General features: G+C 37.5%; 4 protein-coding genes across 5 annotated transcripts in view; all 4 read left to right on the top strand.

Annotated features, from left to right (window-relative positions):
- LOC127795536 (benzaldehyde dehydrogenase, mitochondrial-like) overlaps positions 1-279 on the top strand; it is a 5,640-nt gene extending 5,361 nt beyond the window's left edge. Inside the window, exon 11 of the mRNA XM_052327289.1 lies at positions 1-279. This exon is cut by the window's left edge and continues 189 nt beyond it. Within this exon, the coding sequence (XP_052183249.1) occupies positions 1-85 (85 nt within the window). The 3' untranslated portion in view covers positions 86-279.
- An 18,965-nt stretch (positions 280-19,244) lies between these two features.
- LOC127793800 (U-box domain-containing protein 19-like) lies at positions 19,245-21,623 on the top strand. The gene has a single exon (XM_052324533.1). The coding sequence runs from the start codon at positions 19,301-19,303 to the stop codon at positions 21,362-21,364; it is 2,064 nt and encodes a 687-aa protein (XP_052180493.1). The 5' UTR covers positions 19,245-19,300; the 3' UTR covers positions 21,365-21,623.
- A 2,074-nt stretch (positions 21,624-23,697) lies between these two features.
- On the top strand, positions 23,698-24,549 carry LOC127794800 (uncharacterized). The gene has a single exon (XM_052326052.1). The coding sequence runs from the start codon at positions 23,698-23,700 to the stop codon at positions 24,547-24,549; it is 852 nt and encodes a 283-aa protein (XP_052182012.1).
- A 9,021-nt stretch (positions 24,550-33,570) lies between these two features.
- On the top strand, positions 33,571-58,087 carry LOC127794391 (uncharacterized). 2 transcript variants are annotated; one of them, XM_052325428.1, is made up of 6 exons: positions 33,571-33,688; positions 33,861-33,969; positions 46,625-57,286; positions 57,386-57,504; positions 57,602-57,777; positions 57,876-58,087. In XM_052325428.1, the coding sequence occupies exons 3-6, from the start codon at positions 55,504-55,506 to the stop codon at positions 57,886-57,888; spliced, it is 2,091 nt and encodes a 696-aa protein (XP_052181388.1). In that variant the 5' UTR covers positions 33,571-33,688; positions 33,861-33,969; positions 46,625-55,503; the 3' UTR covers positions 57,889-58,087. The 2 variants fall into 2 exon arrangements, 1 of the variants encoding a protein (XP_052181388.1); XR_008021653.1 differs by lacking the exons at positions 46,625-57,286; positions 57,386-57,504; positions 57,602-57,777; positions 57,876-58,087 and adding an exon at positions 38,423-42,642.
- The last annotated feature ends 14,002 nt before the right edge of the window (positions 58,088-72,089 follow it).

Here is a 72,089-nt window from a genome sequence, read left to right as displayed (position 1 = left end):
AAGGGAAAAGGGGATCTACAGCCTTAACAACTATCTGCAGGTGAAGGGTATTGTGACACCCTTGGAGAATCCAGCATGGCTGTAAATCTGCTTATGCCACCATGCTTTCATAGCTTTGAGCTACGAAAGAGGGAAGATAATAAGACATCAGGGGATGAGCGTATTTGTGGTTTGTGCTTCCAAGGTAGAAATAGAATTTCTCGTATGTATGTGGGATGTAACTGTTGTTGATTGTTCTCTTTCAATATAACCCGGTTTGTTGTTGTTGTTGTCCTGCCATCCATGGCGGTAGCTTTGTTACTGTTACTCCTTGCACCGAGGCTTAAGGTGTGAGATTTGTGGTGGTCACGTTGGTGAAGGACTTGATGGCATCGCATCGTCTTAAGTGATTCTTAACAAGAGTTTTCGTAAATGCTTAGAATAATAATAAATCTGCTAACCCCTACAAAGTTAGAATAGCCTTCTCCATTCCATTTGATCATTTGAATTTGACCTTTTTGACCCCAAAAAACGGGCACTTGCACATGTCTCCACCTTTTGATAACTATAGTTGTCAAGATATAACAATAAATCTAATTGTCAAAAAACGTTGTTATCAAATGCTTGAGCTTGCAAAGAGTGCAAGAGAATTTTTGTGCAAACATACTAAAAATGATAAAAGTCTAATAACAGTATTTGCACTAGTATCTAAGACGTATTTTTTTCGAAATGAGTGCTTGCTTATTTACAAATAAGTATAAAGTAATCCAAAATGTCAAAATTAGGGTTCTTGTAAATAATGTTTATCTTGATTAATCTTCATCTGGTTGGGACTAAGATTGTTGTAGATAATATCTATCTTTTATAGATGACATTTATCTTGTCCTTTAAGGAGAATAAATCTCTTATAGATGATTGACTATCCCTTTCCTAGAAGGATTTTCATCTGTCAAAGTTATCAAGTTCACATGTTGTGTGTGACCCCCTTTATTCTAGAAAATAATTTGGCGGTGCCCTTAATTGAACGGCAAGACTGCGAGTTTAGGCCATGGCCCAGGTCACAAGGCGTATCATGGCCTTAGCCAATGCCTACGACAGCGAGCTTGGCTTGTGGTTGCCGACAGTGGCTTGCGGCAACAGGTCGTGCCTACGACCACAGGCTTAGCTTGTGGCCGTGGGCCTTGTCATGGCCGCAGCCCGTGGCTTATAGTCATAGTCTATGTTGCATGGAAATACCCCATAGGAGTCGTATTCCCGTTTTCGAAACGTTTCTCATTCTCGTTTCGGACCTTATTTATGCTTATTTTTTTAGAAGAATATCCGTTTCTACGTTTCCGTTTCCTATCGAAAACGTTTCTCGTTTCCGTTTCCGTGCAACATAGGCCATAGTCCTTTGGGGTCACTTTGGCCATGATGTTTTCACGCGTCTTCTTCTCGTTCCATCCATTTAGGTTGATCCATTAATTTAATTATTTTTTTCTTTTATTTTTTCCTTTTACACTATGTCATATCAATTGCTCCCTAGAGTAGTTCTTCTTTACTAATTTTTTCACACGCTCTTCTTCATCTATGGGCTCTTATAGAGATATTTTTTGCAAAACTTTTGATTGGGCCAAGGTTTTTTGTGTGTAGTCACCTACTAAGTGAGGAAGGGCCTTTTTTTTTTTTTTCCCATTGGTTGGTCTATATGTTTGCAGATGGCCTGCATCATAGAGAAAGGAAATCCACAGGAAAATTTTATCGATCTATCCCTTAATAAGCTTGGGGATTTAGTAATTACATAAATTCTAACTTCTAAAAATAACTACTTTATTATATCAAAACTTTAAGTAAATTTGTTAAGATTGCCTACATGTGGCATTTGTAAGATGCACATGTTTTGGTCTCATTATTTTTGTCGTCAGACTATTCTAGCAATGGTAAGGTTTTACTCTTTATATTTGTTCTTTGTGGATATGATACAACATTTTGTGCTTTCCTCTAATTGCCTTGTGTTCCTTCTTGACCAAAAGAGGATGATCGGAGGCGATGTCGTAATGACAGGGCGCAAGCTCCAATGACGGGTTTGTCTGAGAGGCGGCTGGCATCTGCGACGCTCGAGTGAGTAAGAAAGTGAAGAAATGGCAGTGTATCAGTAGGTTAGAAGTCAGAACATACATTGGCTCTGAAAAGAACTGGCTGATATAAGAGAATGAGACGTCCTTCTGCATGCATGTATCGTGCGTTTGCAGGTGATGGGACTAACTATCTGACGCTTGTGGAGGTTTGTAGGCGGTAGCATGGTGACGACGGGACCCTCATTAATGTGGATGAGATCCGCCATTAATAAGAATGGATATGAGGCGGCCGCGCGGATACCCAATGGGGATTTGCAATGATACCACGACAGGCTAGCGCAAGGCTAAGATTGGGCCCGGACCGTCCACCTTGAACCTACCATATTCCCTGGGCCATTGGGAACTTCATTAATAAGTATCTAGATGATATTATTTCCCTTATTTCATTAAGGAATGGTCGTCCTAAGATAACATTATACATTGGTGAAGGTGTATTGACTATCATGAAGTTAGCCTGCTTAGTGGTGCTCAAAGGCTTTGTTCCCAAGATGATTGCAAGATGTACTGTTCTAGCTGTGGGGACTAGCTCTCATGTATAACTGAATAAAAGGGGTGATCTATAAAAATATTCATTTTTTCAAAACAATTCATGATGTTTTGCCTTTGATATAGTTTTGATGATGAAAAATAATTGTATTTTGATGATGAAATTATTTTATTATAGTTAGTGCTCCAAATTACTTTTATATATTTCATTAAGTACCAAAATGAAAATCAATTTCATCATGCAAGTCAATATAAAAAATCTTGTAATAAATTTTTTGTGGCATTTGGAATATTATGTTTTATTTGGTTAAAATGTGCAAAAATTTATTCAAAATTTTTTTATCGTTTGCTACAATGAATAGTAAATTGTGAATAGTAAATTCGACCGTTATGAACAGTAAATCTAACCGTTGTGAACAATAAATTCGATTGTTGTGAACAATAACATTACAGTATTTTTGAATTCCTATAAATAGCGTAAAACTCATTTTGGAGCTGATTGAATTTTACATCAAAAGCACCACAAAGCTCTCAAACATTCTCAAGTTAATTTCCAAGCATTCCAAGACTCTTGAAGTTCTATTGTCAATCCATCAAAGAGCCACAAGGCAAAAGAAGGAAGACATTTCAAGTCTATTCCAAAATTTCTCCATCAAAGGTCACAGATTTATATATTTAGATTTCATTACCTTGAATATTTGTACTTAATTGTTCTATTTATTTCTCTCTCACAAAGGCTTTACATTAATATTGTATTAAATTATTATCAAACCTTGGGTTTATTATTGAGAGATCTTATAACTAAGAGATTCATTTCTTAGACTCTCTTTTCTATGCATTTCTTGTATTTCCTAGCTTGTGAGCTAGATGGCTTACTAGGTGTTGGTAGAAGGTTGTAATTCCTAGCGGTTTAAGTTAGAAGGCCTACTCGTTTATAAGTAGGAGGTTTGTATTACTTGGTAGTTTATGCTAGAGGGCCTACCGAGTTTGGTAGGAGGTTTAGTAGATTGATTTGAAAATCTTTAGTGAGGAGTTAAGGTAGTAGATTATATTTGGTTTAGTCGAATCACTATATATAGCTTGCGTCCTTCTTGCATTTTATTTTGGTTGTGCTTCATTGTTTTCTTGTTTAGTATTTCAAAACCTCTTATAAAGTTTTTAAATTTCTCAAACACCTAATTCACCCCCATCTTGGGTTGTAATGTCATTGCTATATAATTATAACAATTCTGGTATATCAAGTTAACCGAACTGCTATTGTTTACCAGTATTCTTCCAATCGGATGTTTAGCGATTATTGCTAAAATTACTAAGGGGTCATCATGTGGCATCATGACCTCTCTCTGGTCAGGAAGTGTTAAGGTAATGGCTTCCTCATTAGCATGTACTGGTATCACTGAATTAACTTGATATGCTTGTCAAACGTAAGCCTTCTTTGATGATGAAGTATGGCCTGCCATATTCTTTCCCCCTAATATCACGTAGATTGCCTGATTAGTCGGTTGGTTGTCTACTGGGAGATTTGGCCTTTCCTCAATCATTTTCTTGCTTTTCCTTAACATGTTGATCTTTGTTACTGTCTTTTCTTCATGTCTCATTTGGTCTCTTTCCTCTATTCAAACATACCTTTGCAGTCATCCATTTCTGATTAAAGATTCAAGTTGGTTCATCAATTCTTAACATCGGTATGTGTTGTGCCCATATGCTTTATGAAATCAACAATAGGCTTCCCTTTTTTTTCCCCATTGGTTGATCTTTTTTCTTAGGAAACTTTAACAAATCGATCCTCTCAATGGCTGCCAAGATATGAGAATCAGAGAGTGGGGTGTAGTTTTTATACTATAACTTTGGGGTGCCATCATTTCTTCTTGCCTTGTCTTCTTTTCTATTGTCACAATCTTTAGAGTCTCGTCCATTTCGTTTTCGATCCTTTTCTTCACTTGTCCCCACAGTCTTCATAACCTCCGTTTGTAGAATATATGTGTTTGCTCTTACGAACAAATTGGCCAGAGAAGTTGGCGACTCTTTAGCTAAGGATTTTTGTAACGATATAGACCATGTTCCATGTAATAGAGTTGCCATAGCTACTCCCACTTGCAAACCTCACACTTCTAGTATAGTGTTTCAAAATCTATCAATGTATTGGCGCAACGTTTCTTTATTGCTTTGTTTAATACTAAGGACGTATGTGGCTTCTTTCTTCCATTGGCTATTAATGATGAAAGCTTTTGTGAACTCGTATTTCAACTGCTCAAAAGTGGAAATAGAGTGCTCTAGTAGACCATTGTACCAAGCTTGAGCATGTTCAGTTAGAATTAAGGGAAAAGTTTGACACATAATTTCATCCCCCCATCCGTGTTGCATCATCAGGGATTCATAATTTTGGACATGGTTAATCGCCCTTGTCTAAGTATCTATTCATCTTATGCATTTTAAATTTCCTTGGTAGATGCTTATCCATAATAGCCGACATAAAGGGGATTCTTTTTCTATACCGCTTATCGGGTGTGGGTAACAACTTTTTCTGTTCTAGGACCTTCTTAACCATCTTTTCCATGTTTAATGTTTCACGAACATCAATTGTCGATGATTCCTCAATTTCATTAATCTTCTGCACTAGGTTTTTGGGAAGAGGTTGCTCTTCGTTTGTAAATGTACTTCTGACCTTTTTTAGGTATTTTCCCTTCTGATAATTCCTTGAGCCCCCTTGTGTCTCTTTGATGTTCTTTCTCTTTCTTCCCTGTGTACTTGGGAAGGAGAATAATATCAAGTATTAGATTTTCGAGAAACGGTGTGATGAGATCGAGTCCTATGCAATTCAGGTGTAGTCTTTGAACTTTCTTCTCGTTCTTCCATAAGGTGGCTCAGACCGACTGTAAATCTCTTGAGAGTCGATGGTAGAAATGTTTGTGGGGCTATATTTTTTAGTTGATTAGTGATTTCTCGCAATGCCCATATCCTCTCCTCGTGTAGGCGTTATAAAGCTTTATGTTTCATTTGCAGCACCATGGAGAAAGCACGGCTTGAGGGATCAACAAATTCTACCGAGAAAGGATTTTGTTGGTTCTGAACGTATGGTTCTGGCAGAATCTGGGAGTGAAATCCTAAATGATCTTGAGAAGACACCCCATACTGGCATTGAGGATAAACCCCCAGTGATCCTAAAGGATAAAAACCATGTCGATTGCTTGCCTGCAAAACTTTTGGCGGAGCTTGAGGATGAACACTTGGCTGGTTGTAAATAAAAGTCCCTAAATGTTCCTGGGAAGGATCCGTTTGATACCCCGAGAGAGGAGCTGTCTGCCCCGGGAGAGGAGTCGTCTGACGCTCTTGGGGATGAGTCATCTGATGTTCGAAGGGATGAGCTGTTTGGTTGTAATACCCCATATTCGTATGAGGTTGCCACGTAATTTCAATGAGTTTAGAATACCGAAAAATTGGCTTGATACCAGTTATAAATATCGAATCAACTGCATGGAATGCCTCAGAGTGAAATTGTCTAAGGAAAATGATATGATCTCGATGAGCGTTCCGAGATAAGAATTATGGTGTCGAAAGAAATCAGATCGGGAACGATTTTTGGTACAGCTAAAATGCAGCTGCCATTTAGGCTGCAAAACCAAATCGTTATAGGAGGCTCCCGAAAAATCAACGGAACCCTAGGGGGGCTCCGGTTTTGTGTAACAAGCAACCTTTCAGTAGTTTTGGGATTAATTGATGGCCCGGTGAGGACACTGGGGCAAAATCGACCAAATCGAGTAACTTTAAAGTTATTAATTTTGAATTTTCAGTATTGAAATGCAATTTAATTCAGTATTTGAGGGCGTATTTGCTATTAGGGAATTGGCCAAATGACATTATAGAAAATTGGATTTTAAAAATGTAACATATGATGTAATATATATAATTATATACATATATATATATATATGCGTGTGCGCGTGTGTGTGTGAATGACCAGCTTCTGTGGCTGAGATTTTGGCTGCAATTGGAGAGATTGTGCCAGCGAGATTTGAGGAATGGTAGCAGGATTTGAGCAGCTAGATTTAAGAAGATATGGCAAGTTTGGGGCGCTGGCTTGCCTATAAATAGGAAGCTTTGAAGATGAGAATGGCAGGGAAATGGGAGAAGAAGGAAATGGCAAATGGGAGCTTCGGCCGAGAGTGAGGCTGTGAGGGATCGTGGGATCGAGAGAGAGAGAGAAAGAGAGATAGGAAGCATATGAGGTCGAGAGCAATGCGAGATTGAGAGAGAGGGGGGGCGAATTCGGCTATGGCAGCAAGTAGGCAACGCGGCCAGCATTGCAGAGGAGGCCGATCGCGACGAGGAGGCAACGCGGGCTGTCGATGGCGGCCTTGGCAGTGGCTGGCAAGGCCGATGACGGCAATGGAGGCCCGAGAGGCGTCTGGAAGCAGCAAACCCGCGGCCATAGCAGCCATGGCCACCAGCTCACCGAGCTGGAGCAGCTGCCGCGGTGATGGCAGTAAGGTGCGGTGGCGATGACGGCTCGTGGAGGCCGGCGTGAAGCAGCCGACGACGTCTGTGGTGGCTGTTGGGGCGGCCGTGATGGCCGACGGAGCTAGGCCGTGCTCGGGCATGGCCGTTGTGAAGAAGAAGGAGCAAAGGAGCTGCAGAGGAAGAAGAATGAGGAGAAGATAAAAGAAGAAAAAAAAAAAAGAAAAGAAAAAGAAAAAAAAAAGAAGAAAAGAAAAGAAAAGAAGAAAAATAGGAAAAAAATATCAAAAAATGCTAAAAAACTAGGAGATAGTGGTTTATTAATATTCTAGAGTTTTTGGCAAGAAAAGCGGCTCGGGCACGCGTTTCGAGGATATGACACGCATACCGAGAAAGTTGGAGAGGCTAAGTCAAGGTAAGTAAAATTTCTAAGAAAATTCAAAAAATTCAAGAATATTATTTTATGAATTTTCGTAGTGAAATATTTGAGAAAATATTTTAGAAATATTTAGGTTGGATTTATTGAGGAAAAATAGGAAGAATAGAGAGAAAATTAAAGAAAATGTAAGAAATTATGAAAAAATAGATTTTAATGCTTATTTAAATAAATATAGTGATTAGGATACTTTGAGGTTAAAGTTGAAGAGACTTGTGCAAATTTTGAGGTTGGCACGCAAATTAAGGCAAAGCACGGATATCGAGGTAGCTTGATAAGCTTGAGAAGGTAAGTGGTACTTCCCAACTGGATTTAATTTTATGAAAAATACTTGGTGATTTATGTTTTAAAAACCCGATCTTCAAGGATGCTTTCATCATATTGACATGCTCTAGTATGTATCCATCACGTAGACTACATACATGACTATAAAATGTATAAATACACGTTAATATTATTGATCATGTGTATTGTGGCCGTAGGGAGTACAAACTAGCACTACTGCTCTACCAAGGGTGCACCCATACACCCCAGCTTCGAAAGAGGTGGCCGCAAAAATGGTGAGTAGCATGAAGGGTGTAGTTAACACCTACGATGAGTAAGACATTGCATTCATGCACGAAATATGTTTTTTGTACCCTTACTTAGGTAATTCATCATCTAATTTGGGTCTTGCCCCTAGAATATTCAAACGTTCCAGATGGAGATTGTAGCAGATACGAGGATAAATGAGGCATGAAATGGCACTTTGCAGAGTGTATGAAGAATGAAATGTATGTTGTGTAGCCCATGTATTTAAGTTCGTCTACTTTAGATTCTGAACGTTTTGAGAAATGTTGATTTATATTCTTATGGTTAATGAAGATGTAAGAACTGATTTATGATCAATGTTAAGATATCATGTTTCTATAACGCCCCGTTTTCCCAGAACGTGCATTACCTCGAGATTTCGGGAATATATATATATATATATATATTCAACATCAAACACACAACATAAGTCTCTCGATACATATACCTTCATCATAATCGTTTCCCGTCAATTCCGGCCGTACCTTCTTAGCATATCAAAATTTAATAATAAATAAACTAAGATAGGTATTAACAATCACATCAGCGGAAGCAAGATCGAAATCTCAATGATATATAACCGACAATTCATTTACAATAACCAAATCGATGTTTCACATGAAAATATCAAATATTTACATAACCTCTGAACATCGTAATCATAGACAAAACCTACGAAAACTAAACATAGCAGCTACATCTCGATGACATTCTTTCCCTTGGCGCCACTGCTTTCACCTGGAACATTTGAATATTCCAGGGACATAGTCCAAATTAGATGTTGAATCATCTAAGTGAGAGTTCAAAAACGTTTTCATACAGATATGAAGAATCATATACAAAATTGATAAATCCCGTCATGCACCAGCCTAAGAGAATCCCACATAGCACTTAACCCTAATCGAGGAAAATGCAATCTCTCTAAAGGCGACACGACCACTTCGGCCCATTGGCAAAACAATCCTGCTTAAGAGGGACAACCTCGACACATGAACCCGGGAATCACTCCATTGTCATTGTTAGGCTTTACGCTCCAACTCAAAAGCATTCCAAAACCCAACGCAACCCTAGCCCCAAGAGTGTCACATCAGCACTATCCTCGGAATCGACGTCACCTCGGCATTAATGCTATTGCTCAAAGGATCCTGGGGTGGTGTCCACTCGCAACCTCGCCACTTGAGCCAACAACCGAGGTGGTGTCCACTCTCAGCCCCGCCACTTGGGTCCCGTAGGGTGAAGTTCGTCTCAGTCCCGTCCCAAGTGGGTCACCTAGCATTAATCCTAGGTACGCATCCCGAGTACTGTCACTCTAGGCTACGTCACAGGTTACCAACCCACGTCCCACATGGACGACACAAAACAAGCCAATATCGAAAATCATAACATGCATAGCTTAAAATCAACATTTCGATGTATGCAATTTACCGTACGAAATTTAATGCATGTGTAAATAACCGTTTGGACAATTCATCACAATAAACCAAGCCATAGGGATGAACACTCACAGTAAACCATTCACATGTCACTTAAAGTCTTTTCGGGTAGAACCACTCGTAAGTCAAAACAAAGTTGGGGGCGAACACTCACCTTGGGCTAAATTCAAGATTCCTCAAAATGAGTGCCCGATCAACCTCGATTATCGTGCCAGGTGCTCTCTAGTTCAACCTCGAGCTTTAATGATACCCTCCGATCATCTTCTCAGGCGACGGCGACCGGCGACCTTTTCCGATGGCTGATATGAAGACACCATCTTGAAGCCCTCTTCAAGTCGATCACAATGGAACCTTCACATGGCCGAAAAACTTACCGGAAGCTGCCCGATTTGACGATTTACAGTCCGGCTCCGGCGAAGCTTTGCATTTTCCGGCGAGCCAAATTGACCTTCGATTCGAACTCCGATTGACACGAAACTTTCCAGATCAGTTACCCATAACCTCGCGAACAAAAGCCCCTTATTAGATCCCTCGATCAATCACTCTACAACCCGATTTCACCTTCACTCGATATATATATATATACATACGGCCGAATGCAAAAACACCCCTATACCGCTCCAAAAATTCCCAAAATCTCCAGAAATGATCCTCTTCCCTCAAGGATCAAAAGCCCCTTATTGGTTTCCCTCGATTCGCTCTCAAACTTGAGCGATTTGATGATTCAAATTTGGCCGAAACCCTTGGCTATTTATAGCCAAAATCCGACCCCCACGTGGCCAATTTCCGGCCAAAGCTTCTTCCCCACGCCTCCTAGACCACCCTAGGCCACTCCCTGACGGTCCTGAGCTGTCAAATGGCCGGATTTTTTGGCCAAATCTATGACCAAATCGGCTATGCTTGTACAACTTTCTGAAAATTGCACTTTGGCCCTTTGAAATTTCTCTTTTGCATTTTGGCCCTTACCCTCAAGCCCCTGATCTCTCTAGCACCATCACTAAGACCCTCAAGATTAGTAATTCTCATTTCTCCCTTGAAATTTTTGAAAATTTACCCTTTTGACCTCCCTCGGGCATTTTTAGAAAATTACACTTAGGCCCGATTGATTGATTTGACCTCAAATCCATTCGATTCTACCTGAAACCAGTTAAGGGTTGTTCTACACATTGAATACTAGTCCTTGACATTCTCCGTTGACTTTTTGGACATCGTTTATAATAATTCGGTAATACGAGCTTATTGGCAGCTGTATTTTTGCTGTATCGAAAATTCTTCCCGATCTCATTTCTTTCATCACCAAAAATCATAATTTATTCTACTTGATGATACTATACTATTTTTATTAATTATCTAGGGTTCGAGGTACTCCCTCTGACTAATTCGGTCGTCTAAAGCTGTGCTAGTGTGCCTTATAGTCTTATTTTTCCCAAAATTCCATTTATGCCTTTTATCAAATATCATTTTTATCCTCAAATTATTCTCGGGTATTACATTTTCGATCCTTGCTTCCACATTTGATGTGTATAATGATTCACTTTCGAGATTAATGTATGGGAATTCTGGGACAGATTCGAGAAATGATGTGATTTAGCTTTAGTGTTTGAAAGAAAAATTTTATTGTCCCGGAATTGTCCCAAGTTATAACGCGCCTGGGAAACGGGGTGTTACACTGGTGCCCTAGGAGAAGAGTCATCTGATGCCCCGAGGAAGGAGCCATCTGACGACCCTAGGGAAAAGCCGTCTGATGCTCAGATGGAGGAGTCATCTAATGCTTGAAATGAGGAGCCATCTAATGCCCCGGGGGAGGAGCTATTTGAATCCCATGGGGAAGAGTTGTCTGATGCCCCTATGGCTCTTGTGATTGCACTTCTATTCCGTCTTGTCCTTCATGTTGATTAGTGGTACTTCTGGTCCGGGCCATTGCAGACAAATTGACTACCTTTTCGTACGAGTTCCCATAGATGGCGCCAATTGTTATTTTTCAAGATACAACAATAAATTTAGTTGTCAAAAAACATTGTTGTCAAGCCGCTTAAATCCGTAAGGAAGAAATAGTCTGAGGGCATAGGAGGGTTCTTGCACAAAAACTCTAATGTTTAAGTTAAACACTCAAAGTGATAAAAGCCTAAGAGTATTATTTACACTAGTATCTGAGATGTATATTTTTTTTAAATAAATGCCTGCCTATTTATAGAGGAGTATGGAATAATAAAAAATGTCACATGATTATGATTCTTGTAGATAATATTTATTTTGATTAATTCTAATTTTGTTGGGCTAAGATTATTGTGGATAACATCTATCTTTTATAGTTGATTATCTTGTGGATGAAATCTCTTATGGATGATTGACTATATCATTTTCCTAAAAAAATGTTTAATTGTCGGAGTTATCTTCAGCGGTGCACTTAATTGAACGGTGGGACTACAAGTTAAAGGCCATAACCTAGGCCGTGGGCTTGGCTTGCGACTGCGGGTTGTATCACGACCTGAAGCCTTTGCTTGGGCCGCGAGGTTTTCACAAACCTTCTTCTCGTTCCGTCCATTCAGGTTGATCCATTGATTTAATTAAATTTTTTCTTTCATTTTATCTTTTTGCACTATGTCGTATCAATAACTATATAACAAACTTCTAAATAGGCAAATTACAAGAAATTATAACCTCAGGAACCAAATAGTAGAAGAAATTAAAAAAAATTCATGTAAATAAAGACACATTATCATGCATTGAAATCTATTGTTCGTAATATATGACTACATGACCCAAATAAGCTTATAAGACTTTAGTCAAATTAAAAGATAGAGTCATCTTACAATATAATCATGATAACTCAAAATTGCAAAAAAAATATTCCAAGAAGCAAGAATCACAATATTGCCATTAACGAGATAATTGACAAAAATTATTGGACAACTTAGGCATAAACCAAACTAAGGCATTCAAGTGAAGTGACATTTTTACACTAAGCCAGTCTTTGATTGTATAAGGCGGAAAAGAAAATAAATTTTAATTTTTAAAAAAAATTAAAACTAACCCCCTACCCTAAAACATAATTACATACGAGAATGCATCTTTTGTTTGGGTAGACCATTCATTGATTTAAAAATAATTACATCTTTCGATTTCACGCTCATTTACAATATTTATATAGTAAATGAGCTATTTTAGAAAGGGTCTTTCTTATGGGCTAAAACAAAAGAGAGTACTTTTTTAGTCTATTTATAATTTGATAATTTGTTTGGTTGAATTATAGTAAATTATTTATTATTAGTAATGTTGATAAGTGATTCAAAATAATTGATATATGTTAATAGTTAATTTGGGTTTCATTTCATGTGTATTTCATATCGCCTTAATTTTATTTTTATGTGGATTTGTTATTTGGGTGGTGTATAATTAAGATGGGTTAAATCGTTGGTGTCTGCAGCCCAACAAGCCCAAGCCCGAGTTTGTTGTGTCAAACTCATTTATCCTATTCATGTTCTTGGCCCATATATGTATATGAATGAGATTGGGGGAAATCAAAAGGGGGCGTGACTTTTCTCTTGCATCTTTTTTCACACACATGAGAAACCCAAGAAGAAGCAAGATCGAAAAAAGAACGACGAATGGAAAGGTAGGAAACGTAAGAAATCGCTGGTTTAATCTCTATAAGCATATCACATGTTTATTTGATTTGGTGGGTGAGAGATTGGTGAGATTGAGAGTGCTGAGTTGCTTAATTATTGAGGTTTATACTCTGTTTGTTTGATGTGTTTGTATCGTTTAAGCTTTCTGATTAGTGTATTGTTCTTGAGTTACCGTAAGATCTTGTGAGAGTTTTTGTTTCTGTCGTATTGTTTATCGTTATAAATTCTATGTAAAGATGTAACGTACATATTCTAATAGATTGACTAGAGTGAAACTCTTGCCGTGAGTAAGATTTGTTAATCTGAACAAGTATTTGTTATGTTTATTTTCTATTTTTGTGTGTGTGTGGTGTGTTCTTCATTTTTGTTCGGATATACGACTTAGATTTTGGTACTGTCGAAGTCGTGGTTATGTAATTTACTTCCCTGGAGATTCTTAACAAGTAATTTAGGGTTTTATTGGTCGGAGGTCATTTCGTGTGTTAAATAAGATAAAATAGAATATTTAAATGTGTTGAAATGACTGGAAAAGTATTTATTTTAGACGAAATAATAACTCTTTAGGCGGAATAACGGATGAAAATTACCGCATTAAACATGTGAAAAGACCAATTTACCCTTTGCTCAATTTTCTTTCCTTAATTATTATACGCAAGCTCACAAGTAGGAAGTGTAGAAGAAGCAAGAAACTTGGAATTGGCCGTGTGGACGAGACGCAGAATGAAGAAGAAAAGACAAAAGTAAGCAAAGTGGATGTCCCAAATGTACAAAATAGATTAAAACAATTATTTATTATGGGACGTAGGATCCACACTTCACCATCAGATCCATCTATCTATCTATATGTCATAATAATGATATAATAATAATAATCATCCTTTTAATTAAAGCGGAAGTGTTTAATTATTATTATTAATAATAAAATCAATAACAATGCTGCCTGCAGCAGCTGGGCTCCGCGTGTTAATAATGTTCATGTAGTCCTCGTCATCTCCTCATCGTCATTATCGTCGGAAGATGAAAGCGGAAGCAATCAGCAAATGCAATATATTTGGCATCGTGCCATTGGGCCACGTTAAAGCCTTTTTTTTTTTTTTTATTTGTATATTCATTATCTGTCACTCTCACTTTCATCGTTGTTTCACGAAAATAATATTCAATGTGATTACTCCGCGTTTGTTGTAGTTTGAATTCTTTGATCGATTGAGGAATCACACACACACACACAGACCCCTCCATAGTGCATATCCCGTTACATTGCCTATATTATTATTATTATTAATAAGATTATAGTTCTTGTGCGATTTTCTATCGTTTGTGACTTTAATTTTGATAGAAGAGGTAAATTATAGGTAAAGACTTTATCTCATTACGTAAGACAAAGAATCAAATTCACGATCTATGCAAATTCCAATTTATCGTGCCTCAACCACTTGACCTGTGCTCTAGAAACTATTATTATTATTATTATTATAAGTTAATTATTTTATGTATAAATTAAAAATATTACAAAGATAAATATTTTATTAGTATAAAAAACTTTAAATCTTTAAAACTTGTCGTGCTATCAGTCTTTCCGAACTTTTAAGTCAGGTGCATGAGCACAAAATAAAAAGTGCACTCAACCTACAATCAAATACACACTCCTCTCAAATAATACTCATAATATACGATACTCAGTGATATTTAGTGTCTCAAACTTTATGCAAGAATCTCTATTTATAGAGAAAAAAATCTTAACTGATAAGATTTAGAAAATAAATATCAATTGGAATTCTAATTCAGAAATTATCTCACTTAGAAGAGAGAATTTCATTTTACGATAAGAACTTATCTCATTTTTTTTTTTTTTTCAAATCAGATTAATTCATCTCGATCACTTTTGAATATTAATTGACCATTATCAATTATTATATTTATATACATCATGCCTTTCAAATCTTACCATTGCTTTCTATCTCTTCTTTTTATTTTTTTTAAAATACTTCACATTTTTATGGAAACTCTTTTCTTAATTTTTTTAAAAAAAATTAAGATTAATGATGCAAGAAATTAATGTCTAGTTGCCACCTAGGAGCTTAATTATCAAGTAAATTCTCCTGTGTGTGGCTTTTAGCTACAAAAGAAAACTATATTGGAACATCTCTAAAAGAGTTTTCTGAAGCTTAAAGCAATCAGAAAGTATGAGAGTGAAAAAAAACAGAACAATATGAGAGCAAAAAGAGAATTCAAAGGGTAAGAGGCGCGTGTTAAATTGTGATGGGAGATGACATATTGTAGTTGGGTGGTGATGTACACTTAAAAAAGTGTGTTAGGCACCAAAAGATATTGAAAAAGATGAAGAATCCTAAAAAGTCATTTTTTAAGAATATTTTTTGTTGTTTACTACATTAATTTTTGATATGTCCATAAGACCTTTAGATAATGTAGATAGGAGTTTGTCTCCTTGTAAGTTACTAGATTCCCATCATGTTGGACTTGGAGCTCTTATTTTAGAGTATGAATTTCATTCTTATGCCATTTTCTTCAAGTCTCGAGAGATGATAGTCATTATCTTATTATTGTTAGGGTGCCCTAGGTGTGGGAAACATTCGTAGTGTTGCTTGTGTAACTTATCTTAATGAAGTAAGGTGCTCTGGGGTGTTTTTAAATTCTCCGGAGTTTTAAATTAATTTTTGAGTTCATTCTTCCCCAACCAATTTTTGATTCAGAAGCCTCCCGAACACCTAATAGGTCCCTCGAAATTGGCATGTATTATTTTTGCACAAGTCCAAGAACACTTTTCAGGGTCTTTTGGACTTAAGCCATCGAGGTGTCCCACCCCGAAAACTTCTCTAGGCCCTTTAGCTTCCCTAAGGCACTCCCCGAAAGAGTCTTCCAACTTAACCGTGGGTCACACCACTTTGTATATAAATACTTGCTTCTTCGAAAGCAAACAAATCTTTTTGATCTTTTGGCTCCACGCACCCCCCTAGACTTATTTCATACCTCTGCCTTGACACTCAATATATCCAAAGTACGATGTATAATGCAAGTGTATACACTTGCATTATACATCGTACTTTGGATATATTTCAGACTATTATTTGACTTTGACATCAGAAAGCCCACATGGAGGAGTCTCCTACGTGCCTTTTTGACTTTTATTTGTGACCGCAAGCTAAGTCCAAGCTTAGCTCACCCAAAGGATTTGAAGTACTGTCTCCTGAAGACCCATCAGGATCCCTTTCCTCTTGACTCCCTGAAGGCCTATCTGAAAGCCTTTGAGGACCCATTCAGGTTCTTGCCTCATCCAGTTTCGGCTCTAACTTGTTCTAAATCCATTTGACCTCGTTCATAGCATCTTGAACCCTTTGTCGTGTTGAAGGACTCTGCTCTGGCTGATTCTAAGAGAAATAAATTTAATTGTTATAGTTAGACAATAACAATTTAGAGCTGTATGTGAGAATCGAGCAAAAATCCATCCTTTAACTACCACCATAAAGGTCAATTGTGTGAAGATGATGTGCTCCTGCTTCATCCTATAGTGCCTCCCAATGAGCCATACTCTGAATCCTCCAGGAAGGCACTAGGGAGCTTGTTGCGAGGTTCTTCTCCTGCTATTATATAGTGCTCAATGATTTTCAGTGTGTTTTAAACTTTATGCAGGGGCCTCTATTTATTGGAGAAAAAATCTTAATTGATAAGATTTAGGAGATAAATATCAATCGAAATTCTAATTTGAAAATTATCTCATTTAGAGAATTCAAATGATAAGAATTGTGTATTAAATTGTGATGGGAGATGACATATTGTAGTTGGGTGGTGATGTACACTTAAAAAAGTGTGTTAAAAACATGAAAATCCTAAAAAGTCATATCGTAAAAGTATTTTTGAATATAATTTTTTAAGAATATTTGTGTTGTTTATTACATTTTTGGTACGTGAGTAACACTTTCAATTACGTGAATATCATCACTTTTGTAGTTAATTATCAAAGACTCATCATAATATAGATACGAGTTTGTCTCGTTGTCCTATTATATTGGACTTTTAGCCCTTATTTTAGAGGATGAATTTCATTTTTATGTCATTTTCTTCGAGTTTCAAGAGATGATGGTTGTTATCTTATTATTGTTAAGAGTGTTGTAGGTCGTGTTGCTCGTGTGGCTTATCTTAATGAAGTAAGGAAACAATTAGCATGTGTCGTCATATTATAGAGTAAAGAATTTTTGGTTACAGTGATCTCAAGACACATATCAAGTGATTGAATTATGATAAATTATAATTCGCACTAGTAGGTCGTGAGTTTAATTCTTTATCCTGCGCAGTGAGACAAAATTTTTAGCTATGATTTACCTCATCTATCAATAATTATTCAAATTATTAGACTGTGTAAGGACGATAATTCCAAAAAAAATTTATTGCACCACAATGTTTAGTTTCTCAATGATTCTCAAACATCTTGCTATATAATTGCTTGAGTCTTCAATTAAGTCACAAACAAAGAGCAAAATGAGAAATCTTGATTTTGTATCATTTAATTATTATTGGGTAAGATCTATACAATTTATGTTTTACTCTTTTTTATGAGATATTACTTCTAATTAAATTATTGATTTTGTGGGAGATATTTTTTTTCATTAATGACTTGATGTATTAGGCCTTGTTTATTTCCTTTTGAGTATCATTAGATGATCTTTTTCTCTTAAAAGATTATTCAAGAAGACATCTTGTATAAATGGGAATAATGATACATAAACTTTTGTTTAAATTGGCAATTTTGTAAACAATAATACACTATGATACTTTATAATTCCACGAAACCTAATTATTGGGGGAACTAAGTTAAATTTAATGAAGGGTGTTTGCTTTTGTCTTATAATTTATTAAAATATGTTCCTTTCGACCTAAAAGATTGTTGAATGAGAAGATTCTGATAATGTCAAAATAAGTTCAGGTGATTAGAGTTGGGGGAAAGGATGGCGACACCTGCAAACACTTCAATGGTGAAGTGAATAAAAGATTTAGTTAGCAAAGTGTCAATGGGTTCAAAAGAACATACTTTAGCCTGTAAGCAGGCTAATTTATATAGAGAGAAATAGGAATTTCCTGACATGCAAGTTGGCCTTGGGTGTTATAGCGGGATGGGACGAAAATATCCGATATCGATGAGACTTTCTAATAGAGGTATGGTGCTGAAGGGATTTTCATTAAATGCTACATTGAATGTCGATAGAACTTGGGATGACTGCCCTCAATTACGTCAGATGAAGTAAATTATAGGTGTGAGGTTTCACTTTACTGCGCAAAATAAGAATCGAACTCATAACTTATCGGACTGACATCGACATATTGCTTGTCCGACCTATGCCCTATGAACAAATGCCAATAAAACTTATAGTGGACGTGTGAGAGTGTTGCAAGTATATGGGTGATGATGATCACTGCCGACAAATATGAGATCGAGATTGAGTCAAAAGACTGATAAAAGTCTTAAGACTTTTATTGGACCGAACCTAATTGGGCCAGTATGGTCCAAAATATTATCATTATTACAAAGTTATAGTGTAATTTGTAATACACTATGATAGCATTCTATAATATTCTATATTTTCTCGAGTTTTAATCTAATCTAATTGTTAGAAAATTATGTTATATTTAATGAAGAATGATTATTTTTATCTTATAGTTTACTAAAATATTATTATAAACTTTTAGTTCAAACTTCACCAACTCGGTCCAAATTGGCGTCCCTGGTTAGTTGCCTAAACTACACGTAATTGTCCCTTCAAAGCCATAAATGTAATCATTCCACCCCTTCTCTCTCTCTCGCTCGCCCCTTGTCGGCTAAGTTGCTTCAGGCTTGTCTTCCCCCACCCTTAGGCAACTACGTGTCACCTCTCAGATACAGACACGTGTCACCTAACCCACCAGCCGTCACCTCTTTGAGGTGACCCTGATCATAAAGAAATCAAAACTCGGGTTACCCGAAACTTACCCAATTCCAGGCCCCCACGTGTCCCCCCGCATGCGTCTGGCCCATTCTTGAACCCAAGTACATACACTCTGATGACAGACCAATCTGTGAGGCTCTTGGGTCAGCGCCACGTGTCCTCCCATGAAATCCGTTTCTATTTATAGAACAAGATTTTGGTTCTTCTTAGTTTGAGCTTAGACGCTTAACTTAGCTCTTCAATTCTTTTTGTTTCATCGATGATTCAAAAATATGGCCAGAGTGATCGCCGGATTCTGAAATTTCCGGCGGTTCATCCCTGCGAGGGGATTTCCCCGGCGACCCTTCTTGACTCTCTGATCACTCTTTCTCGGAATATCTGCAGCTACCAGTCCAAGTTCGTCGCTACCCAGAGAAGAAACGCCCGCGAAACGCTTCGCCAGATTGGAATTCTACTGATTTTTTTGGAGGAAATCAAAGACCGAGGAACCAATTTGCCGGAATCCGTGGTCCTCTGCTTCTCCGAGCTCCATATCGCCTTCCAGAAAATCCTCTTCCTGTTCGAAGATTGCTCGCTCGACGGCGCCCGGCTATGGATCCTAATGAAATCCCACTTCGTCGCGACCCAATTCCGGGTCCTGATCCGAACCGTCGCCACCGCTCTCGACGTTCTTCCGTTGCCGACAATCGACGTCCCGAGTGAAATCAAGGAGTTAGTCGAATTAGTATCCAAGCAAGCGAGAAAGGCCAAATTGGAGCTCGACCCCGATGATGAAACCGCAATGAACAGAGTTATTTTGATTCTGAACCAGTTCGAGAATCGGTTCGAACCGGACAAGAACCTCGTCAAGCGAGTTCTCGACTATCTCGAGATCCGGAGCTGGAGGGAGTGTCACGGCGAGGTCCAATTTCTGGATGAAATGATCAGTTTGGAATGCTTGGAAGGCAATGAAAAGGAGCAGCCATTACTGAGCAGTTTATTCGGGTTCATGAGCTACTGCAGGGGAGCTCTGTTTGAAACACGGGAGCATGGAATCGTAGAGCAATCCGATTCAGATGGAAGATGTAATCACGAAATGCTTAGCTGCTTGAATCCCGAGGATTTTCGATGCCCCATTTCGCTTGAACTGATGACCGATCCGGTCACGGTTTCAACCGGCCAAACTTACGATCGTGCTTCGATACAGAAATGGCTGAAAGCCGGAAACCTTATTTGCCCCAAAACAGGAGAGAAGTTGACGAACACAGAGATGGTGCCGAATTACAGTCTCCGGAAGCTCATAGAGCAGTTCTTCGCCGATAACGGGATTTCGCTCGCGAAATCCCGGAAGAAGAACCGCGACATAACGAGGACGATCACGGCCGGCAGCCCCGCGGCAGCCGGCGCCGTCAAGTTTCTGTCCGAGTTTCTCGCTGACAGGCTGTACTACGGAACCGACGAGCAGAAAAACAAGGCGGCATACGAGGTTCGCTTGCTCGCGAAATCCAACATTTTCAGCCGATCCTGCTTAGTCGAAGCCGGCTGCGTTCCGCCTCTTCTGGGTCTCCTTTCTTCAGCCGATGATCCGTCGACGCAAGGAAACGCGATTTCGGCTTTGTTGAAGCTCTCCAAGCATGGCGCCGGCAAGAAGGCCATAATCGAAAACGGAGGATTGAGACCGATTCTCGGGGTCCTCAAAAATGGGCTGAACCCTGAACACAGGCAAATCGCTGCCGCGACAATCTTTTACCTCGCTTCCGTTCCCGATTACCGGAGACTGATAGGACGGGAGCCCGACGCCATTCCCGCTTTAGTCGAGCTGATCAAAGAAGGGTCCGCTTGCGGGAAGAAGAACGCCGTGGCGGCCATCTTCGGCCTCCTCCTACACGCCGGAAACCACAGGAGAGTTCTCGAAGCCGGGGCGGTTCCAGAATTAGTCCACATTTTATTAGCTCCATCCAACAAGGCTGAGTTGATAACCGATTCACTAGCGGTTCTCTCTACACTGGCTGAAACCGCGGAAGGGTCGATCGCGGTTCTGCAGATATCGCCTCTACCGCTGTTCGTCGGCATTTTGCGGTCGTCGGCGTCGCGCGCCGGGAAGGAGTACTGCGTCTCCATCCTGCTAGCAGTGTGCCGCAACTGCGGCGGAGAGGCGGTGGCGGGTCTGGAGAAGGAGCCGTCTCTGATGCCGCTGCTTTACTCGCTCGTCACCGACGGGACTTCTCAGTCGAGCAAGAGAGCGCGTTCGCTCATCAAGATCCTCCACGACTTCCATGAATCCAGCTCTTCTGCGTCACCTGCTAGTGCAGTTCCACAAGAATGGTTTATCCATGTTCGCTAAACTCATTACATTAAATTAGTTCTCGTTGTACATATATATATATATATATAGAGAGAGAGAGAGAGAGAGAGTGATACATATTCATGGATTCGTACCTATTGATGGATTTCTTGAGGTTGGCTCTAGTTTTTGAAAGAGCCAAACACTGTTGCGTGTATATATACAGATGTAATGCTATGAATTTTGAAGTGGTGAATAAATATGCAAGACCCACTGCCAATGCGGCCTAGGGCGTGCAGTGTGTGGTGACTTTGAATTATCAGCTGGCTTTCTACTTGGTATTCTACTTGTTCACCTAACGCTAAACGTTTGGTCACCTCATCTAAGATTTCTGATTTAGTTAAATAATTTATTAAATAAAAATAAAAATAAAAATAAAAATAAATAAATTATTTAACCAAATCATCCAATCTTGCTAGCATGATCAAATCTTGGCCGTTGGGTGTACAGATGGGTTCATATACAGGGTATACCTAAGACAAGACGTGCGATATAAAGTGGCGTTATTTAAAACAATTGGGCAGAAGTTTGGAAGATGGATTGACAATTCGCATAGTCCAATCCGATCAACATATATCAGCTCTCACTCCAAAGATTGTACTGCGAGTTGGGGCTAGTGTTATGGGTAATTTCTGAACCACCTCTTATAGATCAGACTTGACCATGCAGGCCGACCCAATCTCTTGAAACCCAATAGGCCTAAAGCCGATGACACCTCAATAAGGGCGCAGATCGTTGAAACCCGAGCTCTGATAGCAAACGTAAGCGAGTTCCCAGCAAGGCCTTTAGCTCACTGGCCAATCCGATCAGCTCGCAGGATAAAAAGACCGCGTAATAATCGGAGGCAATCTCCGCTTACCTTATCTAAAGCAAACCAAATTTTTGATAATGCGAAATCTATTCCTGATTTTGTGGAACTGATAAGGACATCTTATCCCTATAATATTGTCCTTCCATATTTAGAAGTCATTCAAATTGTAAACACCCCCTCTATAAATAGGGGTTAAAAAACCATTGGATGGGTATGATTAATTACATACTGTTACTCTGCAGAAATTATCAAAGAATAGTCGTGGAGTAGATATCATTCTGGTCCTACCACGTAAAAACTCTTTTGCGTATCGTTTATTACTTGTGCTATTTGTTTCTTCTCTTTGCATTCATGTTTATTTCATCATTGCAGGCCGATGGATCATGGTCAACCAATTTTGAACGTCGACATTTTGGCGTTAGAGGAAAGAGGGTCGCTCTAATCGATAGCAATGGCAAGGAGGGCCGCTCTAATTGATAGCAATGGCAAGAGGAAGAAACACAAGGAGTTCTGAAGTGGTGGTCAACTAACCCGAAGACCATGTTAGCCAACTGCCAGAAGTTCCTCCAGTCGGGGGCACAATCGTAATCGCTGCAACTGCTTCTGTTCCCCCATTGGTTGGAGCTGCCTCAGGCGTCCCTTCATGGGTTCCTTGTCAGTCTGTGACCCCTGTCCCAGGGATAGATGCGATTCAGGCCTGACAACAATGTTAGGAGGCATTGGAGAACACAATTATGCAGCTCGCGGATACAGTTAGGGTGCTGGCTCAAACACAGGTTCAAGTCGTCCAAAAACAGATGGAGGTCGCACCACCCGGAGGTGTCCTACAGTCGAACTTGTTAGTCAACGTTAGGAGGGCGTTGTTCCTCTACCTTTCCTTTTGTCCAAGAGATCGGAGGAGCGGTGATCTTGAGGAAAAGAACCGGAGGCGTGCCCTACAAATATGCCGCGAGATCGCTATTTGTAAGAGCGAGGTAGCGGATGGGAGAGACGGTCTCCCCCTGGACGATTTGTGGATCAAAACCCAATCTTGGAGGAATTATTGCAAAGGGTCCAACAATTGGAGACGTGACATGGAGCATATGATCGGAGGAGAGACCGTGATGAAATGACCCCGTTCTCCAGGAAAATCGAATTGGAGCCCCTCCCTCGCAGATTCAAATTCCCCAACATCCCTCAATACAATGGAGATGGTGACCCATATGACCATCTGGATGCTTTTAACGTCCAAATGGACTTGCAGACCTCTAGCTCGTTGGTGAAATGCCGAGTATTCCCCGCTACCCTAGGGGACATACCTCGGACATGGTTAAGAAGTCTTCATCCTCGCAATATCTGTAGCTGGGAAGAGTGTCATAGGCAGTTCATCAACCAGTATAGATTGCTCCGGAGGTAGCTCGCTTCGACATGTCACCTCGCTACGATTTTCCAACAATCTAGTGAATCCTTGAAAGACTACATAGAGAAGTTCACGTGCGAGGTCAATAATGTTGAGAACCCATCATACGAGAGTATTTTGACTATGATATCTGTGGAACTTCGGAAAGATGGGAAGCTCTATGAGAGCATCTATAAGTCCCCCGTAAGGGACCTGGATAAGTTCTACAAGCAAGCTGCGAAAGAGATCAGGTGGGAGGAAACTTTTGGCTCGACGAAGTCCGGTAACCAAAAGGATGAAGGTGGAAGCACTAATCAGAGCAAGAAGCTGGGTAATGGCAACAATGATAAAAGAGGTCAAGGGCGAGATCCTAATGACCAGGTAGCTAAGAAAGTAAGGAACGAGCAAGGAGGCGAGCGACCTCCACACCGAGGTTGCTATGAGAACTATAGTATCATGTCTGACACACAGGATAGGATTTTCGCTGCTGAGAAGAACATGGAGGATTTCGAGAGGCCTAATCCCATAAAGACTCCTAAAAAATTCAGGAATAAGGATAAGTTTTGTGTTTACCACAACGAGGCGGGGCACAACACCTCCGAGTGCTGGGCATTAAAAGACGCAATTAAGGAATTGATCAGGAGAGGTCACTTGCATGATTATGTGGTGTGGCCAAGAGACCAACAGTCCCAACAGCCGGTTCAACTAAAGCCTTGTCAAGCTCCCGAGCAGGACCAGGCGCTTGCGGTAAGAACTATTTTCACTATTCATGGTGGGTCTCATATCGCAGAAACATCTAACAGGTCGCATGAGCATTATGTGTGGGAGGCCGGTCACCTACTGCTCATCGAATACAGTGGACAGGAGGGACCATCCAAGAAGGCCAGGTCGATCCCCGACGACATCATTTTCACAGAGAAAGACAACAGAGACGTGCATTGGCCTCATAACGATGCTCTTGTGGTCCGAGCTCAAATTGGCAACGTTGAAGTGTAGAGAATTATGGTAGACTCGGGCAGCTCGGTGAATGTGATGTACAGGTGATGTTTCGATTTGATGGGCCTAAATCAGCTGATGGCATCTCCAAAGTCGTTTTATGGTTTTATCGGAGATGCGGTAATCTCGATGGGGAGTATTAGACTCCCACTCACTGTTGGGGACTCAGATCGTCAGTCTACCGTGATGGTGAATTTCTTGATCATCAATTGCCCCTCGGCGTATAACGTTGTCATGGGGAGGCCCGTAATGAATGATCTAAATATGGTCGCCTCGACTAGAGCTCTGGAAATCAAATTCCCAACTTCAAATGGGACTGGGTGTATAAGAGGTGAGCAATATTAAGCGAGACGTTGCTATGAAGAGGCGATAAGAATGGGGCTGAAAGGAAAGAAAATTAATGTTGTCTCAAGAGGTGGCCCACGAGGCATAAGTGAGAAAGGAATCAATCACAACTTGGACCCACATGAGGTGGACTATGACCGAGCCACCAGCTCAATTAGCTAGCTGGAAGACGTTGTGGTCAGCAACACAGATGTTGAGAGGTGTCTCAAACTGGGTAAGGACCTCGCTTCTGAAGTAAAAACCCAATTGGTTGAATTTCTGAAGGCAAATCTAGATTTGTTTGCCTGGAATCATGAGGATATGGTGGGAATAGATCCGAATGTGATGTTGCATCGGCTTAACATGGACTCCAATCATAGGCTAGTTCGTTAGAAGATGAGGCCTATGACTGCAGAGCGTTATGCGGCTCTAAAAGAAGAAGTGGACAAACTTTTGGTGAACAAGTTTATCAAAGAAGCTCACTATCCAGTTTGGGTAGCTAATCCGGTCCTCGTAAAGAAGAAGAATGGGAAATGGTGGACATGCGTTGATTTCACATACTTGAATAAGGTGTGCCCAAAAGATAGCTTCCCTTTGCCCATAATAAACCAGCTCGTGGACACAATAACTGGTCACCATCTCCTCAATTTTATAGATGCTTATTTGGGGTACAACTAGATCCCTATGAAACTCAAAGATGAGGAGCATACCTTGTTTGTCATAGATCTAGGGTTATATTGCTACAAAGTGATGCCCTTCGGGCTGAAGAATGCAGGAGCGACCTACCAGCATCTGGTTAATACGATGTTCGAAGATCTAATCAGGAAAACCATGGAGGTATACGTAGATAATATGCTGGTGAAGTCTAAACAGGTTGATGACCATGTTCGTGACTTGGACGAGATGTTCCAGGTCTTGAGGAAATATCAAATGAGGCTGAATCCACTCAATTGCATGTTCGGCGTATTTTTTGGGAAATTCTTGGACTTCATGGTGAATGAAAGGGGGATTGAGGCCAACCTCGAAAAGATCCGAGCTTTGCTTAACATGAGATCGCCAACTAGAATAAAGGAGGTGCAAAGCCTTAACGGCCATATCGCTACCCTGAGCAAGTTTGTCTCCAAGGCCTCTAACAAATGTATTCTGTTCTTTAATGTGTTAAAATAAGCAAAAAAAATTTAGTGGACGGAAGAATACGAAGTCGCTTTTCAACAGTTGAAAGAGTATATGGGATGCGCCCCGCTCATGTCAAAACCGAAGGAAGAAGAGGAGTTGATCGTCTACTTGGGGGTGTCTCAATATATCATCAGTACAGCGCTGGTGCGAGAAGAAAACAAGGTGTAATACCTGATGTATTATGTAAGCCATAGACTGTTGGATGTGGAAACCAGATATACCCCTATGGAAAAGCTCGCCTATTGCTTAGTGGTGGCATCGAGGAAGCTGCGCCCCTATTTCTAGGCACATCGAATCGATGTGTTGACCAAATACCCGCTGAAGCAAGTCTTACAGAAGCCCAATTCTTTTGGTCATTTACTCAAGTGGGACATCGAGCTTTCTCAATTCGACATAGAGTACAAACCAAGGTTGGCCAAAAAGAGCAGGTGCTAGCAGATTTGATTGACGAGTTCACGGGCTTAGCAGAGAAAGAGCCCAAATCGTCAAAGAATCCACCATGGGAATTGTATGTAGATGGGTCTCCCAATGAGCATGGAGCTTGAGCTGGGGTACTCCTGATAAGCCCGAAGGGGTATAAAATTCCCTATACATTAAGATTCGGGTTTAAGGCAACCAATAATGAAGTGGAGTACGAGGCACTGCTGGCAGGACTACGCCTAGCAAAATATGTGAAGACAAAAAGATTAATGGTCTTCAGTGACTCCCAACTCGTGGTATGTCAGATACGAGGTGAATATCAAGTGAAGGATTCGAAAATGATGGCCTACCTCCAGAGAGTCCGGGATCTGATGTAAACTTTTGAGGGGTGCGAAGTGAATCAAGTGTTGAGGAGCCAGAATTCTCATGCTGATGCTCTAGCCTGTTTGATGTCAGCTCGAGATGCAGACTCCTTGGGAACCATCCCTGTGGAGTTCCTGGTAACACCGAGCACGGGAGAACAAGGTGAAATATTAGCAATTACAGTGAGCCTGGACTTATGGTTGAGACCCATTATTGACTATCTATAGGAGGAAAGGTTGCTTGTTGACAAGATAGAGGCACGTCATATGCGAGCTCGCGCAGCCAGATACTACATCCATGATGACATGCTTTACAAAAGGGGGTTTACAGCCCCACTGTTGAGATGCCTCGATAACCCTGATTACCAGGTAGTCCTAAAGGAGATCCATGCAGGTCATTGTGGTAACCACGCTAGGGGGTTGTCCTTGGCTAAAAAAACACTTCACTAGGGATTCTATTGGCCTATAATGAAGCAAGACCCCAAATATCTGGTGAAGAGGTGTGATGTGTGCCAGAGGTTCACAAAAGTACCACGTGTTCCACCCACTTATCTCCAGCAGATGAGCAGCCTATGAACCTTCGCCATTTGGGGCATGGATTTGATCGGGCCGTTCCTAACAGCTCATGGAGGGTGCAAGCATGCTATAGTGGCAGTTGATTACTTCACTAAATGGGCAGAAGCAAAAGAGCTCGCAGAAATATCCACAACAAAGGTAGAAAAATTTGTTTGGAGTAACATTATTTGCAGATTTGGAGTTCCCCAACAGATAGTCATGGACAACGGAACCCAATTCACCAGCGAGCAGTTCATCTAGTTCCGCGAATCGCTGGGGATCCATAAAAGTTTCACGGCTATGGACCATCCCCAAGCCAATGGTTAAGTCGAAACTACCAACAAAATAATCAAGCAGATCTTGAAGATAAAGCTGGAAGCAAGAAAGAGAGCTTGGGTAGACGAGCCTACAAACAGTGCTATGGCCCTACTGGATCACAACTCGAACCACCACAGGAGAAACCCATTCTCTATGGTTTATGGGTCTAAAGCAATGATCTTTGTGGAATACTGATTAGTGGTTAATTTTGTAAAAATTTTGTTATAATTATACCCTTCTTTTGATCTTAAAAATGGTTTAAATTAGATATTAATATATATTTTATGGTTATATGCAAGTTTAAATTGAAAAATGAATGAAATGAAATTTTAAAGTAAAATTTAATAATAATAATAATAATATATAAAATTATATATAATACATATACATCATTATATGCATGCATGTAATATATATATATATAATATAATCTAATATATATATGTGCCATGTGTAATACATATATATAATATATAATTTATTAATAACATTAAATTATTTTTATTTTATTTTTTAGGCATGAAGAATTCAAGCCCATGAAAAAATTAAAGTCCATGAAGAATTCAAGCCCATGAAGAATTAAGGCCCAATTTGAGCAACCCATGGAAAATATTATTTGGAGAAGGCCCAAGGATTATTTTTAATCCTAATGAAGATTAAAAACCAATTTATAGAAATCTATTTTTATTTTTTATGTGAGAGCTTTATTAGGTGTGTTTTTTAGCTAAAATCCATTTAACTATTAGGTGGATATTATAGCTAAAATCTATTTAACTTTATGAGTGCTTTATTAGGTATGTATTTTAGCTAAAATTCATTTAATATTAGGTATGTATTATAGCTAAAATCCATTTAACTTTAAGTGTGTGAGTGCCCATTAGATATAATTATGTCTAGTTAAATAATTGAAATTGTGTGGTTTGTATTGCATCTTGTGGCTTATAAATAGGTCACTTGATTGCATTTGTAAGTGTGATTATTATTCTTGAATAAAAGTTTAGTTGTTTCCTTATAATTCTCTCTTTGAGAATTGTTCTTGTTCTTTCTCATTTTCTTTAGTACTTTCTCTTATAATCTTACTTCTTTTTTTTTTTCTTCTTTTAAATTCTTATGTCATTTATTGTCTTTTAATTATTCACCGCCTAAATGGCCGGTTAGTTTATGCCTTTAAATTCCTGCAATTTTAATTCTTGTCTTTTAATTATTCACCGCCTAAATGGCCGGTTAGTTTATACTTTTAAATTTCTGTAATTTTAATTCTTGTCTTTTAATTATCCACCGCCTAAATGGCCGGTTAGTTTTTACTATTTTAATTCCTGTCATTTAAATTCTGTTATTTAAATTACGTCATTTAAATTTCTGTCAATTAACTTTCAAATAAAAATGAGTAGCTAAATCTAATCTTGGGTTAAGGCAAGGACAATGTCCAATACCAATGATTCCCAAAGAAAGCTGTGCTTTAAATAAGTAACATTAATTTAAATTTCAGTATGAGTGTGTATTAATTATTAAAAAATCACTAGGTTTGGATTGGAGTGTAAGCATAACTTAGAGCTTTCATGCCATGTATGAGAGTTACTAGAACTGAAAACGCTATCATACCTAAACTCAGATGATTAATTTAGTTGTTTTGTGTATTAATTGCAATTGGATTTATGGTGGTTGCTTAAATTAGAATCCCGCATATCATGTATGGGGATTGCTTAACATAGAACTATCATCATCTCTAATTGCATTTAATAATAAACCCTCATATCTGAAATTAAATTAATGTTGCTAATCTTTTATGCTAAAATTTGGGAATCAACGGGTTGGTACTGAAATTGTCTTAACTCAAGCACTATCCAACTTCATATTTTTACGTTTAATGTTTATTTCAATTTCTTCCTTACTTTATTTTCTAGTATATGTTGTCTAAAAAAACCCATAAAAAACCTTGTTGCCAATTTGTCCAAATGCGTGTGCGTGTGTGTGACATTCTTTTTCTTTTGTCATAAATAAATCTCTCAGTGGACGACCTGGATTCATCCAGAAAATATAAATTTAAATTTGAACTACAACTGCACTCGTACACTGGTGAGTATAAACCTCTCACCAAAATAAAAAAAAATATAAAAATTTTATTATGATTTGTTTTTATTGTGTTTTAATTGCAGGGTGAGAGTGCAGTCAAATACGAAGTGACCAGTCAGCGAAGAGCCACCTTCAACCCGGAGAGCAATGACTAGCTACTGGCCGTGAACCTCGATCTGCTTGAGGAAGCAAGGGAGCTAGCTCGCATAAGGGTGGCCATCTATCAATGGTGAGTCACGAGGTATTACAACAGGGGGGTTCGAGTTCGGTGCTATAACGTCGGTGATCTTGTGCTGCGCCTTATTCTTCCTGGAGCTCACAAGACTAGCAACGGGACACTAGGCCCAATCTGGGAAGGTCTCAACATTATCAATGAAAATTTGGGCAATGGAGCATATCACTTGGCGAATATGGATGGGGCTATCTTTTCGCGAGCTTGGAATGCAGATCACCTTAGACCATATTTTCGATAAGCAACACTTTTGCTTTGCATAATATTACTCATTGATTGATGTTCTGTTTATTCTAATATTATTCCATTAATAAATTTAATTCTTAATTTTTACTGCCAAATTTTGTTGTTTCCACCATTTGTCAAAAATAAGAGATACGAAATAACACTAATTTGGGGTTAAAAGGCTATGGTTTGCAAGCTGGGGCCCATTCAACTTGACCTACATGCCATGGTTTGTCGTTTATCTGAGCATTTATCTTAGTCCTTGCCCTAGGCCTTGGTTTGTGAACTAGAGCCCATTCATCTTGACCACAGTGTCATGGTTTGACGCCTACTAAACAACCATTTCGCTTACTAAACCTATAGGTCATGGTTCATTAGCTGTGGTCATCTCATCTTGACCAAGAAGTCATGGTTTGCGACCTACCTGAGTGTTCATCTTGACCTTGTTGAACCCTTAAAAGTCATGGTACGTTAGCTGGGATCAAGCTGCGATCTATCTGGACATATAACTTGATGGCAAAATGCGATTCAATTTAACTTTCATCGAGTGATCATATGTTAGCTTAGTTTTGTTCTCGTTTACTTGAGTATTCACAATTGCGACCTATTGAGCGTACGGCTCGGATCTTACTTAACACATTATCTAAGATTATTCGATTTCAAAATTTATCAATTGCGAGCTAAAGATGCCTTTGAGTTAACTAAAGTTAAATACATACATAATTGCAATATTTAACTTTCATCTTGTAGCAACTATCAAAGAAATAAAAGTTCATTACACATGGAAAAATGTATTGTTTTGAGATTAAAGTTCAAATAAAAATAAAGAAAAGAAGAAGCCCTAGTGGCTTGAAGAGTCTAAGCTTGGAGCAGCAGCATCCTGAGGTATTGGGTTGTCGGCATCTTTAGAAGGGAGGTCGACCCCGGTCTGATCAAGAACGAACGAGGCAACGACAACTTACTTATTAGCGGCCTCAGCAGCATACTTTTTCACGTTCTCCACTGTTTCCTCGCCAAAGAAGGAAAAGTTAAGCTCTGGATGCTCTTGCCACAAAGTGAAGAGAAACGCATTGCAGGTCTCAGACTCAACCTCCTCGCACTCTTTGGCGAGCTGAGCATCAATGTTGGCGTTTATTTTCTTAACCTCCTGCTTCGTCGCCTTAGATTCCCCAGATACAGCGTTAGCTTGCTAACGTGCCAGCTCCAGGTCACTTCGTATTTGGACCAGCTTCGCTTCAACCTTATTGAGCTTTGAAGTGGCTTTGGAGAAGGTCGACTTGAAAGCTCTCTTCTCACAAGCTAGCTCATCTTTAGCCTTTTTTTTGGCTTTCTCAGCTTCTCTCACCCGGTGTTCTAAGCCCTCAGTAGTGTTCCGGGCTGTTTGGGACTCAACAGTCATGAAGGCCAAGCTGCTTTCCAACTTTTTCTTATCTTTTCTGAGCACTTAGATGACAGCCTCGAGTTGTTCTTTATCCTTGGCGGCTTGGGCTCTCTCATTTTTTTGTTTAAAGATGCCCAGGGAAGCTTGTAAAACTTGAGAGGTTAGTATATTAGAAAGAGATAAACAAAATTTGCAAAGTCGAGAGAAGATTCTTACCAAAAGGTTGTGACGAGCTATATAGTCTGAAAACGCATCACCCGACACCTCCTTCTTGTCCAGAGCCTTGGTGGAGTTATCAAGGACCCCGCCCAAGCTGTCCAGGAGGACGTCGAAGTATGTCCCCCCGGCCGCGACCTCAGATGCGCTCGGCTTGGTAGAAGTGGCTTCCTTCTTTCTTTTGTCCGTCTGGGCTTGCTGTTCCACATGTGAGGAAGTGGGAGCTTTCCTTTTAGTCCAAGTAGTAGGGGCTTTCTCACAAACTACCGACTTTCTGCTCCTCAACTCGGCCACGACCACCTCGTGTTGTGAAGAGAAGGTAGGTTGTGCATCAAGGGCATGTCTGGCAAGCTCGAGGGGTCAGAACCTGGTAGAGCGACGAGGCCGCGATCCTCGATAGCCATCTCGGAGCGAAGTTTCGCTCTTTGGACATTGGCAGGGGAAGAAAATGAAGGGATGATCGCAGGCGAGCTCGAGTTCGCAGATCGACCGGGCCTCTGGAGTTGAAGCTTCACCATCTCTGATGATGCTGGTAAGGCCCCAACCACGACTTCTTGACGAGCTTTACTTTCCTTAACCGGACTCCCACTGAAGTCAACCACGTCGAAGGAAAACTTTACCTCATTTTGGCCTCGAACTCTAATATCCTCCTCTCTGATATCTTTGTAGCCAAGAGGTGGGGCAAGCTGGAAGTCGCGGAGTAACGTGTCGGTGAGCTCGGAGATGGTCAACTTAGGTTTTTGCTTGTGAAGCAGCTTGAAGTCCTTGTGCCTCAGAGATGGTTAGCTCAAGTTTTGTACCAGTAACGTCTGCAAAATAGAAGAGAGATTGGTAAATAAAGAATGATAACAAATAAATCATTGTTACAAGTGCGAGTTGAAGGTCTACTTACTCGGTACAAGGATAAAGTTGAGATTATTAAGATCGTGAAGAGAGGTGCAGGAGATGTAAAACCGCTGCGACTTATAGTCTCCTACATTAGACTTGCCCTTGGGCTTCTCTTGAAGCAAAAGCTTCTTACAATCAGAGGAACAAGTTACCATATAGTACAATCCGTCCTAGTACCTTTGAAAGAATAAAGGTACATAAGAATTTTTGGTGATGGAAGATGAAGTTTATTATTTTTGAAGAGTATAGCTAGGGATTTGGGCGTAAGAATTCGGAGTCAGTTGGAAGGGCGCAAGTTTTAGATCGTTGAGGATATCTATGAGGTATGGTTGGATTAGAAACCTAAGTCCAAATTCTAAGTGTTGGGGGTTAACGGTTACGAACCCTACAGGAGGAAAGACTGTGTGGTCATCGGGAGAAGGCACCATTACACGGCTACCGCAGGGTAGGCGATACTCTAAAGCGCACGACCTCAGCTCGCTAATCGGTAGCTTCAAGCGTGGGCATGCGCCGAAGGGTACACACGACAAGCATCTGTGTGAGGTTGTTAGCGACATGCTCAATAGATCAAGGGCATACGTGCGCCACAAAGTACTTATGCAAGGGGTTTATGCCTACTCGCGTAACCAAAAAAGGTCTGCAAGTAAGGTCGCCTCTAGAGATGTCAAAAGGGTCGGGCAGCTCGGCCCAGCTCGGGATGGGCCAGGCTATGGCCCGGCCTATCATTGTTCAAACGGGCCAGGACAGGTTCGGGCCATATAGAGGGGTCGGGCCGGGGGGTGGTGGTGGTGGTGGTGGAGAAGGCAAGGGGCGCCAACTGTAATTATTCCTAAAATAAACACGCAAGAAATAAAAACCCAAAAAATGTCGCTTCTGCAATCGCCATTGCGTTGGAGTTGCGACCGATCTCTTCCAGAAACTTTAAACTTTCTTCATCTAACGCTCGCCGTAAATCCATTTAGGACCAAGGTTCTACTGATTTCTCTCTTACTTGTAGGTTGAATTGACGATACAATAAATAGATAGATATATGTTTGCAGGCTCGACTCTGCGAAGTTTAGGCTTGTAGTCTCCATATTTAGGTTCTAGAAGCTATTTGCTTCTTAATCTCTCTCTCTCTCTCTCTGTTCATCCTACGCAGGTTGGTGAGAGATTGGGGATGACAACTGAATCCAAGGAAGCGACTGAAAAGCCCCAAATCGACCTTTTCGAAGACGATGACGAGTTCGAGGAGTTCGTAATCAATGAAGGTAAATTGTTTATAACTGAATAACTGTTTCTTTGGCCAGTAATGTGCTAATGTGCTCTTTTTTTTTTTTTTTTAAACATTTTTCTTTGTTTTCACTTGAATCATGTGGTTTCTTTTGTGGGCATAATAATTGGAGAAGTGTATAGGCAGACGTTTTGAGCCTGTTCGAGACAGCTTTGTGTTTACTACTTACTACTGATTAGTCTGGATTTTTGTAGAAGTGTGAGTTTTTAGCATAGAATCCTTTGCGATTTTTAGGGGAAAATGATTGGTCTGTGCAACCAGTCCAAATCATTAAGCCTAATGATATATTATCATGGTTTATGTTTATATTCCTTTTGTGTGCTAATCGCTGCTGTGCGTTTCAAATAAGCTAATTGGTCATTGTTTCTTTTCTTAATCAACTGGGGTCAATATATTTGTAACTCTAGTTCATAAAATACACTATTTATGATGACATCATGCACTCGGTGCCCGCTTGAGAGTTAGCCTACTTTAGGAATCATTCTCGTGGTGATCTAGCCCATCAGTTAATTAAATTGAAGTGAGGATAAGGGATTCTGACCCATGATTGAGAGCAGTATAGGCATTTGTGTGAGACTGTCTGCATCTATAATGTAGAAACATTTGAAATGAAGGTAAATTATTAAATAGCCAATGATGTCTAATTTTAAGAAACTAAGAATTTAAAAGCAAATATGAAATGCTAAGTACAAAGTTGTGAATGATGGTGCAACTGAACATATGGTCGTCTTTAGGAACAAGATAATTTTCAAAATGAAAAAGGTATATGAGGAGAAGATGCTTGTCTTACTATTTGTTTACTAGATCTTGTACTAATAGGTGAAATTGAGTAGCACATGGATGTGTAATATGGATTGTTTGAACTGGGAAAATGATGGGTGAAAGAAGAATTTTGATTTCCGTTTAGAATCTTTGGATTTTGAAATCAACATGATGCGGGATATGGTAGCTTGGTGTGACATGTGCAAATTTTTTATTCTAGAAGGTAAAGACAACAAAAGATGAAAACAAACAGGAAAAAAAAGTTTCTTGTTTGCATGTCTACTGTTTGGCCAAAACAATAAAAGAGCAAACTGCAAATGTACAAGGCTGTTTTTTGGAGCCGTGGGCTAAAATAGAATTTGAAAGCACAATCCTTTAGGAGTAGTTGTGCCCACTGTAGTTGGGAAAAGTCTTACTCCAGTTGAGATATTGGGTGCATGATTATTTTTTATTTCATACAAATAAAAAGTGTAGAGAGAAAATACACATGAAGAATACAAGGATAAACAGAAAGGGTTAATGTAGAAGTTGATTGTGTTGGATGCATCAATGTGTCATGAACCTAGGAGCAATACTGTAATAGGGTTACAATAGTTTGTTAGGAGATATTTTGTAATCTGTTAGGAGCCCATGGGTGCTGTTATGAATTCAGTTAGCAGCCAGCTATGCCTATAAAAAGACTACTTGTAAGAGGATGGGATATTATGTGAAATGATATTCAAATCCTTTCCTTCTAATTCTCTCTATCCCTCTCTTGATTCTCTCTGATTTTTCTCTCCCTTTTTGCTAATTTCTCTCCCTCCTTTCAATTCTCTCGTTTCGATTTCCCCCCTAATTCCAGTCTCAACCCTAGGAATGTGACATAATGTTGCATTGTAAATTGAAATAAGTTACATTTTAAAAGGGAAAACATGTGCTAGTCAAGTTTTAAAAGATCTTGGTGAAAAGGCTTTTCCAATGACCAGCTTCCTATATTTTTGATTGAGTTATTGATATAAGTAAAAACAAAGAAAGTAAGGTAGATAAAAATCATTCTTTTTCTTTGATTTCATCTGATAAAAAATTCATCCATTCTTAAAGGAGAATAGAAGAAAGCATACTTTCATGCAATATCTTAATTAAATTTTTTTGTAATGATCAATATATTCAATTCGATTCCATACCTATGCATGTCAAAAGTTGTTTCATCCAATTTTGGGCTATGGCCAACTCCTTTTTAATCACCTGCAGCACCTCCTGCTGTTGCTGCAAATAATAATCCATTGCCCTTCCAGTATTGGGGGCTGCATTACAGCAGGCGATAGTGGGGGTTTATACCCAAACAAGGCCTCAAAGGGGGCTCTCTTTAGTGAACTATGGAAGCTTGAATTATACCATCACTGAGCTAGAGACAGCCACTTATTCCAGCTCTTCGGCCTGGAAAAACAAATGCATCTGACTTAGTTTTCCAGGTATTGATTCACCCTTTTTGTCTGCCCATCAGTTATAGGATGATAAGCAGTTGACATGTGTAGTTTCACCCCCAAATTTCGAAACAACTCCTGCCAAAAATTGTTGGTAAAGATTTTGTCTCTATCTGGGACTATGGATGGTGGCAGACCATGGATTTTGACAACAGAATCTGGCAATAAACAGGCTACTTCTTGAGCTGTGAAAGGATGGGCCAGACTCAAGAAGTATGCAAACTTAATCTATTCACCACCACTAATATGACATCTTTCCCTTTGGACTTGGGCAAACTTATTCTATCTGGGACTTGGGACTATTGATTTCCAGACACCTCAGTTTCTCTTCTTAGTCATTACTTGATAAATTTTTATAACGTGCCTCATTAATTTGATTCCTTTATGATTTCTACAACTTTGAACATCTCTTTTATTATTGTAAATAGGCAGTAAAATGCTTTTCCCCCCATTCATTCAACATTCTTTTTGGGATGACAATTTTTATCTGATCCAATGGGTATCTGAAAAATTCAATCCATTTAGGGTGGGAATTAAACTAAAAACTTTCTCAACAAGGTAGGTATGGATAGAACAAGAATACCCACACGGATATAGGTATGAAGCCCCTAACTCATCCCTGACCCCCATATATTAATCAATTTATATATTGTTTAGTAGGATGTTGGTGCATTGAAGTTGAGCCTTGGCGCAATGGTAGTTGCTCCATTGTGACTTGGAGGTCATAGCTTCATATTATGAAACAACCTATTTGTTAGCTAAGAGTAAGGTTGGGTACAAATGACCTTGCCTAGAGCCTGTAAGACAAGAGCTTCATGCACTAGGTTCACCTTTTTTATAATGTTGGTGTGCTACACACATAAGGCTAGTCCCAATCAACTTATCTAATGTAAGGCTGCTTGTGAGATAGTTGACCAGGCCCACACTTTTGTTGGGCAGCTCGTAGTTGGGATTTAACTTTAGGTGCCAAACAAAAATTTTAACATTCAACAACGACCTTAATCTCAATAACTCCAAATTTTAATTGAGAATTTGAGACCAGAAATGAATTAATAGATTTTTTTTTAAATTTAAATTGCATGAATACAGCTATCTAATGGATATTTGTTATTCGATGAGAAGGGGGATAGGGAACTAATTTATGGGAATCAAATGGATATCCATTACCCAATTGGGACAAGGTTGGGAGACTAAATATATTACTTGGTGGGTACAAGTATGGTATTAGAAAGGGATATAGCCATATAGGTGCAAGTGTGAACGAAGGTCCATCTAGTCCATACTAATACTTTTTGATTTAAGGATCACATTAAATAATTCCATTAACTACAAAATGCCCTCTTCTCCTGTGGATTTTTGTGCATCTATCAATATTCGATCCAACTATTTTACTATTCAAGGTGCATAGAGGTGCAATTGTACTTGGAGCCTAGGTGAGAGGCATAAGGTGTTGGTGCGAGCCTTTTCTCAAATTATTGTAATTTTTTTCCTAGATATTACTAGTTAGATTTTAACAAGTTCAATAAAAAATAAAAGCAAAAACTTATGACAAGGCGCAAAAGGCGTGCCCTGTGCTCCTTAAGCTGAGACACGTGCCTCATAGAGTGAGCCAGCCTCAATTGAGCCTTGGGTCAGGTGCGCTTTTGACAACTATGATTCTTCATCTTTTTCAATGCTTGCTTTATTTCATTTGGATTTATACATTTATAAAACATGTAATTCCTGTATTCCTGGATTTATACATTTATACACTTGTTTCTCTACCTCCACTGGATAGCTTCAAGAAATACTCCTTCCATCTCTTCTTGCCCCCTTATTTGCTAATACTTTTTCTTTTCATCCTTTATGCATTTCACTTTGCTCAATTTCTTCTTTTTCTTTCTTTTGCTTCATTCACTACCTAAAAAAAGTGTTTGTGAAGATCTTTTAGGGGTAATAGGAAGTTATGAAGACAATTTATGAAAAGTTGGGAAAGTATTGCTGTGGAGGATTAAAAATTAACAATCCTCTCAATTGGATTTGAATCATGAAAGAGAATAGCACGTTATGATTAATTTTGTAGGTGATTTTGGTTTGGCTAACAAGAGCAGTGTCTTTTGAAAAGCCCCAAATTGTGTCTCATTCACTTTGATCAACTTATGAAATACCTATATTAGCTTAAGTCTGGTCCAGGCATTTCTGACATGGATAATGCTGCTGTTGTAGGATGGAATTGAAGTTCTGGGGTGAATAATTCAAGTGAAAATAATTTCTTCTGATCTGTATTGAGTGACAAATCACGATATTTTAGGAGGATGTTGGAGACTGGCGGGGACATAGTGGATTGTTGGAATGTAGTGTCATTATGTTCTATGTGGTGTCTGTAGAGTCAGAAAAATTGATGCACGTTTATTTGATTCCAATTTCTTGATTTTAAAGTTGAAGAGAACTGTGTTGCACTGTTCTTACTTTTGTGTACATGAGATCTCTTGGAGTCATTTTGGGCTTTTTTAGACAGCTTAAGCATGGAGTTGAGCTACTATGATATTGAGAATTCTTTTTGATATGACTTTTTCCTGGCATACTTTCTTGTTATGGACCCTTTTTAGGCATTTTTGGGCATCAAGGAATTAAAGAAAAAAAAAAAAAAAAGTACTTTGGTATGGAGTTTGTTGAAGATTTTTACCCAAGTATCAGCTGTTTGATTGACCAAAGTGTCCAGGTAGGAAGCATTGCAGGCTTGTGCAACTGAGTATGGCTTCAATAATTTGACCTTTATTTTAGAGAGGTTGCAAATATGGAGCTAAATTTTGGTTTGTGGAATGAAACAGTAGTTAAATCTTGGCAACATCACAAAATGAGGGAGGAGATTAACTGAATGGTTATGTGAGGGACTAATGCTATCATGTAATTGACATATAGGGGATTCTCAGTTGGATGAATAGCAGATTGTCCTCTGTTACAGTGAGAGTGACAGCGTAATAAGTTGGATTGCCTAAGATGGTGTAAATTGAATTGGGCACCAATTTCTTTGCACTCTAGTCAGCCAACAACAACAACAACAAGAACAATCACAAGTTTAATCCCGCTAGGTGAGGTCAGATATATGAATTCTAGATGTTCACTCAGCTCTATCCATAGCCATATCTTGTTTAAAGCCGTTATATCCTATATCATGTGTAGAAGAGTTTGCCATCGAGTTTTCTTTGGCCTTCCTTGGACCTCTTCTATTACAAATTTCCTTTATTGCATCCACTCACCTTATAGGTGTTTCTATTGGTCTTATTTTTACATGTCTAAACCTTCTTAATTGTCACTCCCTTATCTTATATTTATCCAACTATATTTTATGTATAATCTCGATTTATTTTTTGTCTTTTCTGGTATGGCCATACATCCACTACACCGTTCTCATTTCAGCTACACTCTTACTTTAGATGTGTTGGGGCTTAATTACCCAACATTTAAATCCATAAAATAAAGGTGGTCTTGTTGTATGCTAATACTTTCCTTTTTAACTTGAAAGGCATTTTACAATCACGTAAGATGCTAATGCACTTCTCTACTTCAACCATCTCACCTTGATTCTATGAATAACATTATTCAAAATCTCATTTTTTTTTTTGAACAATTGATCTAAGAAATTGAAATTGTTTTTTTTTTTTTAGAATGATTTTATCCCTAAGTTTCACAATAACATATATTACGCATTCAGTTTTCAACCTACTTGAAGTTGTCCAACTCACAAAGGTACATTGAGGTGCAAAGGTGCTTGTAGCCAAGGCGTGAGCGCTTGGGATACGAGTCATACATGTATTTAAACTATATATAAAATACTTATACACCATTGCTTTCAATATATACTTATTAAGAGGTAAATGCAAATAAATAAAGACCTAAATAACAAATTATAAAGACTATAAGAGAAAAAAAACAAAATTTTGAAACAGGAAAAAAGTTACAAAAACAAAGAAATGAAAAAAGAAATGGGTAATAGGAGGCTCTTGAGAAAAATAACAAATAGATAGTTGGAAGTCATAGAAGTTAATCAAAATAAATAAATAAATAAGTTACAAAATGGCATATGCAATCAATCAATGAAAGCATTAAAAAACACACACACAAAAAAAAAAAACATAAATTACAAAATAGGTAGTCGAAGGCCGGTTGCCTACCTCTAACGAGGCAGCCAATGAAAAGAGGTGGTCGAACATGATGCTTATGTGCCCACTCATACGAGCTATTCACTTGCCCGTGAAAGCTTTGATAGTCATCTAGTGACCATTGGTAGCCTTGCCTCTGGCCAATCTAGACATTTGTATACTCATATCGACAATAAACTAATTCTACAATGACAAATCATATAGAATAGTTCGGATGAAAGAATAGAGTACCTAATGAGTTCTTGGTCTTGTCACTCTTATATAAGAAGCATGAGGCGTGCCTTATATAGCTATGCCCTTGTGCATTGTGCCTTTGACAACTATGGATGTACTTGGGTGTTTTTGGCTTTGAGTTCCCATCCAAGTTGAGTTCAGTTAGATGGCAAACACAATAATGTTGTTTGGTAACCTCAAAAAGCTTTCCAACTCATGTTGAGTTAGGTGAGTGATGGTGTAAGGGGTTTGGGACCCAATACACCGCCTGCCAACTCCTTGCAAGCACGGGGCTTTTATCTCTCCGGATAGAATCTAACGATCAAGTTAGAGTTCAATATTGAAGGAGACGAACAAAATTAACAAAGTAGTAAATTAACAAAGTAGTGAGTAGAGTAAGATTCTAAAGCTTGTTTACCTTTGAGGAATTTAGAGCTTATATAGCCTGATTTGAGATGGCCTGAGTGCAATTTCCAACGGGACTTTTAATTGGGATGTGACCCTCGGATATGGTTTAGGAGTGGTGCCAAGCCTATATCGGTGGGCCATCTTGAGGATCATGCTCTTGGTGTTCAGAGAGCGATGTGATGACACATGATGAACTTAGATGCCCTCTTGTTGTCTTTCATGTAGAAGTCTTGAGATTGGGCTACGTGTCCACCCTTAGATTAGTCCATCCACCATTCCATAATTGTTACACGTGTCAACCTTGGGACTGGCTAGTAGCTGATTTAATGATCCCCCATTATTCATCCCCCACTTCTCTGGTGGAACCTGCTCAAGCACTTGGGGTGGAGTGTTACAAGTTGTCTCTTCTTCTCACACTTCTTGATTTATTTTTTTGTCTTTTCTCCTCCTCGAAAGAGGTATCTCCATGAATGCTCCAAATTCTTCCCTGTAGTGTAGCGACGGCTTGCATTCCTTCTGTCTTTATATACTTGGTCCATTTCCTTTGACATATTTTTTAATGTCATAACAACTATAAAAATTATAACACCCGATGAAGTCGGGCTGGTATCATGCTAGTCACAACAACTTTGTCTCAATAAGTATATTGTGGTAAAATAAATTTTTGTTAGTATTATTATGACAAAGATTATTTTGTTTTTGTCACTTAAACCAGCTTATTATGATAGATTATTTTATTATAAAAAATATATTTGTCACAATAAATATTATTTAGTCATAATAAAATTAAATTTTAGATACAAATCTTATGTTTTATCAGGATAAAAGTGTATCTTTTGACATAAAATATTTTGTAAGAAATTAAAACGGATACTAAATTATTTTCTCACAATTTGAATAGTGATAAAATATTTTTGTCAATGTCTAAATAGGGATAAAAATATTTGTGTCAATAATTCGTAAAATTGACAATTTTTTTAGCAAGAAAATATTAATAATGGTGAAATTATTTTTTCACAAAATCATAAAAAATGACAAATATTTTTGTCAAAATTATCAAAGAGTAATAAATATTTTTGTTATATTCTCAGTGGTGACAACAAAATTTATACCAATAACTCTATAAGTGATATATTTTTTTTCAAAAGATATTTAAATTATGAAATTTTCGAAAATTGTGACATTTTTATTTTGTCAAAATTTTAAAATAAAAAAATATTTTTTAATAATCTAATAATGATAAAAAATATTTTTTTATTTTCATAATTATAATAATTATAATTACAAGCAATGAATTTTTTTTTTGGTTTATTTAAAATATTTTAAGTCTTAAAAGTCATGTTATTGGAATTATTTATATGACAGATCTTGTTTATTATTGTATTAAGTATTTTTTTAATCTTTTTTATCATATTCAAAATATTATCATAATGAACTATCACAATTTAAATGCAAATCAAATTTTAATATAAACTAAAAATTAAATAAAAGCTCGAAATATGATAAAGTTAACAATGTTGAATTCAATAAATAATCCCAACAATGTAAATAAAAAAATTTAAAATATAAAAAGTCATCATTGTTTAAATAAAAATAGTATTCAAAAAAAAAAAAAAAAAACTACTATCAATCCTAAAACATAAAAATTAAATAAAGTTTATTGTTGAAAACATCTTCTTTGATCTTCATCCACTTGTTCTATAATTTCATTTTTTTTTTATAATTTTAAGCTACTAAAAAAAAAATCATTAGAATAAATTAGAATTAAATGAATTTGAATTGAATAAAATACTTAATTAATAACTAAATTATGTATTTACCTTCATTAAAAGAAGTAGATGTATTCTTTTCACCTCTTTGTTCACCATTTAAACTCATTAATCAAAATTTTAAGTTGATCATAACATTCTTGTACACGGTTTATTTTGACTTGTTGACTTTGTATTTGCTCTCTTAATTTATCATTTTACTTTTTAAATTCAATCTTTACAGCTTCTAAAAGAGCTTCTAGTCTAATTCTCTAGTTTTACCTGTTTCACCCGATAACCAAGTCCACGAACATATCCAAATTTTAGCTTCAACATATCCAAATTTTGGCTTCAAAACTTTTTTAATAATTTGACGTCCAGTTATCTCAATACCATCATCCACTACTTTCGTAGAAAAAACATTCATTTGTTCCTATAAAAATAAAAATAGAAGTTAATTCAAGGATAAAACTTTATAATATTAACTAGCGTATACACGTGTCTAAAGGCACAGTATAAATAATATTAAGATTAAAATATAGTTATAATTTATATGTATTATGTTGTAATAATTTTGTTTGTATTAAACGCTCTACAAAATTTAAACATATAAGATTTATAATGTTCACTAATATTATAAATCAAAATATAAGAGCAAGTAAAAAAAAATTGTAACATTGAACAAAAAATAAAAATAAAAATTATTATATACTTGTTAACGTTTTATAATAATAAAAAAATTTATTAAATCTATATAGTAAAGTATATCAGTAAGTGCTTTACAATCTGAATAAATTAAATTAAAAATTAAATATCAAATAATACATACCAGCCGTCGCCGGTTGCCATGGCCGCGACCATCAACAGGGGGGACCCTGACTCGGTGTTGGAGAACCTTGGGTTCTCCGACAATGCATGATCAGGAACTCTTTGATTTTTATATTATTTTAATTTAAAAAAATTAAAAAATAAAAATAGAATTAAAAAAAATAAATTCTTTTTGAATATTTGCATATTTAAGTAACTCAATAGGATAGATTAACCAATTTCATATTTTTTTTAAATATTAAAGATTCAACACTTAAAGATAAAAATATTAAATTTTAAATTAAGCTTCTTACTTTGAATAAAGTTTTACACTAAAAATAGCATTTGATCATCAATGATTTAAAAAAAAGATATTTTTATTTCTTTTAGATCATCCATGTCAAATTCTAAATGTCAAATTCTTATACATTAAAATTTACACTGTTGGTGTTTTTTTTATTTAAAATTTACATGATATTTCAAAACTTACACTGTTAATATTTAGAATACTTAAAAATTAAGTATTAAATACTTTTAAAATTAGAATATTTAGAATGATACTCTTTAAAAAAATTAAAAAAAATTTGATAGTTTATGATACTCTTTATTTTATAGTGGTTGAGTAGACACAAATTATAATTATAATTTTATCTTATTAACAGGCATACATAAATAGACACAAATTATAAGTGTAATATTTCTAATTTTAAATATCGATTAAGGTAATTTTATCTATTTTGTTTTACTTTCTATTAATATTTCTAACTTTAAATATTTTATCTAAAAATATTATAAGTATAATGTTTTTAATTTTATTTTAAACTTTAAATACCGATTAATGTTTCTAACTTTAAAAATTTTATTTAAAAATATTTTTCTAAAAATATTTTATCTAAAAATATTTTCACAATAAGAAAAAAACAACGGAAAGGGACTCGATTTGTAAAATTTACCCATCAATAATTTTCAAACAACACCAATCAAAGGTTTAAATAATTTAAAAATAATTATTTTTACATCAATCAATTCGAAGGAGAAATTCAGCAAATGCTCACACCCACGTCGCCTCTTTGCATGTCTCCCTTGCGCCAAAACCCATCCATCAACAAGGCTATTTTCCCTTATTTTTTTCCTTTTTTTTTCATATTTATATTTATATTTTTTTCCTTTTTGCCTTTCTTTATTTTATTTTTTTCTTCTCATCTTCTTCTTCGTCTTGCTTCTTCACACTTCATGCACGGTCGAAACCTTTTTTTTTTTTTTCTATATTTTATATTTTCTTTTATTTCTTTATTTTTTTTTCTTTTTCTCTTTTGTTTTTCTTTATTTTCTTTTTTCCTTCCCATCTTCTTTTTCCTCCTACTTCTCCTTTCGTTTTTCTGTGTGTATATGCGTATGTGTGTGTATATATACTTATGTGTATATATATATATGCACGTATATATGTGTATATATGTATGTGTGTTTGGGGGCGACGGGGAAGGAGGGGAGGCAATGGCGTGGGTGTAGTCTGTGAGAGAGAGAGGGAGAGAGAGAGAGATAGTGAGGGATGATGGGATGGTTTTGGGGGGGGGGGGGGGGGGGGGGGGAAATATGTTGGTATTTGATCTCAGTCATTGATTAACATTCAAAATTTATTTTAGTTGTAGGATTAAAATGTATTTTAAACATTTTTAAAAATCATTCTATTTTATTATATAGATTGTTGAAATAATATATCATTAAAAATTAATAAAATAAAAAAGTTACATTGTTTTCTTGAGCATGTGGGTGGGTTCAAGTACCATCACTTTCATGATGTGTCTCAAAATAAAACATTTTTTCAATAGGCTCATTGTTTTTGTCTTCTCGATTTTTTTGTCTAAATTTTCTTTCAAATTTTTACTATATTGGAAAAGAATTCAGAAAAAAATGTAAAAAAAATCTAGGATCATATTGAGAAAAATTTGGAAGAGAATTTAGAAGAAAATATAAAAGAAAATCAAGAAGACAAAATCGACGAACCTATTGAAATAAGGTTTTACTTTGAGACATATCGTGAAAATGATGGTTCTTAAATCTACCCACAAGTTTAAGAAAACAATGCAAGTAACTTCATTTTATTAATTTTTAATGACATATTATTTTAGTTATTAATTTATATAAATTTTTATTCTTGAATTAACTTCTATTTTTATTTTTACAAGAGCAAATAAATGTTCTTTCTGCGAAAGCAATGGAGGATGGTATTGAGATGACTGAACGCCAAATTCTTAAAAAAGTTTTGAAGCCAAAATTTAGATATGTTTGTGAATTTGGTTACGGGGTGAAATTAAGTAAAACTAAAGAATTGGACTAGAAACTCTTTTAGAAGTTGAAAAAATTGAATTTAAAAAGTGAAATGGTGAATTAAGAGAATAAATTCAAATCCAACAAATCAAAATAAACAACCTACAAGAATTTTATGATTAATTTAAAATTTTGATTGATGAGTTAAGGCGTGAACGAAGAGGTGAAGAGAATACATTTACTTCTTTTAATGAAGTTAAACATATCATTTAGTTATTAATTAAATATTTTATTCAATTTAAATTAATTTAATTCTCATTTATTCTAATGACTTTTTTTTGGTAGATTGAAATTATGAAACAAGTGAAATTATGGATCAACAAGTGGATGAAGATCAAAGATGATGTTTTTAGCAATAAACTTTATTTAATTTTTATATTTTAGGATTGAAAGTAAGGTTTTTTTTTTTTTTTTGGAGTACTGTTTTTATTTCAACAATGATGACTTTCTATATTTTGAATTTTTTTATTTGTATTGTTGGTATTATTTATTGTTGTTTTTATTTATTGTTGGATGATAGAGTTTGTGGTTTTTGTTTTTGGGATCTCTCACACATTCAATGCACTATTTCATGTGTTTATCTATAACATACATGCTAGGTGTTCGATGAAATGCCACACCTACCATTTGCACTCATATAGCGCCATAAGTTGGGGGATGGATTGGTTTCTGTCTGGGGCAATTTGTAGGCCTTATTTTCACTTTATCTCATTGTGATTTTCATACCCATAACTAATGTCTCCTCCTTCTATTTGTGCTAGGTACACTTCCAAGCTTTAAGACGCCACCCAAAACTTGCAATCTGCACATTGCTAGCAAGGGCAAGGCCATAGGTGAGAGCTCCAGTGTTTTCAAAAAGGCACATGTCGCACCACCTCAATACAAAATATACCACATTGCCCATGTGGAGGAACGAGCCGACGTAATCGCCACTTGGACTCTACATAAAGAGAGGGAGGTTGACCTGTTGAATATCGAATACACTGGCGTCGCTGAACTGAAACATTCTAGGAAGTGGATGAAATTTTGTTCCACGCCTCACAAGGTATATCTAATTGCGGTGCATGAATTTTTGAAAAATTTCAACCCAAACATTCTTGAGGTCGATGATGAAGAGGATGACGAGTATGCATTCCATACTAACGTTCGGGGGGATGTGGGTACCATTTAGCCCGGCAGTGATACAATAGTATTATCAAGTAGTCGAAGGGACAAACATGCTGGACATCGAGGATTGGAACCAAGTTGCTTGCTGTTGCTTTAGTGAAGACATTCCGCCACAGTGGCCTCGTAGCAACACAGTGATGCATAATGAGCTGAACCTTAAGCTCAAAGTGTTTTACTACATTCTTGCTTACAACATTCCCCCTTCCTCCCATATGATCAAGATTCGTCATTCGCGGATGCACTTGCTCTACGCATTCGCCATGTGGCACAATTTGAATTTCGGTGAGCGTTTTTTTCACGAAATCCTAGCATTGGCCCATACCGAAGGCAATAAGCGGTGGATATGTTTCCCATATCTCATATCGGTATTATGCAAGAAGGCTTGAGTCCCGCTATCCTCCTCTGAAGTTGATAAGACAAAGCCCGTCACCATCGGCCTCGACACAATCCGTTAGTCCCAAACTCAAATTGGTTAACACCGGTATGTGGCACGCTTAGGGGATGAAGTCAAGGGAGATGAAGTTGAGAAGATGATGGAGCCAGAGGTGCAACCTGCAGTTCGGCTACCACCTTAACGACGATAGGAGGGGTGAATTTTGGCCTTGCTCTAGAAGCCATTCAGAACCTATTGTAGCAAGATAGAGCAGACACGTTTAGACAATTCCACCTCCTACATGCGGGATTAGATGAACTTCGAGCGGACATTCGCTCCAACCATGAGGCTATGATGACCATATTCGCCCAGCTCATGCAGCCGCGAGACCTGCCACCACCCCCTTCAGTTAACAATTGAGCAGTTCTCCCTGCTCTCGCACTTTCCATGTCACTCAGATACACTCGTTCCTTTTCTTTTTCTTTGATCCATTGGGATAATGTCTCGTTTAAGTTTTAGGGGAGGTTTATTTCTTTCTAGTGTTCGTTTTAGTGTGTTGTGCTTAGTGTGGCTTGTTTGCATGCTATATAAAAAAATAATAATCATAATAAAAAAAAAGATGTTGTTTTGTTGGATAGGCTTGTCAGCAATGACGAAACTTACTTGGTACTCTTTTGGTTCATAGAGTAAAGACGATGATACTACTCACTTTGTTTTGCTTACTTATTTATCCATGTGAGACTAATATTGAGCACAATTGTGAGGAGGTTCATTGCATAGGTTGAATACACTTATTAGGTTGCTAGTTAGACTTTTGCCTTCTAACCAATTGAGTGAACAAAACTTAATCACTTAGCCTAACTAGGGGGGAAGTTTGGGGAAGGCTAAGCTATGGTAGTATTTATTTAGAAATGTGATGATTCCGTGCATGTTGAAAATTTGTGTGGAGTGTGTTAGGCATACTAAGGGAAGCTAGGCAATGACTAGAGGCTAGTGATCTAATCCTTGTGTTATTCTTTCGTGCACAAAATTAAAATTGAGCATGCATATATCTTATACCTCTCTTTGTAGCCTAGTGACTTGAGGGATTAAATCCGTTGGGGTATCTTGAAACCTGGTGCCCTGTGGTCATCTGACTTGGGAGTTATTGGTTGAAAGCTCGCTATAAGGGTCATTTAGAAAGCTTAATAGAGTGAGGTCTTGCACATAAGATGTAAATGTTGTAAAAAAAAAAAAAAATTATCTACTCCTAGGTTTTGAGCTGCTTAGTAGTAACTAGGGTTGACAGTATACTCTTGCATCATCTTTCACGTCAAATTGTAGTTCAAAATATGAGTAAAGATTGTGCTGTTATTTGTAATTTTGGGATTGAGAGAACTAGTGGGTTTGATTGTCTGGTGGATGTTAGTATGCCGAAGTATTAAAAATAAGGGAGAATCTTCACAGACCAAGGTAGTACTATTATTGGCTAGGCTTAACAAAACCTAAGTAAGAAAGAAAAGAGTGATTGAGAGCGCCCTTAGAGTACCTAGGGCTTGAGTGAAAAGACTAAGTTTTGGGGGTGGAGTGTATATCACGAGTAGGAAAATATTTAGCCATGTAGGCACAGATCGCGTGTTTGAAGGCACTTGGAGCGAAAATGACGATGTTAGCGCATATTTGGAGCTAACTCAGGATTGAAGGCATGGAACGTATAGTCGAGATTGATGTCGATGAACCCACAAAGAGTCGAGCGTAAAGTTGAAGAGTTGGGAAGTCAAGAAGAAAGGACTTGCAGTCTTATTGCAACATGCATATTGTGGTAGGGCTGTGGTTGCAAGAGTATTCTACGACTCACGGTTCTGTCGCAGAATGCATTCCGTGGTGGGATTTACTTACTGTGGCTCATGGTCTTATCACGGGAAGCATTTTGTGGTAAGACTGCGACAGGGCACAAAACTTGGTAAAAGTATCGTTTTGAGCCCGTTTCCTTCCAAATCGAATGGGAATTGACTTCTTCAAGGGGCACGACTTTGAAAACCTAAAAAAGACTACTTAAAGGCTGATTCTTGGAGGATTAGCTATGTTTTGGCTAGAGACAAAGTGAAGCTTGAAGGAGGAAGAAGAAGATTTTTGGAGAACTCAAGTTTTGGTTTTATTTTTCTATTCTTTTTTCTATCCTACATCATGACTTTCATTTTTATGGTTCCTCCATTGATGGAAAGCTTGTTGGGCTGGGTGTTTTATAGTTAGGGTGAATGATGAAACCTTGTTCGTTGTTGGTTTAATTCAAATTTATTTGGTTTTTGCTGTATTTTTTTTATGTTTGGGTTGATTGTTTATTATACTCTTATTTTGTTTTGATGCTTGGCTACCATTAAAGCGTGTTTGTGATTTATATTACTTTCGAGAGATTCAATATGAATTAGCACATGGTAATAAATAACATAAGATTCGATAATAGGTAGGGATACCGTTATGCCTTGTGAAATCGTATGAGATGATTAATGAGGATGAATGCATGCTTATATATTCGTAGGTTGATTAGAGATAATTAATATCATATATAGGCATAGATTTGAATGACCATCGAGGGAGGCTTTTGGTTATGATAGGATCATTAATTTTCAACCCAACACAAGAGGAAGCAAATCCGAGTAATGAAAGATTAAATCATATAAATAACGATGGTGGATTCATGAACCCTAGCGACTTCGATTTCTGAGTTTCAAAACTAAGAGTTATTTTTGTGTTTTTCCAATTAGTGATTTAGTTTTAGTTATTTAAATGCCAACTGTTAATAACATTATTAACTGTGTGTGCTTCGTTGAAGTTGAGAGTGGTTAAAGTAGGAATCATTAGCCAATCCTTGTGAGAATAATACTCTATTTATTACTGTATTACTTGTTACGATCTGTCTACTTACAGGATAAAATAGGCGGACAGTAGGTACAATTTCCTTTCCAAATTTAATGTTAGAAAATGTATTATTTGTTGAAGGTCTAAAGCATAATTTGCTTAGTATAAGTCAATTATGTGATAAAGGTTAAGTATGTTTTGGTTCAAATACATGTGAAGTAATATGCTTGAAATCAAATGAATCCAAATTGGTGGGAAACAGGATGGGAATTGTATATGTAGTATATTTAGACATCTCACCTTCAAATATTGAAATTGCTAAAATTTCTTGGCTATGGCACAATAAGTTAGGACATGCTAGTATGCACATGTGGATCACATGCGCGCAACTGTTAACATCTCAATGGAGTGAGGTAACAGTTACTTCAGTTTTTCATTTTGATGCTTTCATTTTGCATAAGGTTGTTTATACCATGTCTTGTAAGGGTCATTTTGTATCATTTATGCTTCATGTATGTGTGTTTTTGAAAATGTTTTGAAAATCACTGTGACTCATTTGCTTGATACACTAAGTGTTGGTCCATTCTAACAGTGGTATCAGAGGCTCGACTCAGTATTTTCTGCCTGTGTAGTGTATTTGTGTGATATCTTGCTTGTTTCGGACATGGATTTGCTTGCTATTTTTCTACAAGTTTGCAGAGACTATTGATCGTTTGTTCGAACTATTGATCGTTTCTGGTGCATCACCCTGAGAAATAGTCGATAATTTTTGAAATGGGTTAACAATTTTGGGAAACCTAGAAAATGAGTTGACTTGTTTTAGAAACTATTGACTGGTCTTGGCAAACCCACTAAAAATAGTTAACAATTTTTTGAGGACAATCGACTGTTTGGATTGCAGTGGGAGAACTATCGATTGTTTTGAGAAATTGATCGACCATTTTCTAAAGCTACTTGAAAACTTTCGACAATTGTGAACATTGTCACTTGGCTGGTTGCGATTAATGGTGGATGTTCGAATGCGACGAGATTGTATTGTGTGACAGAACCAAAAATATGTAACATGAGATGTTATTGGTTCGAAGAGTGGCATATATTACATGAATACGAATTATCTATTTTAATGCATCATTGTTCATGTGATTGAATGGGTGATCATGAACTAGATTCAATTCTCTGCAGTGGTTACATCTGCACCACACCCCATGGAACGAAGATGCTTTTCCATAGAAAGCATCTAATTCTCTGCAGCGATTACATCTGGCCCGCCATGAAATTCAAGTGGCGTCAATGCTATGAAATTTTTCAACAACTAGCCATTGTCATTACTTCCCATCCCTTGGGCCATTAAATTCCTTGCTGGTTCTGCCATAAAACCTTCATTACCCCTAACTATGTTGCATGGAAACGGAAACGGGAAACGTTTTCAACGGGAAATGGAAATGTGGAAACATACATTTTTCTAAAAAAAAGGCATAAATATGGTCCGAAACGGGAACGGGAAACGTTTCGAAAACGGGAAAACGACTCCTATGAGATGTTTCCGTGCAACATAGACCCCTAGCTCCTTGTTACGCCTGATCCTGCCTAGGCTGATTGACAGTTAACCAATTTATCGCTTGTAATATACCTGCCAAGGTGCCTTGCAGCTCGACCATCCCTTGGTGCAACTCCCCACTAGATCCCTCAGACGTGTCTGATGCCATCTTAGATGCTGCATCGGGAACAACTGCAGCTCTCTCACGTCCCCTAGTCCATGGTTGTCCTCGGCGTGCACTCATAGTCTTGCCCAATCAACATAATTAGGACACCATTCCATAACCTATAATTCTTAGCATTTCTAACATCTAACCATAAGACACGAGCCCTAACTCAACCCAAGGTCCTATGTGTGCGAGGTCACTTCTCAACCTGCTTTGATACCAACTTGTAACACCCCTCCCCCGAGCCTACCCGACTCGCCAAGAAAACCAAGAGAGGGAGTGTTAGCGGAACCATAAAAGATTTGAGAGCCATATAAACAAACATTCGTGAACCTAAGAAATTGCCATTCATACATGCCATTCCATCCAAATCTCTTTCATTTAAGATTTCAAAACATACATAGAGTATTTACATTACATGCCAAAACATTAGTCTCATTTTTTACTATTACATGCACCATGAAGGAAGCAAAAGCATATACAATATACATGAACTTCTTAGAATCTGCTCCCACGATCTTTTGGCCTGAGAGTGTCCCGAGACACACATCTAACCATTCGCACTACTAGGATTCTTCCCAGCTAACCCTTTCTGTTTACTTGGAATGGTGAGGAATACAAGTATGAGTCCAAGGCTCAGCAAACATTAAGCAATAAAAGAACATAGTTGAAAATACGACATGAAAAATGTTTGGTGGGATATTCGATATATGCGGGATAAACCATTTACATAAGTTCCACTCACCCACTCATGATACATCATGCTATAACATACCATACGTCATGCAAGCACATGCTGGTAAACATATATGGCTAATCGGCCCACATAGATATAATACATACCGGCCTGTTTCTGAATATCTGCAATCTGCGAAACAATAACAAGTCGTAGGGCCCACAGAACCTCACCCATGGTTGTCACAATGGGCACGCCCCCAGGTCGTCACCCATAAAGCGTAAACCCCAGTCAGACATGAGCCTATTGGTTTTGGGGGAAATATCCTGTGGAAACATTAGCCTCTCGCGCAATAACTTTCCATGCCATGCAATGCATCACTTTCATGCTCACATATATAAATGCTCATGTAACAATTACAAATTCGTGATTAATGCTCACGCATGCCCAATATAGATATCATTATGTTTGCCCCGTGTCATGCCTGTGATGCACATATACCACACATTTCAAGTCATGCCTCATTAAAGGTTTACATTTATGGTATCATAGACTTTTTCTCTTGATAAGCAAGGCTAAATTTCTTCTTTTGTCCTATTTAAAGGTTGATAAAACTTGGAATCATGATAAGATTAAATTTGGGGTCAATCGGAACATTTCCCTAAATTGTTGCCAAATTAGTCGACTAAGGGTGTAGATGAGTCGACTAGAGGTTAGGTTTCGTCGACTCTCGAGTTAGCTTAGTCAACTAGACCAAGAACTGGTTTTTTGGATTGGACTTCAGGGGATTGATTAGTCGATTGAACAAAGGCTGCATTTTTGGATAGTCAACTCACGGTAAGTTGACTAAAGCATTCTTAAGTCGACTAGACACAATTAGTTGACTAAAATTGGGCTAAGTCGACTATTCAAGCTACAAGACTCCAAAATGAAGTAGGAAACAAGCATGGAAGAGGCCAAATCTTTCACCATGCTCTACTTAGACAAGAATCACCATTCCTTGAAAAAAAATTGGGGGTGAGACAAACCTCAACTAGCTCACAACAAAGGTTTCAAAAGGATTTAAAACCTAGAATTTAACAATCACAACCCACAACCCTTTTTACCCTTAATACCTTGAGTTTCTTTCCAAAACCCATACCATCACTTGAATCCCCCATATTGGTAACTTTACACATATCTCATTTCTCTCTTCAAAACCCCCAAACCAAATCCCCAAAAGAAACTTTAATGCTTAAAAGAAATGGAAGGGAGAGAAGGAACTTGCCTTGTCTACTCCTTTCTCTAATGCTTGATGGATTGAGAGCCTTTAGAAAGGAAGAGATTTGCTTAAGAATTGAAGAAGAAAGGTTGGATCTTGGAAGGGAAGAGGCCCATGAGAGACTCCTTGCCAAATGCTTCATTTCTTTCCATTTTGAGATTTTTTTTCCCTTTTTAAATTTTTCTACTAATTTTCTTTACTTTTGCTAATTTCTTTCCACCACACAACTTTCCCCTTTTTACACTTATGATTACCTCTAAAATGAGACCATTACCCCTACTCCATGCTTCTAGATGGTCTTCCCTTAGCCCTTAAGTTTTGACTCCTACTCTCACCAACTCTATGCTTTTAGAAGCCATCTTCACTTGCCTTTCCAAGCCTCGAGAACTTCACTTTTTCCACTCTCATTTGGCTATTTTGATTTTTCAAACTTCTCCTTGCTTGACTTTTTCACACCTCCCATTTCCTCTTTTTGACTCTAGACTTTTCCACCAAGCTCTCATCTACATCCTTTGAATTTTCAACTACATTTAGACTAACTCAAAATTTACCATCCCCACATTTTTCTCAAATAATATTTACATTAATTGTTGGAAGTAATTTAAATAAGGAATTGACATACCTAGCTTTTCGGACAAAATCATTGATTTCCTGAGCAACCATCACTAACTCCCAATACATGACAATAATTAAATTAGGTTTTTTAGATCGAATATTTGGATAATTAGATTACCAAAGAAAATCAGGGTGTTACAGTATGTTGTTGAGAAATTTGTATTTTGATTTATAGCAGTGTTCTAAAACTCGGGCTGGGCGGCCGCCAGCCGCGGCGCTTTTGGGGGAGGCTGCCCATTTAGGCGGCCCCCCGACTAGGCGGTTCCAGGCGTGCCTAGGCGGCCGCCTAGCCACCAGTCGCAGCCCTAGGCGGCCTCCGCCCCCCACACTTTTCTTCAGCTAAGCGCGTAGATCGTTTTTAGGGTTTACATTTCATTTCAGATTTCCCCCCCTCCTCTCTCTCTCGCCTCTCGTTGTCTCATCTTGGTGCGTCGCCGGTTGCTCCCCTCCTCGCAGTCGCCGGACCCGCCGCTGCTGCTCGCTGGAACGACGACCTGTCTGGCCGCCTCTTTCACCACACCACCTCTCTCACCGAGCAACCTCTCTGGTCGCCTCTCTCACCGGCCACCGCACCGCCTCTCTCACCGGCCGCCGACCGCGTCCCTCGCCGCCGACCGCCTCCTCTGTGTTCTGCCACCGCCGAGCCCCTTTCTCTCTCAATCCGCCGCCTTCAAGCTAACAGTCTAACAGTATGTACTATGTATTATTGTATTTAAAACTATTTATTAACCATCATCTATGATTTTCAGATTTATTAACCATGTCTTTCACTAGCAATGTTTAGATTTTATCTTCCACATGATTTTGATTTTCAGTTTCAGATTTGTGTTAGGCTATTAGCAATGTTAAGTTCCTGTGTTAGGTTGTTAGTTTTGATTTTCAGATTTGTGTTAAGCTGTTAGCAATGATTTTCAGATTTGATTTTCAGATTTTGTCTTCCACATGATTTTCAGATTTGATTTTGACTTCCACATGATTTTCAGATTTGATTTTGTTCAGTTTAAGTGATGTCTGGAACGGGGAGTACGGAAGCATCGTCCGCTACCGTCTCAATTCTTAAAAGGAAGTCAAATGATGTGGGGTGGGAGTATGAGATGTTAATTGATCCCAAGAATATGGACAAAGTCAAATGCAAGTTATGCAGTAAGGTGATGTCTGGCGGTGTTTACCGAGTTAAAGAACACATTGGCCATATTTCTGGAAATGTGTCTGCATGTCCAAAAGCTTCTCCAGATGATAGAGCCAAATGCAAGAATGCAATTGAGGAGGCAAGGAATAAAAAGAAGAATAAGAAAAAGGAAGAAGATCTGATGAGATCAACAGTCAATATTTCTGAAAAGGGGGAAGGGAATGGCGATGATGAATTGCAAGAATTAGGGAGTAATAACCCACCCCGCACACTTGGCCCTATGGATAAATTTGCAAGCTCCATCAGCCCTGAAGCTGGTTCAAGTGTAAAAATGACACAAAGACAACAAAATATCAATGAAGCACTCTTTAAAGAGAGGACACAGACAGTTCGTGAATATTGTGCTAGGTGGGTCTATGAGCACGCTATTCCTTTCAATGCCATTGATAATGACAGTTTCAAGTTGTTTGTTGAGGTAGTTGGTCAATTTGGGCCAGGCTTCAATCCTCCTAGTCAATACCAGTTGAGGGAAACGTTGCTAAAGGGGAAAGTTGACAGGATGAAAGGTTTGTTAAAGAAGCATGAAGAAGAGTGGGCAAGAAATGGGTGCTCCATTATGACAGATGCTTGGAGTGATAGAAAAAGAAGGAGCATCATGAACTTATGTGTTAATTCTAATGCCGGTACTGCTTTCCTTTCTTCTAAAGAATCTTCAGAGGAGGCACATACAAGTGAACTCATTTTTGAGTATGTGGACAAATGCATTGAGCAAGTTGGGCCACAAAATGTTGTCCAAGTGGTAACTGACAATGCTGCCAACAATATGGGAGCGGCAAAGTTATTGAAGGTGAAGAGACCCAATATCTTTTGGACATCATGTGCTACTCACACCATCAATTTAATGCTTGAAAGCATTGGAAAACTGCCAAGGTACAAAAAAGTCATTGATCAAGCCAAGAGTTTGACAATCTTTATTTATGTACATCATAAGACCTTATCCTTAATGAGGTCATTTACAAAGAAGAGGGATATAGTGAGACCAGGTGTCACTAGATTTGCTTCTTCTTTCCTTACTCTACAAAGTTTAATGGAGAAAAAGAGCCAATTGAGGGCAATGTTTACTAGCTCTGAGTGGGAGGAGTGCAAGTGGTCAAAGACTGTTAAAGGGAAAGCAGCCTATGCAACTGTGTTAAGTATTGCTTTCTGGAATGGTGTGACTATATGTCTTAAGGTTTTTGCACCTTTGGTGAAAGTGCTTCGAATTGTTGATGCAGATAAGAAGCCTTCTATGGGCTTTTTATATGGAGAGATTAATCAGGCAAAAAAGGATATTAAGGAGGCCCTAAACAATCTTGAAAAGAACTATTTGCCTATTATGGAAATTATTGATACAAGAGTGAAAGATAGGCTAGATAGTCCATTGCCTTTTGCGGCTTACCTTTTGAATCCATATTATTTGTTCAAAGATATGGATATGCAATTTGATAATGAACTGATGGATGAGTTTTTTAATGCTGTGGAGATGTTTTTTTATGGTGATGATCGCATGCAAGGGCATATTTTAAATGTTGAGTTGCCAAAATATACTTGCAAAGAAGGAGTTTTTGGAAAGTCATGGGCAATTCAAGGGTGTGCAACAAATGATGATAATTATAACCCAGGTATAAAATTCCTTCCTTTAATCCTTAGGACTTTTTTTTTTTAGTTTCTATCGTATATTAGTTTAGTGTATAAATTTCAAATTTGTTTAACCTATGTAGTTAAATGGTGGATGACTTATGGAAATCAAACACCAAACTTGCAACGAATGGCGAGAAGGATCCTCTCGTTAACTAGTAGTTCATCCGGTTGTGAAAGAAATTGGAGTACTTTTGAAGGGGTTAGTGCATATTTTAAAGTGTTTTCAATATTTTAATCAATTAGTTATCTATCATTTATATTGAATTATTGATATTGCTTTCATTTTCTTCATGTAGATACATACGAAGAAAAGAAATAGACTAGATGTTAATCGATTGAACAATCTAGTCTTTGTCCAATTTAATGCAAAACTGATGAACAAGCAAAAAAGGGAGAAGGAGAGGAATGTTGATGTGCTACTTGCTAGTGATGCTAGTAATGCACAAGGATGGATCGTTGATGGAGAAGATGATGAAGAAATTGAGCTTGGTATGGGGCTCACTTGGGAAATGGTTGGTGAAGCTTCTGGAGCAGACGACATGCTTCAACCTCGAAGAAGTTCTAGGATGAGAGAACTTCATGAAGATGATTTTCAATCAGAAGAAGAAGATGAACAAGAGCATCATGAATTTGATTTTGAGTCTGATGAAGATCGTGTGCTAGAAGAATATGGAGAGGAAGAAGAAGAAATCCACTAAGATAACTAGATATTACTTAGATTCTTCATATATGTTTTAATGTTTATGTTGTATTATTGTTATTTTTGTCATCTTAACCTTAGTACTAATCTACAACAGTTTGTTTTTAAAGTTTTTTAATGTTTAAATTCATTATTTCACTTATTATTCCAACTTTGGTTTACTTGATATCAAATTGCATTAAAAAATTTAAAAAAAAAACACTATTTTTCAAGTCGCCGCCTAGGCCCCGCCTAGGCGCCCTAGGCGCTAGGCCCCAGTCGGGCGCCCGACTAGCGCCTAGTGCTTTTTCACACCTCCCATTTCCTCTTTTTGACTCTAGACTTTTCCACCAAGCTCTCATCTACATCCTTTGAATTTTCAACTACATTTAGACTAACTCAAAATTTACCATCCCCACATTTTTCTCAAATAATATTTACATTAATTGTTGGAAGTAATTTAAATAAGGAATTGACATACCTAGCTTTTCGGACAAAATCATTGATTTCCTGAGCAACCATCACTAACTCCCAATACATGACAATAATTAAATTAGGTTTTTTAGATCGAATATTTGGATAATTAGATTACCAAAGAAAATCAGGGTGTTACAGTATGTTGTTGAGAAATTTGTATTTTGATTTATAGTAAAAATAATCTTGTAAAATATATTTTCAGTAAATTTGGTTTATTGATAATTTTTAAAATATTTTTTAAAAATATTTTAAATTAGAAAACTTTATATATTTGTCTTTTGAAATTGCCAAAATATATTTTGTATGAGTCGAGCATGATTGATCAAGGTGTTTTGAAATTTTTGAAACTATTTTTCCTTAAATTGGAGAATTTTAGGCTCATATACTCTTATATCATCAAAATAGAAAAATATAATTTTATATTAATCGAGTTTGATGTAAAATATTTAAGAAAATATTCTTGAAGATCAACTAAGTATAAAAACCATTTGTTTAAACAAGTATGTGTAATTTTAAAGCTTTTGATGACAAAGTATTTAAATATTTTTTTAAAATCTTTCGTTTGTTTTTCAATCTTAAAATCAATTTTTGAGTCAATGGAGTATTGCTCAGTTTATTTTTCATTTTAATCGAGTATTGGTATATCTCAATCGAATATTATAAAAAAATTTACTCAAGTATGTTCTTAAACTTATAATTAAGTATAATACTTTGTATAATCGAGTATGAATCTTTTACACTCTAGTAATCTTTTAGAAAAAATTGATTATTCTTATAGCTACTAAAATTTGAGAATATTTTTAGTCGAATAATGCTTTACATGATTTTCAAAACTAGTCGATTATGTATTTTAGCAAATGTTTTTTTCAATAAACTATTAAGGTTTTCTACTTGAGTATTTTATGCAACCTCTTTATTTTTCAAAAATCAATCGAGCAAGGATATTTTCACCTGAGTATTCTTCTGTTATTAAAATTCCAAGTATTTCTTTAGTCGAGTATTTTTTTTTCCTCAATCGACTAATGTATTTTTTTAATCGAGTATCTATATATTTTAATCGAGTAAATATTGTATTGAATCTGACTAAGTCTCTATTTTTAATTTTAATTGAGTATTAGTTATCTGTACTCGAGTATATGTTTGTGTTTGTCAAGTAAGCTTAACCTGGTAGTCGAGTGCTTAATGTAAAGTCTCTGTGTCTTGTGAGTCAGTCGAGTAATGACATGGTCATACTTGAGTGAGGTACATGGTCATACTTGAGTGAGGTTTCTATATAATCGATTACTTAAATTATTCAATTGAGTATGTGCTATATTAGTCAAGTAACTGGCATTGAATTTTGAAAAATATAACCGTTACTCAAAAAGAAAAAAGAGGACTGTTTTGATCGTTAGAGCGTTATTTCTTTATTCTATGAGATCTAACTTTATTCTCTTATAAAAGATTGATAAATATAATTATGCATAGTGTACTTAATGCTTATTCTTATATTATGCATACGCATTATAACAAATTGGACCGTTAATGGTCAAATCAAAAAAGTTATGTGTGTAGGTTTTTATACCAATTCTTAAGCATCAAGCTTCTACAAAAGACCAAGTTATGCAATCGATTAAGCTGCTGTTGAGCCACAGAAGAAAACTTATGCTGTTGACATAGTCATGGTTGTTGGTGATTGAATAACATAGAGCTAATCCAAATACAACAAGCCTTTTTATTCATAGGCGATTGTGCAATACTTGAGTGAGTGATTCTTCTAGTTTAACTTTTTCACTCTAAGCATATATTCGGTGAGATTCAATGTATATCTTTGTAAACTAGATTTAGATTAAGAGATTTGAGTGATTTATTCATTCATTCTTTCGAACTTTCTTTTGTTCAAGAGAATCATTGGTATTATGGTACATCTTATATTTTTCCTCTTGAGAAATTCTTTCACATGTACTAAAAAATTGTAAAAGGTTATGTTTGCACCTTAAAAAAGAAATGTCTTGATTGTGGCTGAATCAAGTGTGAAAAAGCCATATGTAAAGGTTATTGCTAAGGTTGTAAAAAGTAGGGGTTCCTACTTAGCACATGAAAAAGTGAATGTTACTACTTAGCTTGTAAAATGTGGGGTTTCTACTTAGCCTATGAAAAGTTGAGGTTACTGCTTAACCTATAAAAGTTGGGGTCTGTACTTAGCCCATAAAAGTGAACGTTTTAGTAGAGCTTGAAAAAATTGTGTATGGGTTATAGTTGAGCCCTAAAAGTTAAAATTCTTAGTGGATATTTTCAAAATCCTTAGTGAGGAACAAAGGTAGTGGTCTAGGTATATTGGCCGAACCACTCTAAATTGTTGTGTTCATGTTGCTTGTTTTTTATATTTATGTTTTAACAACATTTCTCTTATTTGCTATACAAATGTTTTTCATACATAAATACATCTCATAGTATTATTTTTCAGTTGTCATTAAAATGCTTTTTTGGTTGGAATCATCTTAAGAATTTTATTCTTGTACATCTTCATAACTATTTTTGCTAATTCTTTCTTTTAAATGCTCCTGGTTAACTTTACATAAAAATTATATGACTAAAACAATCTCACATTCAGTTTTCATAAAACATTTATTTTATTCTACATTATGTATTCATATGTTCTTTCAAATCATAATTAATCATTTCTATAATGATTCTTATTGCACGTTGAAAAGTCATTCAAATATCAATTTTTTTATTGCATGTATAAAAGCTTTTCAAATCTATCATGTACACATGTTTAGCTTTATATATCTTTCAAAATGTTTCTTCTTGATGCAAAAAGGCTTATAGAATTTCTTTTTTAAAATTGCATATATTCTTATATCAATCTTTCCGTGCATTCTTTATGATGCATATATACTTGTATTTATATTATTTGCTGCCACAATTATTTATTTTAAATAAAAATGTTGTTATTAAATAACTTTACTGTATCATATTTCAAATTATTTTAAAAGTATCCAAAATACCTAATTCACTCCCTTCTTGGGTGATCTTTCAAGTGGTATTGGAGCAGGTACTTTGAATTTTGGCTTAATCGCCAGAAGTGATTGTAATACTCGGGAAATTATTAAGAGTATAATTGGTATTTGATGAAGGGTATAACTGGAATTATCGAAAGAAAGAGGCTGTAAGGCACACTAATGCAGCTTTAGACGATCGAATTAGACGAAAGAAGTACCCTAGACCCTAGATAGCCAAGGAAAATGGTATAGTATTAACATGTGATTCGAGTTATGATTTTTGGTGGTGAAAGAAGTGGGATCGAAAACATTTTTCGGTACAGCTAAAATGCAGCTGCGAATCAGGTTTAGAAATCGAATTGATATAGGGGACTTCCAAGAGGTCAATAGAAACCTGAGGGGGCTTTGGTTTTTCGTAAGGAATAACCTTTCAGTGGTTTCGGGATGAAACAATAGCCCGATGAGGACACTGGGGCGAAATCGCCATTATCGAGTAGCTTTGAAGTTATTAATTTTGTATTTTCGATATTGTAATGCAAATTAAATTGAGGATTAAGGATTTAAATGTAATTAGAGATTTACCCAAGTGAAATTAAGATAAAAATTTGGGGGTTAATGTATAATTTGTTTATATTAATAGAGTAATATATGGTTATATATATATACTTATGTGCGTGTGTGCATAGTGGCTTCTGCGAAGCTTTTGGGAAATGGCTGAGTGGAAGGGTGGTGGCCAAGTTTGCTTGGAATAGTGGGCAAGTTTGGATGCAAGAGTGGTGTCCAAGGCAGTTTAAGTCGGTGGAAAGGCTATAAATAGGGAACAAAATTAAGAGCAAATGGAGGAATCAAGATAGAGGGGGAGCAAGCAGGGCGTGACCATAGAAGAAGGAGAAGTTGCAGCAAGTGGCCGAGAGCTTGAGGGAGCGGTTGAGAGCTTGAGGAATCAAGAAGGTGAGCTGGAAGCGATGCTGGTGGTTGGAGGAAGCCCGGAAGTCACCAGAGCAGGCCGCAACAGCAAGCCGCGGCCATAACCGTGAGCTTGCTGCTGCTGGGCAGCATCCATGGCAGCCGAAGCAGCCACGATGATGGCTGCTAGAAGGTGGGGCGGCGACCGGAGGGGTTGGGGAAGGTTGGTGAGACCGGCGGTGGAGGGCGATGGAGCTAGCAGTCGGCGGTTGGCGCACACGGAAGGCTGGCTGAGGACTGGTTTGCGTATGGGAAGAGCAGGGGAGGAAGAAGAAAGAAAGGAGAAGAAAGAAAGAAGAAGAAAAGAAAAGAAAGAAAGGAAAAGGAAAATAGAAAAAATGGAGGAAAAGGAAAGAAAATAGGAAAAATTGGGAAAAATTCTCGAAAAAATCCCAAAACATTCTGAGGATTAATTTGAGGCTACAGGAGCATGCCAAAGCCAAGAAATTACTCAGACGCGCATTTCATGGGTTAACACGCATTACGAGGCAAAAATTGACTTTTCGCATAAGGTGAGTGGTATGTCTCTAGTTTTACCCTTGTTTTGGAAATGTCTTAGTGTGAGTGTAGTGAGTTCAGGTGAGCTGTCTTACCAGAACTCGAGATGCTATGCTTATGCATTTTATTTATGTATTTATGGCATTATTTGCATATTGATCATGTGGTATATTGCATCAACTGTTTTTACTTATAAAAGAGTCGGTGCATGGCGTGTGATTTTCATATCATCAGCGTATTGATATTTCGTGTCGGTGTTGTGTCCATGTGGGACGGGATGGGGTCTTCTTGAGAATGGGACAAGCTTAATCCAAGTGAACGAGTGACACGGTAAGGCACTCGAGAGATTAAGTATGTCGCGGCAAGGTCAACCCCAACGGTGTGTGGAATCGATTTTTCACAGGAGGTTGAGTATGTTAGGGAGATTTCTCAAGTTAGACGTGCTGCATGTTATTGTGTCTGTATATGCCATGCTCGTATGTCTTTCATGCATTATGTAAACTGTTTCATGCCATCACTTAGATATTTTATCATCTAACTTGGGTTATGTCCCTGAAACATCCAAACGTTCCAGCCAGGGATTGCTGCGAGAGCGAGGATGTGGCCAGTTGAGGGCTAATGATGCTTATTTTGATAGTTCTTGTATCATTTTAGAAACTTTAGTATGTATTTTGGTTGTGTACGAACGGTTGTTCGGCAATGTTGTATCACTTGGTGGTTTTGTAATACACATTTTGATGTGGGAACATCTTGTATGAAACTCGTGGTAGGGCATGATATTTTAATGTTATTTATTCTGCTGTGCTGTATTATGTCTCATTTAGTCTAAGATTATTGATCTTGATAGTTAAACGAGAAAGATTGGTGGTTCTTGGGATTTGTATCTGTATGTGAAGATTGTTCTGGATACACCACGCGTGTTGAACTTGGAGGGAAAAAAAAAGAAATTTTGGGAATACCCTTATAGTGACACGCTTGGTGGGACGGGGTGTTACAATTGGTATCAGAGCCCTAGGTTAAAACCCTAGGATGGTTAAGCTAGGTTGTTGAACTTAGTATGGTTAGAATTGTTGAATGAGAACTTAGAACAAGGTTATGGATTCTAAGAGACATTCGGAACATAGATGAAAGTTGTATGGAGACATTTGAGAGGTGAGTTTGAGGTTTTTAACTTGAATATACTTTTAGTGATAAGAGGAGACAGACAAACTCTATTCATATTTCGGGCACAATAGTGGGAAGTGAGAGAAAGCCGGTAATAAGAGTCGTCGAAAGGACATAGATATATGATCAACAAAATGTTAGAAGAATGAATACTTTGGTGATTCTGGAACAACTTGAAATATAGTATAAAATCTCTTTGAAAGAATTTTAGTGAATGGTCTTAGTATCTCCCGATTGGGACATGTTAGTAATGGTGATGTCATGCCCTGACAAGATAAGTGAAAAGACTGAGGTTACTAGGAGAACTCATCAAGGGACATGGGAGAGTAAGAATGACTTGCAGCTAATGTAAATTTTAAGGTTGAGTTAGATACCCGAAGTGGAGACTTAAGAAGAATAGATTTAGCTAGAACCAGTTAGTGGAAATCCCAAATGGAGACTTAGGGGAAAGGAAACTGATGGATCGTAAAAACGAAATCCCTATTTAAAGATTCGAGGTTTGTCGGTTGAGGTCCTTGAGATTTTTAATTGGAGAATACTAGACCTTGCTAAGTGATAGAACGTTGGATTAAGGGTTAGGATCCAACGATATGGTTCAAATGTAAGGTTGGTTCGATAAACCATAACTGAGGATTCGTAAGATCTGGAAACCATAGATTGAAGATCATTAGTCAAAATCATTTTCGCTGAAAGATGGGATATCTGGTGGTTATTAAGAATAAGCGAGTTGTGGACGGTTAGTCTGATATGATATAACTTAATTGTAAAATTAGGTTTTGATCGGATGGTATAAGGATTCGAGGGTAAGAATGACCTGGTATAGATCGAGGATCCTAAGGAGCGACCTGAAGTAAGAAACCCATGATGAATCGATAAGCGCTTTTGAGAATAGAATTTGAGGGTTTTAGGAATCTGAAATTGTTGATGGGGATATTAAGATAAAGGATCCAGAATTAATGACAGAGGAAATAAGGAAGGATTACCTTAAGAAAACGACTTATAGGAACGAGTTGTATGTGTTTGGTTTCATACGTTATTCAAGGACAAGGAGAGTCAAGGTGTAGATTTGAGTCTTGTGGAAGTTTTGGGAAATGATAGAAGAAAGAGCTATACCGAGGATATTAACCTAAGATCAGACAAGGAAATCGAATCAAGATTAATTGAGGTCGAATACTCGTCTAGCTGGAAATTGAGGGTATTAGAAGTTTTTGTAGCAGTAATTGGAGACTGGTGTATCATGTTTTGAGTTGCAATTTTTCCTTATGAGTGAAATCTTGGAGTGTGATCTCAATCTATTTCCTCTTCGAATGGTCACTACTAGACAAAGAGGGAATGACCGTAAATTAGCTATAGTTAGGGTCGAGTTACGATAGAAAATTATTAGAATATGAAACGTGAAATTCGCATGTTTTGAGGATTAGAATTTTCCCTTGGAGGTTTGAAAGAATCTTTTGGCTTATAGAGGATTTGCAGAATGAAACCTTACGTGAATATTCGAGGATTGTAAATAATATAAGGATCATATAAGTCTTGGCTTGAGTTTTAAAGACACTAAGTAATGAGATAGGGTTTGGTAAGCTTGATAAGCTCGTAAGGATAACTTGAGACAGGATATAGTGATTAGATCTTATCATGTGGAAGTTGATCCTAATTGATCCAAAGGAAGAATTGGGAATGATTGAAATAACGACCCATAAAGTGAGATGTCAAGTTGAAAATTGATCGTGAAATAGGATGTCAGAAACATATAAAGGAGTGCGGAGCTTCTAAAACCAGATCTGTGATAGACGGACCATATGGTTGCAACATAAGTCTATAGGAAAGTACGGTTATGCAACCTAGTATAAGTTCCAAATATGGTAGTTGTGTTGGATGGATTTCAAATAATTTTGGAGGAAATGATTATAACACTTGTAATGGTAGCAACAAGAAAGAGAGGTTCCATGTCAAGTTGGAAACTGAAGGAAATTAGATTGTAGAAGAAATAATTGAGGTATTGAGAATGGTTGGGATAAGGATGCACCACTCAATTGAGTAATATTTTCAGAAAAGAAAATTAAGAATTTAGGAGATTAGGGATTTGGACTAGTAATAATAGAACCATTATAGCTCTCGGAGATGGAATGAGGAATTCTAGCGTAGTAGTAACACTATCGATGCTTGGCCTGTAACAACGGATCTGAGCCTAGGGACCAAGGTAGAGGATTGGTGGTTGGCTTGCGGTTTGGGGTGTGATACCCACGAGTCGGAGCAACACAGTGAACTGTGGAGACAGTCAGATGCCAAGGTTTGGGCGGCAGCGTGGATGTTATGTATGAATTAGAGTTCAAGTTCCTATGGGCCAAAGCATTGTGGTAGAATCCCAAATCGGTTATGAAACGGTTGAGGGCTTGGAAGATGACCTAACCTAGATAATTGCCTTGTGGGCTAAGATGGTCAAAAGAGAATGGAGGAAGAAATGTAATCTCGTGCGAAGAAATAGTGTTTAACAGACTATTACCAAAGGTTTGTGAAAGGATTCTTCTAGGATAGTTGCATCCATGATAGAAACTCGTGAGGTTATGGTTACTAAGAATTGATGAGTGGGCTTGAGAATTCAAAAGTTGTGGTGAAAAAAGTAATTATGTTCATAGGTCGAGGTAGGTCTTGCCAGGAGTGGAGTAATCTCTGGTATAGACATGTGTTGTAGATTTGCTTAAGAAATGTGTTGCCAGATTAAGCAGGTGGTGGGACAATTGTTTTCAGATATAGCGTTTTGGAAGAATTTAATTACGATTATTGACCTGATTTTTGGTTGAGTGTATTTAATATTACGCACCTCAGGAATTGTGAGCAATTGGCTTTGACTTAGTTGTCTTGAATCCTTCTTTTGGTGAGATAAAAAGGTTGGAGCAATGGTAGGTATATCTTGGTACCCTTGAAAACATGAGTTGATCTATAAAATGATACAAAGTCAACATGAAAATATGGTAAGTTATATGTTGATAGGTAATCGAAAGTGCTTTTCTTCTTGAGAGACATGTTATGATTTGCGAAAACATATGAATGAGTTATTATAAAGGAAGACGTGGGTTTTCGGTTCCATTATGGAAATTTTATTTGGCGTATGAGACGGTAGGCTAAGCTGTATGAGCTATGCTAGGTATTGCCAATGACCCGGTGGGAATTGAAAGTTGTCCTGTAAGGTTTCCATTTAAGAAAGTTGTGTGAAAATTATATCCCCTAGTAAGGAACGAGATTAAATCTGTTCCTAGAATTGGGGATGGCAGAGACCTTGTTTGACTTAGTAGTGAGATTTTTCTCACTAGATGGATATGGAAAGCACCACTTAGTTGAGATAGAGCATTTGGCAGTACTAGGTTGATGTGCCACAAATGATGTATGTGTCTAAATACTCGAGATGATAGTATAATTATGGAATGTTGTTTTGTGAATGATGAGTTGAAACGACACGAGAGTTCTGTGTTGAGACAAACAGATCAGATTTATGAATAATGTTTGGAAGAGAAATAGTAACATGCTAGGATGTTAGGTTGTCGTAAGAGAAGCTGTGTTTTTGATAGACCTAAATAGATGATTTGCATGACCAGCCGCAAGAGGCTAATAAATTATCTCTAAAGCTAATATGCAATCAAGGTACTGATAATTGAGAGAAGGATACGCCATGTTAATTCAATGTTATCAATTTCTGTGTAATCATGGCAGCTGAGTTAGTTGAATGTTATCAATTTCTGTGTGATCATGGCATATGCATTAGTATAAGAACGGGTTGGGAGAATTATTAGTCAAATAAAATGGGTTTTGATGACACGATTGGGAATGCTATTAAGTATTATGAATTATTTTGGATATGTACAACCGCTTGTTTAGAACTACAATGGGATATTCTGGAAAATAAGAAACGTGTTTGGTAAGCTGAAACCATATGGAGATGTAAGTTAAGAATGATTGCCAAGGATTAAGAATGATATATTTAGGACATATCAATTGGGAGTCATTAGCAATAGCAGTGATGCAATTATCACAGACCAAATTTCGAGGACGAAATTTATTAAGGGGGGAGAATGTAATACCCAAGAAATTATTAAGAGTATAAATGGTATTTGATGAAGGGTATAACTGGAATTATCGAAAGAAAGAGGCTGTAAGGCACACTAACGCAGCTTTAGACGATCGAATTAGACAAAGGAAGTACCCCGGACCCTAGATAGCCAAGGAAAATGGTATAGTATCAACAAGTGATTTGAGTTATGATTTTTGGTGGTGAAAGAAGTGGGATTGAGAACAGTTTTCGGTACAGCTAAAATGCAGCTGCGAATCAGGCTTAGAAATTGAATTGTTATAGGGGACTTCTAGGAGGTCAACGAAAGCTTGAGGGGGCTCTGATTTTTCGTAAAGAATAACCCTTTAGTGGTTTCGGGATGAAACAATAGCCCATTGAGGACACTGGGGCGAAATCGCCATTATGGAGTAACTTTGAAGTTATTAATTTTGTATTTTCAGTATTGTAATGCAAATTAAATTGAGGATTAAGGATCTAAATGTAATTAGAGATTTACCCAAGTGAAATTAAGATAGAAATTTGGGGGTTAATGTATAATTTGTTTATATTAATAGAGTAATATATGGTTATATATATATATACATACTCATGTGCGTGTGTGCATAGTGGCTTTTGCGAAGCTTCTGGGAAATGGCCGAGTGGAAGGGTGGTGGCCAAGTTTGCTTGCTACTGCTGGGCAGCATCCATGGCAGCCGAAGCAGCCACGATGATGGCTGCTAGAAGGTGGGGCGGCGACCGGGGGGGTCGGGGAAGGTTGGTGAGACTGGCGGTGGAGTGCGATGGAGCTAGCAGCCGGCGGCTGGCGCAGGCGGAAGGCTGGTTCGCGTATGGGAAGAGCAGGGGAGGAAGAAGAAAGAAAGAAGAAGAAAAGAAAAGAATGAAAGGAAAAGGAAAATAGAAAAAATGGAGGAAAAGGAAAGAAAATAGGAAAAAATTGGGAAAAATTCTTGGAAAAATCCCAAAAAATTCTGAGGATTAATTTGAGGCTATGGGAGCATGTCAAAGCCAAGAAATTACTCAGACGCACATTTCAAGGGTTAGCACGCATTACGAGGTAAAAATTGACTTTTCGCATAAAGTGAGTGGTATGTCTCTAGTTTTACCCTTGTTTTGGAAATGTCTTAGTGTGAGTGTAGTGAGTTCAGGTGAGCGGTCTTACTAGAACTCCGGATGCTATGCTTATGCATTTTGTTTATGTATTTATGACATCATTTGCCTATTGATCATGTGGTATATTATATCAACTATTTTTACTTATAAATGAGTCGGTGTTTGGTGTGTGATTTTCATATCATCGGGGTATTGATATTTCGTGTCAGTGTTGTGTCCATGTGAGACGGGATGGGGTCTTCTTGAGAATGAGACAAGGTTAATCCAAGTGAATGAGTGACACGGTAGGGCACTCCAGAGATTAAGTATGTCGTGGCAAGGTCAACCCCAACGGTGTGTGAAATGGATTTTCCACGGGAGTTTGAGTATGTCAGGGAGATTTCCCAAGTTAGACGTGTTGCATGTTATTGTGTCTGTATATGCCATGCTCATATGTCTTTCATGCATTATGTAAACTGTTTTATGCCATCACTTAGATGTTTTATTATCTAACTTGGGTTATGCCCCTGGAACATTCAAATGTTCCAGTTAGGGATTGTTGCAAGAGCGAGGATGTGGCCAGTTGAGGGCCAATGATGCTTAGTTTGATAGTTCTTGTATCATTTTGGAAACTTTAGTATGTATATTGGTTGTATACGAACAGTTGTTCGGCAATGTTGTATCACTTGGTGGTTTTGTAATACGCATTTGAATGTGGGAACATCTTGTACGAAACTCGAGGTAGGCCACGATATTTTAATCTTATTTATTTTGTTGTGTTGTATTATGTCTCGTTTTGTCTAAGATTATTGATCTTGATAGTTAAACAAGAAAGACTGGGGGTTCTCGGGGTTTGTATCTGCATGTGAAGATTGTTCTGGATACACCGCGCGTGTTGAACTTGGAGGGAAAAAGAAAAAGAAATCCCGGGAATACCCTTATACTGACACGCTTGGCGGGACGGGGTGTTACAGTGATCCTAGCCATTTGTGAGTTTCTTTAAAAGCTAACCTGCTAAGGTATGGATTATTTACTTTAATGGCTTCATCTGGTATCAATATGCTTTAATATTTTCTATTTATATGATCTATGAGCTTCATTGATATGAATTGGGTGATTTTTATGTGCTTTCATAAAATCACAACAGCGCAAAGCGGGAGCGAAGCATACATACATCATCCATATGCATCCAAGTTGTGCAAAGTTGAAGCGAAATCAAAACTCGATATATATCATCCATATGCATTAAAAGATAAAACCATGTAATAGGAGTTTATCGGTATACCTTTTGGTGAATACTTGAGCTAGTTATCCAATGAGATGCTCTTCCTCCTTGCTATTTGGATGAACTCCCATGAGCAAAATGGAATGTTGGGTGACCACCTCGCCTCACATGTGGAGGACCTAGTCGATCCATGCTTGAGATGTTCTGGGAATCCTTCAACAGAGACGTTTTAGGACCTTCTTGATGGAGGTAAGTCAAAGCTCTACTATGGTTCCCTTTGAAAGTAAAGCAAGATTGCTACGGAGCAGCATAATTCAAAAAATTTATATCTTACCCCGATCCCGGCGATTGGATCAACGTCGAAATTAAATTATTCACATACAAATGAATAAATCTAACCTTTAGATTATCGAGTCGTTCGCGAATTTGAGCCGTCCAAGCGTTCGGCCTCTAACTCGTGATACGCGGCGCGCGTCCGTTGGCGAAGAGAGCGGAATGGGATGGCTAGCTCCTTCTCCTAACAAGGCTTATGAGTGGACGGGAAAAGAATCGATTTTCAACTCTTGAAAATCAACAAAATAAAAGACTTAATTTGGCCATCCCATAAAGGGCTATTTATAGAGAAGCAACCTCCTAGGGTTTCCCAAACCCTAATGGACATGGATTGGGCTAGCCCATTAATCCTAGTCCAACTAGAAATTAAAGTGGCCCAAATCCATTTATAAAATATTTGGCCAAAATCTAATTCAAGATCAAATATTTAATATTTAATATGTGGCCTAAATCTAATTTATCTCAAATATAATATTTATTATTTAATATTTGACCTAAATCTAATTTAGCCCAAATATTTAATTTAATTTAATATTTGGCCCAAATACTTTATTTAGCCCAAGTATTAAATTAAGCCCAAATTATTAAATTAGAAACTTCTTTCTAATTTAATCAATTGTTATTTTAGGTAACTCTTTCCTTTATGATGATCTCTCGTCATATCGACAACATTACGTCTGTTTGTTCTTTTCCCATGAGAACCTACGACGGCATAACTTATTGCCAAAGTGTCCCACTTAACCATTCGTCCGCTCTCCTGGTTTAACCCAGGGACCGTGCCTATTGCGTATGACTCATTAGACTCCCGAATATGTTGGCAATGTATCGGTACGAACACATAAGATAAGATTGACCTCTAGCAAGGCATCATGCCTACCCAATTATTCAGAAGGATTCATAATCCGCAAATAACCTTTCACGAGTATGGTTACTGTGTAATTCGATCCCTTCATCATATGTATCTTATGTGATCTCAAGTATGACGATGTGTTGCTTGATAATGATCACATGAGTTTTCTTCGGTCTTTCGGATATCTTCACTTAATAAAAAGTAAATCAATAACTCCTTATTGATCTCTTTCACCATGGCCATGGATTTAAAGTGAATATCCACCGAAGGCGCCTTAGATACATCATCCTCTATCAAGGGATAGACGAGTCCCATCTTGGTTATGTACCCATCTCCATAAGCCTCACGATATGCCCAACGATCGCCCACGTGCAGCCTTTACCTAGGCCCATTGAATCGATATCAAAGCATATTGGTCTTCTTATGAGATGACTGTGACAACCTCAGGTTTAAGGA

The sequence above is a fragment of the Diospyros lotus genome, chromosome 2, assembly GCF_014633365.1.
Source record: "Diospyros lotus cultivar Yz01 chromosome 2, ASM1463336v1, whole genome shotgun sequence".
Classification (NCBI taxonomy): domain Eukaryota; kingdom Viridiplantae; phylum Streptophyta; class Magnoliopsida; order Ericales; family Ebenaceae; genus Diospyros; species Diospyros lotus.
The sequence above is the reverse complement of the archived record's forward strand: the minus strand, read 5'-3'. Positions and strand labels throughout refer to the sequence as shown.

Excerpts from the sequence above, each read along its gene's own strand:
- LOC127794391 (XM_052325428.1), top strand. The coding sequence starts at position 55,504 with ATGTCTGGAACGGGGAGTACGGAAGCATCGTCCGCTACCGTCTCAATT. Across the intron at positions 57,287-57,385 it reads TGATGATAATTATAACCCAG|TTAAATGGTGGATGACTTAT; the intron begins GTATAAAATTCC and ends TAACCTATGTAG. Across the intron at positions 57,505-57,601 it reads ATTGGAGTACTTTTGAAGGG|ATACATACGAAGAAAAGAAA; the intron begins GTTAGTGCATAT and ends TTCTTCATGTAG.
- LOC127793800 (XM_052324533.1), top strand. The coding sequence starts at position 19,301 with ATGATTCAAAAATATGGCCAGAGTGATCGCCGGATTCTGAAATTTCCG.
- LOC127794800 (XM_052326052.1), top strand. The coding sequence starts at position 23,698 with ATGATATCTGTGGAACTTCGGAAAGATGGGAAGCTCTATGAGAGCATC.